This window comes from Sorex fumeus, unplaced genomic scaffold (assembly GCF_029834395.1).
Source record: "Sorex fumeus unplaced genomic scaffold, SorFum_2.1 ptg000095l, whole genome shotgun sequence".
In the NCBI taxonomy this organism is placed as follows: domain Eukaryota; kingdom Metazoa; phylum Chordata; class Mammalia; order Eulipotyphla; family Soricidae; genus Sorex; species Sorex fumeus.
The window spans coordinates 19,923,281-19,995,369 of record NW_026606152.1 but is presented as its reverse complement, the minus strand read 5'-3'; the positions used below and the strand labels follow the sequence as shown (position 1 = coordinate 19,995,369).

Genomic DNA, 72,089 nt, shown 5'->3' with positions numbered 1-72,089 from the left:
CAAAATTCAAAAATTGGGGTCAAAATAGAGGAAAACTCTCCATAGACAGGTGGTATTTAAGTGAAATATACCGAGATTATATCATTCATACTCCTATTCCATGATATGAACGTCCTATTATTTTTTCGAGAAATCGAATACATTGAGACTAGACTACTTTACAATGCTAAGCTCTGTATGGAACATAGTGATTTAAAAATACCTATTTTTATTTTATTTTTTTTAAAAAAGCTTTAGTTTGGAGCAGGTTGAATCTGGGTCATAGCCTGTACCGCTCAGGGATTACTCCTGGGTCTGTGCTAGGGATCACTCCTGAAGGTGCTCAGGAGATCATAAGTGATACTAAAGATCAAACTGAGGTCAGCTGTGCGCAGGGCCAGTGCCTTACCAAATGGACTATCCTTCTGTTCCAAGGCTCTTATTTTTAAGTGCAGTTTACACTGAAACTCTTTCAAATACAAATAGAACCACAAACAGCAGCACCACATGACAAACAGTAAGAACTGCAACATTTACCTCCACTTGTAGCACAGGGCTCTGTCCATTATCCTTAGAATAGCCAGTATCAATGCCTTGCCTATGGCTGGTAGGTGCACTGCTGTTGCACCACTACTTGTGTGGAGGGAATATCTCATTTCCCAGGAACTGATTTCTTCCTTGGTTCCTTTTTAGTGATGAATTACCTGGGGATGGAGACTTCCCTGCCATCGCAAGCATCAGGTCCTACATTGGGTCTGACCCAAATTTCAGAAATGCCCCCATCATGCAATAGCAGGATTCAAAGACATGAGAGGAATCCACCACCTGAGCTTCGGGAAGTTCCCGTGATATCTGCAGCCCAAAGTAACCAGGCGCTGACCTCAACTCCAACTCAGGAACAAAAAGTTACGAATTTTGACCAGATGAAAACGGGGCTCTCAAAATCTCTGAAGACCTACCAGATCCCAGTCGACCTAGAACAATGCAAAGATCTGCAGGTACTGAACACCACTGACACCATCACTCTGAAGCAGGTGCATGAAAATTCAAGTGGCGCTAAGGGGACCTCCCATCCAACACGGAAGAACAAAAAGGAGGCTTCTGAACCTCCTGAGGGAGAACCCAAGGCCAAAATCCAGCCAAAAGTCCAAGAATGCTTGCTAGGGGGAGCGGGGATTGTTCGTAATGCTGCAGTCAGTGATAGGTGTCCTGTGACCATGGCCAAAACTAACAGCAAACCACAGAAAGCTGCCTCCAGCAGGATCAGCAAGACAAAGAGCCATGGGCAGGAGAAGATAGAAAACACCCGAGTAAACTCTAAGAAAGCTAAGGAGTGTAAGCATCCAGGGAACAAGGTCAAGGCAGAAGAAAAGCCCACCATTGGCAAGATGAAACGCAAGAAAAGTCAACGTGAGCTTTGTCAAGAGGCCTTTAAAAAGCCCCGCAGCTGCCTAGGCATGCACATGCTGGAGTCTGTGCAAGTGTTTCATGCTCTGGGGAAGAAGAGTGATCCAAAACCTGGAATCTCTTCCTCCCAGGTCCTGGCTAGCTCCAAGAACCCCAAAGATGTCAAGCCATCCTCAGCTGTCAAGCCATGGCTAGGTGCTACCCGGGATGGAAAAGGCCTTGAGAAAACTCAGGTCAAAGCACAGAAACCAAGTAGCCCTGCTGAAAAACACTTATCTCCAACCCAGTCTGAGCTGCCACCTCCTGGGAAGGTCAAATTGGTACCTTTGCCGTTTCTGACCATGGAGAGGCCTCAAGCTCGACCTGTTCCTCGGAGACCACAGTCTGTGGCCTCACATCGTCCTGCTGCAACTCACCCTGCCAAGCCCGGCTCTACCAATGCAGCTCAGCCAACTGCTGCCAATTCTTTCCGGCCAACCACTGCATTTTTGCCTGGTCCTGCCAAACCTGCTCAGTCCATTTCAACCAACCCATCTCGACCAGGTTTGCTGAACCCTACTAGCCGGCCCTTTCCTCAGGATGCAGCTTCTAAACCTGCTCCCTACAAGACAACAGCGAGCACTTCTCTCCGGAAGGAGGCTCCTCCTGTCTCTGTGAACAAGCGCCAGTCTCCACCCAAACGTCAGAGTCAGTTTCTCCTTCAAGACTTCCGTTTCCAACCGATTCCATGGAGAAAGCCCAATGTTCCCGAGCCAGTCGTGTCAAAGCCCATCACCAAAGAGCAGAGACCAGAGCGTGAGGCTATGAAAAGGAAGTCTCAGCAGGAGCGTGAGAATGCTGCCAAACACACCTCTTTGGGGAAAGTGCAGTTCTTTATTGAGAGAGAAAAAGAGATGGACATCTCTCTCTACTATGGCTACGTAATGTGAGTAGCTGGAATGGTAGGTTCCACTTGAGGTACCAGATGGTTGCCTTAGACAAACACAGAAATACCATACACAGTTGGTTTATTCTAATAAATTTTTAACAAATTGAAGAGATGCAACGTAGTTAATTGGTTGTTAATAAAAGTTCTGAAGTTTGAGATGCTGTCAAATGTGGTTGTTTTGGGGAGGGGCTGGGGGTTGAAGTATGGCATGGGAAAGAATGGGAAGTTATAGAAAGGACAAAGGGGGAATAGACAAGACTCTGAGAAAGAGAACCTTGGTCCAGGGTTCTAAAGCCCATCAGAGGAGAAATTGCATGGGCCTGATGAAGAGTGGGGTGGGGTCAGAGGAAGAGTATAGCTGACAGGGCATTTGCTCTGCAAGCAAGAAGGACCCAGTTCAATTCTTGCAATCCTTTAGGGTTCCCAGAGACCCACCAGATGTGAAACTTGAGCGCAGAGCCAGGAGCAAGACCAGAGCACAGTCAAGTATGCCCCATGCCTGGTGTCCTCCAAAAAAAAAAAAATGGGAGAAATGACACGGTCTGGGGGTTTGGATTAAAAGAATAAATTTGGAATAGGCTAAAGAAGGCAAAGGAGTCTAAGGTGACCAGAAGAAAAGTTAAATTTCATTCATGGAGGATGTGTCTATGCCTCATGGCTACCTTTGGAAAATAACCAAATTTGAGACACATCTCTAAAAGGTTTGGGTGATCTATCCATAAATGATGGCTGGGGGATGCGACTACATAGACTGGGGAATGAACCTTCCAGAGGATTGGTCAGCGCCCTCAGAGACATTCAAGGATGACTCTTAACAGGGACCAAGCCAAGAGAACAGTTGCAGCATGAAGCCTGAAGATGAGCTCCTGGGAGATGCAGAGATAAGTCACCATGTCCTCGGGCCCTCTGTTCAGCACCCCTAGCTGCACCATTTCCCTTATTCCCAACAATATTCAGAGTCGCTATCACGGTGACCCTTTGCTAGCTAGTTTCAACAATGAGGTCCATTGCCTCTGTAAGTCTTTGGATTTGTAAACTCCCCACGGTGGTCAAGCCTGCTTTCAGGCAACGACATCTGGACATTTCTGTCGGGGGGAGCTCAAATTATATTACCTTCAGGGGCTGCTCTGTGGTCTTCCATGGTCCCGGGTGCCTGTAGCCTCCTCTAAACATCGCTGTTAACTGCAGCTCACCCAAGAACCAACGTTGTCAGTGTCGTTGGGGCTGCTGTTGCGGGACGTACCGGACTAAGACATGCGCACTAGGTCACCACTCCCAAAGCGGTCGGTACCGCTTGACCTTGAGCCTGGAAGGTGGTGGCGGAAAGAGATGGTCCTAGGAGAGTTAATGGGGTGATGGATGGATGGCAGGGAAACCGGGAAGGGTAGGGACCTGGACAGCTGGTGATCAGCATGGGAGAGTTGGTGGATGTTTTTTAATTACGTTAACATGTTTTTCGTAAATGATAAGCAAAACAAAAATACGAAAATAAGATAGGTTCCAAAGAACAGGTTACATATAAGACGAGAGAGCTGAAAGGGCTGGCATTCCTTCTGGAGCTTTCAATCATACCATTTACTAAAGATGGTATTTTCACATCACTTAGCTGCGGAGAGGAATAGTGAGAAACAGAATGCCACCAGAAAAGCAAACTGGATGACCACGGTTCATAAAAGCCAGGTGGAAGGTGTTCACATGGATCCCACGTGCAAGTGGGTTAACAGGAACATACATTTCACTAAGTCTGCTTGGTACCAGTAACTACTTTGGTGGAAATGGAGCAACACGGATGCAGTTTCTGACAGACCTGAGACTAAACTGCTAACAAATTTTCCCAGGAAAGGGTAGTTGACTGGCTAGGAACAGAACAACTTGAAAAGTGTTTTGCTACCTTTCATGTATGGCTAGAGGAAAATGATCCCAGTCAACTCTCCAAACGAACAAGCTTCAACTCCCTTGAAGGAAAGTTGTATTCACTGAGGAAAAAATGCTGGGAGAACAGTCTGAAATGATGGGAAAAGAGACTATAAGTGCAAAAGGAAGGACTTGAAATTTGGCGAAAACAAAGCTTGAAACAACAAGATCTGGTGAGCACATGATTTACTGGGAATGGGTTCTGAGGAGGAAAAGAGCGATATCAGGGATGTGAACAAGGAACATCCAAGTGAAGGAAGACTTTTAGCTAGCTGATTACCCCATGGGCAACATGGTTGCAAGACTACCAGAACTTCCCAAGGAATTGACTTTAAGTTTCTTTCTTTTATATGGTCACTTACAACATGTATTCTTTGCCTTCTTCAACGACAATTTGGAGTGTTCGTTTCTTTCTCAATATTCTGTTCACTTGTGTAAGCATCTTTAACAACTGCTGGATAACACAAGTATTTGATCAGACTTATTTTGTACTATCATCTTCAGTTGAGATTACTGACAACTAGGTCTAAAGTGAAGTTTGCTTTGATTGGTAGAAGTAGAGTAGCGAGGACTAGGGATGGAATTAGAGATTATAGGGTACCACATTCAGTTCCTAATAAAACAAGTCAAGGACAGGGTCCCTAATAGACTATTGAAAAAGACATCCATCTCTGTTTAACATGTAAACTCAGCATATTATATATTAAATTAAAAATGAATTAATATTCCTGTATTTGGTCTTTTAAAGACATTCAAGGTTGGTTCAGGAAACAAACACTGCCTATGAAATCATAACAACTTAATCATAAAAACCTGATTACTACTTCAGTTTCCAAGAATGTCAGTGCTAAGAATGATTTCCCTTGATCTCCCTAGTGCATATGATAGGCATATGAATACATCTGTGTGAATAAATAATTGGTATCAAATTTCCAGTCTCACCATACATGGTTGTGGGTATTGTGAAATAGTTTTATATATTTTCGAAATTTTGCAATAAGATCTCTGGGTGTGAATCCTTGAATCATAAATACCTTTTAGTGTGCTCCAGCACCACCTCCTCCCACCTTAATTACTATATATATGACCTCCTAAGGAGTCATTTGCTTTGTTCACTTTGTTTTAGTCCTTCTCTCTCTCTCTCTTTTCAAATGTGAGTTATCTGTCTCAAATCAAGGTGCATGTATTTGTTATGGCAGTTTTAATCTTTATGAGTGATTTAAAATTTCTTCATTTATTTTTTAATTGAATCACCATGAGATGGGCCATTGCAAAGCTACTTTGTGCAATTTAATTTTTAATCCTTTCAGTGAAGCCAAGTAAAATCTCTTACACGTGAAATTCAGAATTTCCATATTTCATGTGAATCAAAACTGATTGTTTTTGTGTGTTTTTTTAATTTTTTTATTATTTTTTATTGATAGAAAAGGGATCACCAAATAATGGGTGTTGGGAGGATCCTCCCAGGATGGGAGATGCATGCTGAAAGTAGACTCTAGACCGAACATGATTGCCACTCAATGCCTCTTTTGGTATGTTTTTTAGATAATTCTTCCCCTCCTCTGTTTGCTTAGGACCAGGAATTTGCCTCTCCCCTCCCTGTTCTTTCAGGAAGCCAGAGAGACATCTTCAGGCAGGAAGAGCATGAAATTTACATAGAAGTGGTACTGCATGGACAGTATCATGTTAAGCGAAATGAGTCAGAAAGAGAGGGACAGACAGAGCAAGATTGCATTCACCCGGAGAACATAAAATAACAAAATAGGAGACGAACTCCCAAGAGTGGCCGAGATTAGTGTCAGGAATTTTTCTTCATAGCTTGGAGACCAACCACACATGCTAGCAGAAAAGGCAGCTCAGATAGAGAATGGAGCACCAAATAAAGGGTGTTGGGAGGATCCTCCCAGGATGGGAGAGAGTGCTGAACATAGACTAGAGACCAAGCATGATTGTCACTCAGTGCCTCTTTTGCAAACCACAACACCTAAAAGGAGACAGAGAACAAAGGGGAATGCCCTCCCACAGAGTCAGGGTGGGATGAGGGGATGGGGGGTGGGAGGCATACTGGGATCCCTGGTGGTGGGAAATGGGCCCTGGTGGAGGGATGGGTATTTGATCATTGTATAAATGAAACCCACGCACAAAATTTCATATGTCTACAACCGTACCTCATGGTGTCTCACTAATAAAAATTTAAAAATTAAAAATAAAAAAATTGGAACATAAAGTAAAAATACAACAAGAGAAAGATCTCACAATAGCAAAGAGGGCTATAGTACTCAAAACGTTGAGAAACAGGCACATTGGCAAGTATTTTTAAATACGCATCCAGGAGAGAATATAGCATTGTTCGTGAACAAATCTACTCTATGGATTCATCTCATCCTTGAAATGGAAAAGGACAATGTGTTACAGTTTCCAATTTGCAAATAAGATCTATACCATCTACTTTTTGCTATGTTTCTATGCTTTACCGAGTATTATCCTGATTTTTAAATTTACTTTTAGGATTAAAATAGTATTTGCCTGCATCAAACTTTTTAAGTAAATGTTTTATTAGAAATGATTTTTAATGATTAAGAATGTTTTATTCACATGTCATTTTCTAAAAGAAACATATAGGCCAAAGAGCTAGTGCAGCATGAAGAGTGTGTTTACCTTGTATGCAGCTAACCTGAGTTCAATTCCCAGAACCCTGAGCTTGCTCGGGGTGATCTCTGGATACAGGGTCTGAAGTGAGCCTGGAGCACATCTGGGTGCACTCCCCTCCACACATACAAGGAAGAAAAGAAAAGAAAAACATATAACTGATTCTTGAGTAACATAGACGTTAAGGGTGCTAACTCCTCTATAACTTTTGAAAACCCCCAAATTTAATAGATAGTCTGCTCTTGACCAAGAAGATGGTTTTCTAATAGTATTTAATTCCATTGTCTGCAATTAGTACTATGTGTGGCCTGTCAATCTGTAAATTTTGATACATTTAAAAACTTTTATGGATTTTATAATAGACTTTATAATACATTTGTATTTTAAGGTAGTAAGTGATAATTTATATTTCTATTTGTGTGGGGTATTTGGGCCGTAGTATGTGGTGCTTTGGACTTCAGACTCTGTGCTCAAGGGTCATTCCTGGTGGTGCCAGCCATTAATTTGGGTTGACATTGTGCATGGTAAGTGCTTGAACCCCTAGACAAAGTCTGGGGTCCAACCAAATCAATTATCTGCATATACTTTATACATGCATGGCATACTTTTCCTTAGATTTTTTTATATTTCTAGGATATATTGATCATCTTTAATTATTTCACATCCCTAACAATGTCCAAAAATTTTCAAAATACAATTATTGAAAAATATCATATAGAAGTCCAAATTTGTATTGTTCATGAGATAACTATATTACGAAGAAAGTAGAACCACAATAAACATGCAAGTAAAATGCAGGTACATTTCTTTGGAGTCTTTCAATTATGCATTTATATTAGTCTCTACACAAGTATGATTTTTAAATAATCAATTTCAATTACTATAAAGTGTTTATTGAGACTTTATAATTGTAATGTTTTACTGCTAAGATGACATTGATGTGAACATTTATATCTATTTGTCTACTTTTCTAATTGTTTACATAAGATCAATTCTTCACAGCTAACTTACTTGTGACCGGATATGTAGCTCAGGACAAAAGAACTTGGCCTGCGTGTATGAAACTTTGGTTTCTGTTCTTCGCACTATAGAAACAAAAGCAAAACCATTAACTGTGGTTGGAAATAGGCCTCGGTGGTAAAATATTTGCCTCACATTTCTGAGGTTCTGGGTTTGATCCCTGAATTTCCATCTACACACACAAAAGCTAACTTACAACAAAGTCTCACACTGGAGACCTAACTGGGCCCGCTCAAGAAAATCGATGAACAATGAGAGGAGAGTGACAGTGACACTGACTTAATGAACATTAAACTGCTTTAAGCTATATATTGCCTAACTATTAAAAGGATTTAATTCTCAATAAAATAGCTTGAAAAGGTCTTTTTTCTAGCACCTCTGCTAGGGAAAGATAGCACCTGTTTTTTCAATATTTGTAATTTGGGGGGACATTTTAATTTCTCATTTTAATTTGTGCTCTTTGTCTACTAGTGAGCTTGAAAATTGCTCTTGTATGGTACTACATGGAAAATATTATGCAATGGGAAATGAGTCAGAAAGAGAGGGACAGACATAGAAAGACCGCATGCATCTGGGTAACATAAAGTAACAAAACAAGAGACTAACACCCAAGAACAGCTGTGTTAAATACCAGGTTGTTCACTCCATGGCTTAGAGGCCAGCTGCACTGTCTAGGGGTAAAGGCAGCGCAGATAGAGAAGGGAGCACCCAATAAAGGGTGCTGGGAAGATCTGCCCAGGATGGGAGATGCCTGCTGAAAGTCGTCTATGGACCGAACAGGATTGCCACCCAATGTCTCTTCTCCAGAACACAGCACCCAAAAGGAGAGACAGAACAAGGAGGACTTCCGTTTCCAACCGATTCCATGGAGAAAGCCCAATGTTCCCGAGCGAGTCGTGTCAAAGCCCATCACCAAAGAGCAGAGACCAGAGCGTGAGGCTATGAAAAGGAAGGCTCAGCAGGAGCGTGAGAATGCTGCCAAACACACCTCTTTGGGGAAAGTGCAGTTCTTTATTGAGAGAGAAAAAGAGATGGACATCTCTCTCTACTATGGCTACGTAATGTGAGTAGCTGGAATGGTAGGTTCCACTTGAGGTACCAGATGGTTGCTTTAGACAAACACAGAAATATCATACACAGTTTGTTTATTTTAATAAATTTTTAACAATTTGTAGAGATGCATCGTAGTTAATTGGTTGTTAATAAAAGTTCTGAAGTTTGAGATGCTGTCAAATGTGGTTGTTTTGGGGAGGGGCTGGGGGTTGAAGTATGGCATGGGAAAGAATGGGAAGTTATAGAAAGGATGTTGGGAGGATCCTCCCAGGATGGGAGAGAGTGCTGTACATATAGACCAAGCATGATTGTCACTCAATGCCTCTTGCAAACCACAACACCCAAAAGGAGAGAGAGAACAAAGGGGAATGCCCTCCCACAGAGTCAGGGTGGGATGAGGGGATGGCGGGTGTGAGGCATTCTGGGATCCCTGGTGGTGGGAAATGGGCACTGGTGGAGGGATGGGTATTTGATCATTTTATCATTGAAACCCAAGCACAAAAATACATATGTCTACAACCATACCTCATGGTATCTCACTAATATAAATTTAAAAATTAAAAATAAAAAAATTGGAACATAAACTAAAAATAAACAAGAGAAAGATCTAACAATAGAAAAGAGGACTATAGTTCTCAAAACGTTGAGAAACAGGCACATTGGCAAGTATTTAAATACGCATCCATGAGAGAATATAGCATTGTTCGTGAACAAATGTACTCTATGGATTCATCTCATCCTTGAAATGGAAAAGGACAATGTGTTACAGTTACCAATTTGCAAATAAGATATATACCATCTATTTTTGCTATGTTTCTATGCTTTACCAAGTATTATTCTGATTTTTCAATTTACTTTAAAGATTAAAACAGTATTTGCCTGCATTAAACTTTTTAATTAAATGTTTTATTAGAAATGATTTTTAATGATTAAGAATTTTTTTTACTATAAGTTTAGTTGAGATTACTGAAAACTAGGTCTAAAGTGAAGTTTATTTGAATTGGTAGAAACAAAGTAGGGAGGACTACAGATGGAATTAGAGATTATAGGTTACCACATTCAGTTCCTAATAAAACAAGTAAAGGACAGTGTCTCTGAAAGACTTTTGAAAAGATATCTCTATTTAACCTGTAAATTCAGCATTATCTATATTAAATTAAATGTGAATTAAGTTTCCTATATTTGGTCTTTTAAAGACATTCCAGTTAGGTTAAGGAAACAAACACTGCTTATGAAATCATAACAACTTAATCATAAAAACCTGATTATTACTTCCGTTTCCAAGAATGTCAATGCTAAGAATTATTTCCCTTGGTCTCACTACTGTACATGATAGTCATATGAATACATCTGTGAGGATATATCATTGGTATCTAATTCAGAGATTAGATATATAGAGATTAGATCACATAACTGAGTGTGATCTCAACTTTCCTAGACACTCCCCTGCCCCACATACCCAAAGACTTCTTCTGATATTTAAGGATCCATGACTTTTTCCCATCCCATCTCCCTGAATCTTTTAAAATTTCTTTTCAAATACTAATGTAACAACTTTAGAAAATATTGAGTTAACCTTAATTTTTGTACTTTAGCTTTTATATATAGAACCAAGAAAATCTTTTAAAAGTGTATTTTTTTAATTATTTGCAAAATTGTAATAAAACATTATCATTGAGTCCCTCAATATACTTTATATAAAGATTTTTGTGACAAATTCCCTGTACACATCAATACTAGGAAAAATAAATGACTTCTCTGAATGAGAATGAACTGGGACATTTCAAAGTATCAATCAGTGAATCAAGGATGAATCATCGAAATGTATAGCTAAAAATGATCTTAATATAATCTAGTCAACACCATTACATTTTCTTTTTTTTTTAGAATTAAGTCTCTTTTATTACAGGCACAGCAGATAACATATATGATAAGAAGTATTTATAATTCATAGCACAAAATATGAGGATGCCTGATCAAACCTCTTATTTAACTTTTACCAGTAACAACAACAACAACCAAAAAAAGAAAGGTTTTTTTTTTTCTTAGCATAAGAGAACTAAGACCGAAATAGATTCCAAGGAATATTCTGGGCAATTTTTCTGCTTGAACAGTAAAACACTCATTACCTGGATACAAAAGTACCAATATTTTGCTTTCCTGTGTAACCAATGTGTTGAACAAGCATAACTCATACAAATCGTGATTGAGTGTGTATTTATTTTTATCTCTTAGAGGTCCTTTAGACAATATGTATTGGAAATCTTCTGCTGAAGACTGTGATGAAGTTGTGACTTCTATAGTTTTTTAAAGGATTAGGTTATTAAAGAAGTATCTATTCTGAAATAAAAATGTCCAGTCCCACAAAATTCAAAAGTTAATGGTGTAAAATACATACTTTTCCCAAAGATGGATTTTCCTAGGGGACAGGAGTACATAAAGGGTGCCTAGTATAATCCTTTCTTCTTTAGGCTGCAATCTCTTGCTTTCTTTTTTTTTTAATTTTTCCCTTTATTTTATTTTTTTTTTACAGTTGTAGATTTACAATTTTTTGTGCTTGTGTTTCAATTATACAATGATCAGATACCCATCCCTCCACCAGTGCCCATTTTCCACCACCATGGATAATATCCCTCCCACCCCCATCCCCCCATCCCCCCTGTCTCTGTGGCAGGGCAATCCCCTGTGTTCTCTCTCTCACACCTGAGAGAGGTGTGAGATGGAATCTCATTGTGGTTTTGTTCTGCATCTCCCTGATGATTAATGATGTAGAGAATTTTCACCACCAGTGTCTGCATCCCTCCACCAACAAATGACCCATTTCTCCCTGCATTCCCACCGATTTCCTTGACAAACACATTTTGAAGTTTTACTATTGTACTTTGGGTTCCATACTTACAGTAGTGTTGGCATTGGTGGTTAAGACATACACCGCAAATTTTTAATGCTGGCCTTCCTGGATCAATGCCCACTGACACCATGTAGTGGAAATACATGCGAACAAATCATTAAGCTCCAAATTTATCAAATAATCAAATAATTATCAAATAATTATCAAATAATCTTTAAACAATTCTGATCGAAAAGAAAATAGTGTGAACTGGACAGGACAAACCCCTGGCAGACTGAAAAGCACATGAGAAAATGCTCTACATAATTAATCATCAGGGAGATGCAGATCAAAATGAGATACCACAATGAGATACCATCTCACACCTCAGAGACTGGCCCACATTCAAAAGAACAAAAGCAACCAATGCTGGCACAGATGTGGCGAGAAAGTGACACCCCTTCACTGTTGGTGGGAATGTCGACTGGTTCAGTCCTTCTGGAAAACAGTATGTACAATTCTCAAAAAATTAGAACTTCAACTCCCATTTGACCCATCAATAGCACTCCTGGGAATATATCCCAGAGAGGCAAAAATGTATAGTCAAAGTGACATCTGAAATTGTTTGTTCTTTGCAGCACTCTATACAATAGCCAGAAACTGGAAGAAACCTGAATGCCCAAGAACAGATGACTGGTTAAAGAAACTTTGGTACATCTATACAATGGAGTACTATGTAGCTGTTAGAAAAGATGAAGTCATAAAATTTACATACAAGTGGTACAATATGGAAAGTATAATGCTAAGCGAAATGAGTTAGAAAGAGAGGGATAGACATAGAAAGATTGCATTCATCTGGGGGATATAAAGTAACAAAATACGAGATTAATATCCAATAATAGCTGAGATCAGCACCAGGAGCATTACTCCATAGCTTAGAGGCCAGCCGGGCATTCTAGGGGAAAGGGCAGCTCAGATAGAGAAAGGAGCACCAAATAAAGTGTGTTTGAAGGATCCAACCAGGAGGGGAGATGCATGTTGAAAGTAGACTATGGACTGAACATTTTTGCCACTCAATGCCACTTTTGCAGACCACAACACCCAAAAGGAGAGAGAGAACAAAAGGGAATGCCCTGCCACAGAGGCAGGGTGGGATGGGTTGGGGGTTGAGGTGGGAGGGATATTATCCATGGTGGCAGAAAATGGGCACTGGTGGAGGGATGGGTATTTGATCATTGTATAATAGAAACCCAAGCACAAAAATTGTAAATCTATAACTGTACTTCATGGTGTTTCACTAATAAAAAAAAAAAAGGAAAAAAATTGGAGCTTAATGTTTTGTTCTAATATATTTTCCCTACATGGTATAAATTGGCATTGATCTAGGAAGGCCAGCATGAAAAAGTTGAGGTGTATATCTTAACCACCAATGCCAAAACCACTGTAAGTATGGAACCCAAAGTACAATAGTTAAACTTCAAAATGTGTTCGTCAAGGAAATCGGTGGGAATGCTGGGCGAAATGGGTCGTTTGTTGGTCGAGGAATGAAGACACTGGTGGTGTGATTAGAATTGGAATATTGTATGACAAAACTCCATTACAAATGACTTTGTAAATCAAAATTGCCTAAATGTTGAAAAAAGAGAAGTCAACTTATGTCTATATTTCAAGAAAGCTTGTCTTAGCAAATTTTGGCATGGAGAGCATAGTTGGTAGAGAGATGGAGAAAGAAAGGGAGAGTTGAAGGTTGGGAAGAGAATCCTGGATATCATGGAAGAGATGAAAGTTGATCTTAGAAGATTTAGAGCCATCAGAGTTTAGAGAGTTAAATGGTGAGACCACAGCAGTTTAGGTAGTTAAATAGTGAGATTGGTTTAAGTCATCAGCAGTGTATACATAGAGTTCAAAGACCTCACAGATATTCAGGCTATATCAACTAACAAGGGGACCATTTTTTTCCTGAAGCACTACTTAAGTATAATATATTGCCAGAAAGAATGATAAGAAGCTTGTTCTCTTTTTCACAGATTAGTACAATAGAGATGAAAACTTTTATACAAAGGAATCTACCACCTTGTCCTGTTGCTCTGCTTTCTTTTCATCATTCCATTCTCCCCCATGACCCTACCTAATCAGGGCTCTCTACATTTCTCAGCAGTGTCACCACATAGCCTCAGAGCATGTATTTACTGCCAGTAGCTCACAGCTCTCTTGTTTTACCCACACCCAGGCCAGAGGTATCCTTCTGCAAAAGAAGATGTCTGCTGAAGGCCCATTCTTCCTTGAAGTGGCAGTCATGGTTTACCTCTTATTAATCATCGTGTTTGCAAATATCGATGAATGTCACTATACTAGTGACAGGGATTTTCCAAACTAAGGGAAGAATAAACATTTTCCATTACCCCAAGAATTTTGGGCAGTTATTTTCTATTCACTGCAAATAATATATGATAATTAGTCAATAGAACTGAAGTAAAAACAGGGACATTTGTCATTTGGTGCCATGACTAGTCAGTCTTAGTATAAATATATATTTCTAGAAAAAAAAGCAGAAGAAAATGAGTTGGTTGCTAGCAAAGAATGCCAAATCTCTGCCAAGAAATCTCTTGAAAATAAAATTCTGACTATGGACTGAACATGATTGCCACTCAATGCCTCTTTTGCAGACCACAACACCCAAAAGGAGAGAGAGAACAAAAGGGAATGCCCTGCCATAGAGGCATGGTGGTATGGGTGGATGTGTGTGGGAGGGATACTAGAATCCATGGTGGTGGAAAATGGGCAATGACGGAGGGATGGGCATTTGATCATTGTATAATCGAAACCCAAGGACAAAAATTGGTAAATCTACAACTGTACCTCATGGTGTTTCACTAATAAAAATTAAAAATAAAATAAAATAAAAATTGTTTTGTCTGCCAGAGATCAATAGATGGGAATCTGAGTGAAGGCAAAAGATTAAGTTGGTTGACTTTTATTTTTCCTTGAGTATATAAATTTGATTATGGAATCAATTTATATGACAGTTTATCAAGACAGAGAAATTTTCATCACTTCTCTTATTTAAAAGTATAGTGATACACCATATCTCTATCTCACTTTATTTTTATTTCTGATAGTTTGACACAAAAGATATGTCAAAACCATAGATAAATGCCAATTATTTAAATACTATTTGTTATTTATAATTACTTTATAGAACTGCTTAAATTTTAGGATTATGCAGAATCAACATGCATGTATCACATTACACTCACCACTGAAAGGCCTACTCTGTCATTCACCATTGTTCAATTTTTCCACTTTGATTACACCTTTCCTTCTGGTAACTAAATAGTCTTATAGTTCTATAGTTTGTTTTAATTGCTTTGAAAAGATCAAAACTATGCAATTTTCAACATAGGATGAAAGTAGAGGATATCATGCATGTAAAGTTAGCCTTAAGGAAAGGAACAGATACAGAGAGATTTTTCTCATATATGGGATGTAAAGACACACAGCAAGGTAGCAACAAAGGTTCAAGGGCAATGTAAGGGGAGAACTGATCCACACAATTGAGTCAGGGGATTGGGAGGGAGGGATTCTGGGGGTTTGTGGAGAGGAAGGGGTTATTTTTTGAGAGAATGAGGAGTGTCATGTTGGAATTATGTGTATGACAAACCATTATTAATTGAATTATAAATCATAGAATATAAATAATGATTTAGACGTTTGTCTGTCACATTTTATTCTTTTAATTTGTTTTCTCCATATGCCACATATGCATGAAATTGTATGATGCCTATCTTTCTCTGCCTGGTTTATGACACTAACCATAATATCCTCATGTTATCCATTTTTATACAAATAATAAGAAGATTTCACTTCATACAACTCAGTAGTATTCCATTGCTTTACCACCTTTCATTTTCAAAATTTGTCATTTAAAGATACAAATATTGGTTTTAACAATGCTCTGGTGTTTTAAAATTTTCAGTTTAATGAAGCAAAATAGATTTTACTGAAAAACACTTAGAAACTTGTGAAACAGGTGTAGGGTGGAATGGAATATATGTTCAAGAGAGAACACTCGTTTAACTAAGCAAGCAAAGAGAGACGTGGAGAAAGGAAGCATGGTATTTCTTCAAGGGAGAACACAAGTTTGAGGACAAAGTCGACTCTGGTAGCTTAGGAATAAGAACTTAGAGTGGTATGAACTTAACTTGTGCACTTTAGGGGAGAACCTGAGTGACACTATTAGAAGTATGCTCAGGAACATCTTAAACGGGAGGCTGCACTTGGAGTGAGAAGGGTAGAGTGTTCTTTCGGGAGATCTGGACTATGGAGAACAGTAATATTATAACATTAATGATAGTATCTTACCGTGGGATTCCAAAAAAATTTTTAACAGTGGCGTAAGAAATGATAACATTCTTAGGTATTTGGATTTCTTGTGGAAATTACTGGAAAGCTGAGTTGATGCTCTGGATGTCTCCAACTGAAACAAGGTCAACAAGTCATGAATGAAAAATTACAAGTTAGATGGATCAAGGATTCTGATCCCAGTGGATGGCTAGCTTTCGGTTGGACAATTTCTACTGATGGCCTGATGTAGATTCTGATCCTGGTATATGTAACAGACAGGGATCCTCAGAAGTGAAGCCTCTGAGACAGAATTCATTTATGCCAACTTATGGTTTATCAATGTTTGCTCATGGCTGCTACAATTATAACATGCCATTCAATGGTTTTGTGGTTTCAATTTACTGTGTCAATGTAAAGATGAAGTTTCTAAATCAAAGGTAAAAATCTGAGGCCCTCAAGATGATGAATTATGGGGATGGGGGGGGAGCTGGAGCTATAATACAGCAGGTAGAGCATTTGCCTTGCACACGGCCTACCCAGGTTAGATTCCCAGCATCCTGTATGGTCCCCCCAAGCACCGTCAGGAGTAATTCCTGAGTGCAGAGCCAGGAGTATCCCCTGTGCATCGCCAGGTGTGACCCAAAAACGCAAAAAAAAAGATGATGACTTACCTTTAGATATTTTGAAGTCAAGTAGAAACAGCCAGAAAACTCCCCAGAAAAGACTTCTCCAGGATCAAAAACATCATCACCTCTAGCGTGAGAGCATACAGAAAATAAGGTTTCCATTTTTGCCAAGTTAAAGGAAGCCATACATGATCTTGGAAAGTCTGTCAAAGGAAAGCATGGATTTAGGAAGATTAAGGTGACAACTGGGTCTTATAATATATAAGATATATATATTAAAATATACAATATTTTATAAGTATTTATATATATTTATTTATATTAAAATATAATATGTATCTTAAAATATACAAGAGAAGCAAAGGGCATGAAGTAGGAGGTAAGGTGGCAATCAGGTCTACTACAAAAAGCATTTTTTAATAAAAAGAGAAAATGTAATGAGACATCAAATAAGACCTTTGTAAATATTTAAGAACAGGGTTATAACTCAGTGATTCAGAATTTGCCTTCCATTGTATGATGATCTGTGATTGATCCTTAGCACTGGAAACAACATTGTTTTTAATTTTTAATTTCTTTCTTTCTTGCTTGCTTGCTTGATTGCTTTTTTGTTTTTTGAGTCGTACCTGGCTATGTATAGGCGTTATTTTTAATTTTTTAAAAAAGTTATAATTTTACTTTTTTACCTGTAGTTTAAAACGAAATCTAAATTATTTTAGAGTAAATATATGTGAAGAAGAATAAAATTTACGGGAACTATTTAGTATTCTTAATGATACTGCAGTCAGAATTTTGAGTATTATGAATGGAGAAAAGAGGCACTACTTTGTTGATGGTTACTCTAACTAGATGTACTGATGGTTATTGGTTCTTTGGGGACACATCCAGTCATGTTCAGGTGCTGCTTTGGCTCAAGGGTCTCTTCCAGTGTTGCTCAGGGTACTATGTTGTGCCAGGAAATGAATCTGTTTCTTCTGCAGGCAAAGTCCACAGTCGTTCCAGTGAGCTTTCACTCCAGTCTGAAAGGCTCTTAAGAAAGACCCTCATTTCACAAAATAAGTGGGGAATCTTTATTGCAGATGCTTGCTTAAATTGTTTGGCATGGGACCAGAGACACCAGCTTTCATTCAAAAAGTGGCCAGTGAGATTAATACCAGGAGTTTTGCTCCATGGTATGGAATCCAGCCACACATTCTAGGGGGAAAGGGAGCTCATATAGAGTAAGGAGCACCAAATAAAGGGTGTTTGGAGGATCCTCCCAGGATTGGTGAAGCATTCTGAAAGTAGAGTAAAGACCGACATGATTGCCAGTCAATGCCTCTTTTGCAAACCACAACACCCAAAAGGAGAGAGAGAACAAAAGGGAATGCCCTGCCACAAAGGCATGGTGGGATGGGGGGATAGGGGGTGGAGGGACACTGGGACCCGTGGTGGTGGAAAATGGGCACTGGTGGAGGGAAGGGTATTTGATCATTGTACAATTGAAACCCAAGCACAGAAATATGTAAATCTATAACTGTACCTCATGGTGTTTCACTAACAAAAATTAAAAAAAAAATGTAAATGACAGAGAATGGGCACTGGTTGAGGGATGGGTACTGGATCATTGTATAACTGAAACCCAAGCACAAAAATTTGTAAGTCTACAACTGTACCTCATGGTGTTTCAGTAGTAAGCATTAAAAGAATAAAAAGTGAGGCAATGCATAAAAAAAAAAAGTGGTCAGATACCATCAATGCTGCTGCCCACACCCACACCGGGAGTGACAATGCTATGAGCAAGGGTTTCCATACTTGGATTCTCAAGATAGTGCCCCAGGAAATACTGACACGCAGCAGCATTTTGGACCCAACCTATTATAAAACTTGTTAGAGGTTAATTGATACCAAACAAGAAAATTCAGGACTGTTGTGTAGCTTCTTTGATAATTTATTTTTCTCTAGTAGCTTGTAGATATTAGGGGTGGCAGTGGTATATTCTATAGTAAACAGTATTGCGTTTTTAAAATGTTGAAGGCCTAAGGTATATAAAAGAGGCAAAATAAAATGAGTAAATCTGTACACACATGAACACTTTTGTTGTTTCTTTAGCAATTGCTTGGATGAAAACTGTAGATGGGTAGCATGTATTTAAGTAGCTGGAGATAGGGATCAGGGGTGGTGTGGACTGCAGGGGAGGGTGGAAAGATGGGAAGAGATTATAAGTGTGTGTGTTTATGAGTGCTATTGTGTGAGAATGTTGAGTTTATAAGAATTCATGCATGCATGTGTAAGAGAAAGACAGAGAGACAGAGAGAGAGAGAGAATGAGTATGTTTGCATGTATCCGTGTGTGTGTGTGTTCTTAGAAAAATCCTATATTTCATCTGAACTACTGTACCAAGTGATGCTGTCATTCATTATGATAACGTAATAAATAAATTTTATTAAATTCAGGTGGTGAAATATTTTGGCCTTTAAGCCCTTCCCCTCCTCCAATTCATCAAATTCTTCCTATAATTTTCATTTACTCCCTGACCTCTTCAGGACTCAATTGGATTCAATCTGCCACATCCAAATTTATCTCTTTTAGAAAAAGTAATTAGATTAAAATATAAATCACAACAATATAAATTAACATTCAAATGGCTTCTAATGATAATTAATAATTTCTATTCATAGAAGTACTTATTCAGGCCACACAATAAGGCAAAATTCAGAATATTGGACAGAAGTCAATTATTTCTCAAGCAGAACTAGCTATATTATAGCCAATCTAAAGATGTTAGAAATTTGCAGTCCAGACATTAGAAGTTCATGCTATAAGTAAAAGATTTCTTGTTTTCTCACCTGAATCCTATTTTCCATAATAATAATTGAATAAATGAATAAGTCCTCATCCATGTGACCCTGTGCGGCACTAAGAAGATGTGTCCGATAAATCGCAATTACTTCTTGGTGCTGTCTGTCAGCATCAGCCAGCTGCTGCTGCAGAGTCTTCACTTGGAGCTGCAGACTGTCCACCAGCTGGCTCTGCCTCCTACTGCGGCTCCCGCTGGCGTAGGTGAGCTGCGAGAAGCCGTTGAGGGCCTGCTTTAGTCTCTCCACATCGTTAAGCAACTCAGTTATCTTATTATCCTTTGCTTCAATCTCTTTAGCAGAATCCTGTATTCGCCTCTGCAACTCCGTGATGGTTGTTAAGGACTTATCACACCTTTCCTGCCGGTCTTTGATTTCCTGCTCAATGCTGAAATGTAGCAATTCTTTCTCATCTTTTGCTGACAGTTTCCTTTTTTGGGCTTGCAAAACCTCCTCACACACTTCTTCATATTTCCTATTCAGATTGGCCAGCTTTTCACTTAGGTTGGAAACTTGTGCCTCCAAATCACTTTTTGTTGCTTTGTATTTGGACAAATCAACCACCTCCCTGGTCTCTAGATTTTTTAAGGCTTGTTTAGTATTCTGCACCTCAGTCTGAAGTTTGGAGACTTCTTGCGTTTTGTTCTGGCTTTCTTCTTCCTTTCTTCTCAAGCTGGCTTTTATGAGTCCCACTTCATTCTCAAAGGCTTCTTTAATCTGCAAATGCTCAGCCAGGGGCACAGAGGAGATAAGTGGACATTACTTCCACTACCCAGCCGTTGCCACACTCCAGGACGCTTTCCGGACCCACGCGGCAGCTCCGGCCGAGACCCACGCACAGCTGAAGACCCACAGAACAAGATAAGCGGAACTCTCTGAGACCTTGGACTCCAGGCTCGGCGGACCCAGGGACAGAGCTCCTCTGCTTGCTCCCACCACCACAGGTGACAAAGGGATTCTAATCAGGAGCCCCACCCTACCCTGCCCTATCTGCTTCCATCAACCACCCAGGGATCGAATTGTGCACAGGAGACCCACCCTACCCAGATAAATACCCCACTGGCAGACTTCCACTCTCGACACTACTTCCACTACCCAGCCGTTGCCACACTCCAGGACGCTTTCCGGACCCGCGCGGCCGCAAGCAGCCGCGCGACACATCATAAAACACTAAATACCCATCTTCTGGAATTGTCGTACCATATTTGATAGGGTTCAAATATGGTAACACCTACAAGGGTGATTAGAGGTCACCCCAAAAGCCTCTATCCCTCTCGGAAAGACTGGCAAGCTACCGAGAGTATTCCTCCCGCACGGAAGAGCCTGGCAATCTATCCGCTGTGTATTCGATATGCCAAAACCAGTAACTACAACTGGTCTCATTCACCTGACCCTGAAGCACGCGATAGGGACAAATGGAGACGTTACTGGCGCCCGCTCGAGCAAATCAACGACTAACGGGAAGTTAAGTGATTAAGTGAAGTGTGAAATGAATAAGTGACAGAAATAATTGAATGTTGTTTTCTTCACTTGAAGGTTTTATTCACAGATCTTGTCTCATAAAAATTATTCAGAAAACATTATATTAAACAAACATTCCATGGTGATTAATCAGAATTCTTATGTTTGAAAGTGACAAACTCATACCACACTCATTTTAAACTAAGAAGATACTTGATTCATGTGCCTATAAAGCTGGAGTGCCCTCTAGGTATGGTTGGGCCCAAAGAGTTGATTTTTATTTATTTACTTATTGATTGATTGAGTGATTGACTGAATCACCATGACTGGTTGACTGAATCACCATTGAGTGATTGACTGAATCACTGGGACATAAAGAGATACAAAGCTGTTCATGAGTAGGTTTCAGTCATACAGTGTTCCAAGACCCATCGCTCCACCAGTGAACATTTCCCACCTACAGTGTCCCCAGTTTTCCCCCTGAAATCCTTTCTCTCCCTCTCTCTCCTCACCCCCGCCCCCTGTCTCTCCCTTTCTTCTACCTATATACCTATCTACCGATCTCTCCCTTTTGAGGCATCATGGTTTACAACACAGGAACTGATAGGTTACCATGTTTCTTCCTTTACCTATTTTCACTTCACAGTTCTTTTCCAGCATCATCATTTCCAACTATCTTTGTCATAGTGGTCTCTTCTCGATCCCAACTGCCATCTCCCCCAGCACATAAGGTAGGCTTCTAACAGTGGACCAATCATCCTGGCCCTTATTTCTACTGTTCTAAGGTATTAATCTAAAGTTATGTTTTTTCATATCCCACAAATGAATGTAAACCTATATCTGTCTGTCTCCATCTGACTCATCTCACTCAGCATGATACTCTTCATGTACATCCATTTATAAGCATACTTGATAACTTCATTTTCACTAACAGCTGCATAGTATTCCATTGTTTAGATATACCATAGTTTCTCTAACTAATCATTGAGAATTCTTGGGCATACAAGTTGTTTCCAGATTCTCACTATTGTGAATAGTGCTGCAATGAACATAGAAGTGCAGATAGCATTTCTGCTGTGTGTTTTGGGGCCCGGGAGTATATTGCCAAAAGTGGTATTTCTGGATTCATGGAAGCTCAATTTGTAGCTTTCTGAGAAATGCCCATATTGTTTTCCGAAAAGGCTGAACCAATCGGCATCCCCACCAATAGTGAAGAAGAGACCCTTTCTCCCCACTTCCATGCTGACATTGGTTGCTCTTGTTCTTTTTGATGTGTGTCAATCTCTGTGGTGTGAGATATCTCATTGCTGTTTGGATTTGTATCTCCCTGATGATTCATGATGTAGAACATTTTACCTCTGTTTTTTGGTCATTTGTATTTATTCTTTGAGGAAGTTTCTGTTCATTTCTTCTCCTCATGTTTTGGTGGGGTTGAATGTCTTTTTCTCATGAAGTTCTACCAGTGCCATATATATCTTGGGTTATATACAATAAGGGGTTAATTTTATGGGTATTGCATAAATAATTTTCCCCCATTATGAGGGCTGTCTTTTTAGCATGGTCACCATTTTTTCTGAGTTGCAGAAACTTCTTGGTTTAATGTAGTCTCATTTGGTTATCTTCACTTCCTCTTCCTTGGTCAGTGGTGTATCATTCTAGAAGTTTCCCTTAGCTTTAATGTCATGGAGGGATCTTCCCACATTTTTCTCCATATATCTTAAGAATTCAGGTATGATATTGAGGTCTTTAATTCATTTGATCTGACTTTGTTCCTGGCACTATAAAGAGGTCTGAGTTAATTTTTTTTGCATGTTGCTGACCAGTTTTCCCAGCAGCACTTGTTGAAGAGTCTTCCTTGCTCAACTTCATATTTATTGAGCCTTTATGAAACATTAGGTAATAATAATCTGAGGGCCAGCGTCAGGATATTTGACTATATTCCATTGATCTGAGGCCTGTCTTTATCTGAATATCATGCTAATTTGATTACTACGACTTTGTAGTAGGGTTCGAAGTTGTGGAAGCTGTTCCCTTCTTCTTTTTACCAAAGATTGCTTTAGCTCATCATGGGAGTTTATTGTTGTGTATGAGTTTCAAGAGGGTTTAATCTATTTCTTTGAAAAATGTTATGGGTATCCTTATAGAAAGTACATTAAATCTTTATAGCGCTTTGGGGTGTATTGCCATTTTGACAGTGTTAATCCTCTCAATCAATGAGCATGGGATGTGATTCCATTTCCTCATATCCTCTTTTATTTCATGAAGTAGTGTTTTGTAGAGTTTTTTTGGTATAGGTCCTTAACCTTTTTAGTTGATTCTAATATACTTGATTTTCTGAGGTTATTATTGTGAATGGGATTGTTTTTCGCCTATCTCTTTTTTCTCTTTCATTAATAGTATTTGGAAAGCCATGGACTACTGGATATTGATTTTGTATTATGCTACTTTAGTAAAAAAATCTATTCTTCCCAGGAGCTTTTTGGTAGATTCTTTGGGATTTTCTAAGTATACTATCATGTCATCTCCAAATAGTAAAAGCTTGAGTTCTTCCTTTTTTTATCTGGATGCCCTTGATATCTTTTTCTTACCAAAATCATATGGCAAGTACTTCAAGTACTATGTTGAATAGGAGTGGTGAGAGTGGGTAACTTGTTTTGTGCCTGATTTTATTTTGGGAATCTAGCTCATTGATTTCTGCTCCAAGCCTTTAGTTTTTCCCCGTTGAGAATAATGCTTGGTGTGGGTTTGTGTTAGTTTGCTTTGACTATATTGAGCAAAGTACTTTCCACTCCCATTTTGTTGAGAGTTTTTCATCATGAATGGGTGCTGGATCTCCTCAAATGCTTTATCTACATCTATTGATATTATCATATGATTTTTATCTTTATTTTATTGAGATGGTGTATTCTGTTGTTTGACTTGAGAATGTTAAGCCATCCTTGCATCCCCAAGATCAACCTAGTTGGTCATAGAGTGTGACCTTTTGTTGAGTTTCTGGATTCTCTTTGCTGGTATAATCTTGAGGATCTTTGGATTTATCAAGGAAATAGGTCTGTAATTTTCTTTTTTGTGGTGTCTCTGTCTGATTTGAGTATCAGGCTGATCTTTGTCTCATAGAAATTGTTTGGGAGTATTTCTGTTTCTTCAATTTCCTGGAAAATCTTAAAAAATGTTGGCAGTAGGTCCTCTTGAAAGGTTTCGAAATACTTCATTAGTGAATCCATTTGGGCCTGGGCTCCTGTTTTGGGGGATACTTTTGATTATCATTTCAATTTCCTTGTAGTGATGGGTTCGAGTTTTCAAAATGTTCTTTGTTCAGCCTTGGGAGGTAATTGGAATCCAGTAATTTATCAATTTATTCAAGATTGTCTCATTTCCTGCTGTAAAGATTCTCAAAATAATCTCTGATGATCCTATGGATTTTGTAGTTTCTATTATGATGTCCCCCTTTGCATTTCTGATTCGATTTATTAGGATTCTTTCTCTTTTCTTCTTTGTGAGTTCTGCTAGTGGTTTATCGATCTTTTTTATTTTCTCAAAGAACCATCTCTTGCTTTTGTTGGTCTACTGGATTGTATTTTGGGATTATATCTCATTGATTTCTGCTCCAGGTTTTATTATTTCTTTCCTCCTGTCAAGTTTGGACTCCTTTTCTTGGTATTTTCCAAAATCTTGAGCTGTAAGTTATTTTTGTAGGCCCTTTCTTTCTTCCAGTTGAATTCTGGCGGAGCTATAAACTTTCCTCTTAGAACTGCTTTTGCTCTGTCCCACACGTTCTGATAGTTCCTCGTTATCATTTTTTTCTGGAATCTTTTTATTTCCTCTTTGATTTCTTCTCTAAGCCAATGGTTGTTCATTATTTCCCTCAAATAAAATATTTTCTTGCCGAGTTTTTGTCTGTTTGATCTATTGAGAAGTGAGAAAGTACTGTTGAAATCTCCATCTAGTATTGTGTTGCTATCAATGTTTTTCTTTAAGTCTATTAGAAGTTGTTTTTACGTATTTTTCTGGTCTGTCATTAGGAGCATATACATTGAGGAGGGTGAGTTCTTTCTGATGTACATATCCCATGATCATTAACAAATGACCTTCACTGTCTCTTATAACCTTTAGCCTGAAGTCCACGTGGTCTGATACTAGTATGGCCACTGCAGCTTTTTGGAGGTGTTCTTTTCTTGAAGAATTGTTTTCCAGCCTTTGACTTTGAGCCCATGGTTGCTTTGATTATTCAGATATTTTTCTTGCAGGCAGCAGAATGTTGGGTTCAGTTTTCTATTTCATCCTGCCATCCTGTGCCTCTGAATTGGTGTACTTAGTCCATTGACATTGAGAGAGATCATTGTGATGGGGATTTTTGCTATCTTTATGTCGAAATTTTGAGTATTTGTGGGGCTTGTCTTAGCTTAAAGTAGCCCTGTTAATTCTTAATGCAACAAAAATATGGAACACTTTACAAGTTGGCCTGTCATCTCTGTGTAAGGATCATGCTAATCTCTGTATCATTTCAATTTTAGTATATGTGTTGCCAAACTGAGTATAAGAGCTGATTTTTTTCCCTATTTTTCTCTTCTGATTTCTTTGAGTGTTGTCCTTACTCACTCCTATGGCAGACAGTGATTCCCAATCTAGGAAGGTATTTCAAAGCAGCTTGAAGTGATAAATTTAGAACATTAATGTCCCAGAAGGAAAAGTCTGGTTTTTACCATATTATCTTTTACCATACCCAGGGCATAAGTTTTGCAAAATAATTCTTTTGGAAGGTGGTGTATCAGTCTTGTTTAATGCTCTACCCTGAAACCTTCATTAAGAAAATTAAACTGGAGCCTTTTGATATTCTCACCTCGGTCCCGTGTACATCTCCAGAAAACAGTGGATTGCGTTGTCCGCACTTTGACCACCTTGAAAGTAAGTAGGATTTTTCTCCTGAAGGAAGAGGTGAGAAGCATATTGATGATTTCATTCCACCTTATTACAAGTTCAACTTGAAGGGAAGGTGAGACTCATGAGGCTCCTGTAAAGGACATAAAAGGGGTCTCAATGTAGTTTAATGGCCAAGACACATTAACAACACAGATGACTCAAAGTAACCTGTGTGCATCTTTGTGTGTATAGTGAGTTTTATATCTACTCATAGTGATTCTCAGTCATTCCACATGGGCAAAACAGACCTGTAATTAAAAATCTAGTTCCCTGAGCAGAATGGGCTTTCTTAGGTGATTGAACATGTGTGTAATATTTTATTACTAAGCACATACAACTGTTTGAATGATGTGTACTTTTCGATCTAAAATTAAGTCTAGGTATCTCTGAAATGACGGTCTCCTGACGCCGCACCTGGCTTTCCTCACCAGGGCCCCTTGGAGTGTGTGGGTTGTGTTTCCCTCACCACCCCGAGCAGAGACCTGACAGCTGAAGACCTCTGCAACCAGCAATAGGTATGCTTAAGACCACTCTCACCACACTTGAAGGAGCCTCATGCATGAAGAACTGGCAGAGGAACCCAGGTGTGCGGGACCCGGGGCTGAGATATTCAAGTCTGCTCGGACCAAGAATGGGCCTCCTCCATCCAGATCCCCCATCTTCCAGTAGCTAAGGGTTACACCCCCGGATTGCCTCTGGAGCCATGTAATTCCATCAATGGCCAAGATCCAGAGACTGGATCTTGTTGATAAGACAACAACTCATATTGTCCAGTTGTCTTTCTCGGAGAACATGGCAGGTTACCAAGCGTATCTTGCCTACATGGCAGAGACTGGCAAGCTACCCGTGGTGTATTCTATATGCCAAAACCCAGAAACAATGAAGTATCTCATTTCCCTGACCGTGAAAAAACCTCCAATGTGGTACTTGCTAAAATCTGAGGGCTAGGACGAATGGAGATGTAACTGGTGCCTGCTCAAGGAAATCGTTCTCCACCACCAATGATACCAGTATTCCTCCCACCATGCCCCCAAACGTGCCTTTGTGGCAGGGCATTCTCTTTTGTTCTCTGGGGCCATGGCATGCCAGAGAGCCACTCGTGGTGGGCAACTTATGGTCTTGGCTGGCAGGACGAATGGGCTGGTTTCACCCCTCACCCCCAATCCCACGAGGATGTAGTTGCCCTGTCACCCTAGCTCATACCTGGCTGTCCAATAGTCTCTGAGGTGGTGGGAATCGTGCCGCCAGTGGGGAGAAAGGCAGAAGCGACAAATACCCTTTCCCACCTGAGGGAGAATGGTGCCGTAGCTTAATGCATAGTTCAGTCACATTTCTGCCAAAAGCCTCTGGGTTCTGAATTGGTTCCACGTGCCTCTGGTGCTGTGGTCGTGCCGGATAGCCTCTTGTGGGGGTCAAATCGTGATCTTGGTGGGGCAGAAAGAATGGCTCTATGGTCTACTTTTGTCATGCATCTCCCACCCAGAGCGGGTCCTCCAAATACCCTTTAGTGGGTGTTCTGACCTCTATCTGAGCTGCCTTTCCCCCCAGCATGTGATGCCGGCTTCCAAGGCAAGGCCTGGAGCATACCTCCTAGTCCTTATCACTCTATTCTTGGGTATTAGTCTCTCATTCTGTTACTTTATATTCCACAGATGAGTACAACCTTTCAATGTCCGTCCATATCTTTCTGACTCATTTCACTTTCTATGTTGATCCACTTTATGCAAATTTCATGACTTCTTCTTTTCTAACAGCTGCATAGTATTCCACTGTGTAGATGAAACAAAGTGTTATTAACAAGTCATCTGTTCTTGGGCACTAGGTTTTTTTTTCCCCAGATTTTGGCTATTGTGAACAGTGCAGCAATGAACATACAAGTGCAGATGTCATTTCGGCTGTACTTTTTTGCCTCTCCAGGCTATATTTCCAGGAGTGATATTGCTGGGTCAAATGGGAGCTCAATTTCTAGTATTCGGAGAACCGTTCATACTGTTTTCCAAAATGGCTGAACCTGTCCGCATTTTCACCAGCAGTGAAGGAGAGTCCCTTTTTCCCCACATCCATGGCAACACCGGTAGCTTTTGTTCTTTTGGATGTGGGTCAGTTTCAGTGGTGTGAGCTGATATCTCTTTGTTGGTTGGACCTGCATTCCCTGATGATTAGTGATGAAGAGCATTTTTCATGTGCCTTTTGGCCATTCGGTATCTTCTTTGAGAAAGTTACTGTTCATTTCATCATCCCATTTTCTGATGGGGTTGCATGATTTCTTCTTGTAGAGTTCAACAAGTGCCTTGTATATCATTGATATCAACCCCTTATTACATAGGCATTGGGTGAATATCCTTTCCCATTCTGTAGATTGTCTTTGTATTCTGGTCACTGTTTCTTTTGAGGTGCAGAAGCTACTTAATTTAAGATAGTCCCCTTTGTTCATCTCTGTTTTCACTTTTTTGGCCAGTGGCATGTTATCTTTGAAGATACCTTTAGCTTCAATGTCGTGGAGGGTTTTAACCACCTTGTCTTCAATGTACCTGATGAATTCTGTTCTGATGTTGAGGTCTTTGACCCATTTTCATCTGACTTTTGTGCTTGCTGTTAGGTAGAGGTTTGAGCCCATTTTATTGCATGTCGCTGTCCAGTTTTTCCAGCACCGTTTGTTAAAGAAGTCTTTCTTGCTCCACTTCACATTTCTTGCTCCCTTATCAAAGATTAGATGAACATATATTTGAATGTGTGTGTCAGTATATTCAATGATGTTCCATTGGTCGGCGGCTTTGCCTTTGTTCCAGTACCATGCTGTTTTAATTATTATCGCTTTGTAGTAGAGTTTGAGGTTGGGGAAGGTGAGGCCTCCCATCGTCTTTGTCCCAAGAATTGCTTTAGCTATTCGTGGGCGTTTGTTGTTCCATATGAATTTCAGGAGTGATTGATAAACTTCTTTGAAGAATATTATGGGTATCTTTATAGGGATCGCATTGAATTTGTACAATGCCTTGGGGAGTATTGTCATTTTGACAATGTTAATTCTCCCAATAAATAAGCAGGAGATATGTTTCCATTTCTTCGTTTCCTCTTATTTTCTGTTGTATAGGTCCTTCACTTCCTTAGTTAAGGTGATTCTGAGATACTTGATTTTCTGAGGCATGATTGTGAATGGGTTGCTTTCTTCATGTCACTTTCTTCTCTCTCATTATTTGCATATAGAAAAGCCATAGACTTTTAGGTATTCATTTTATAGCCTGCAACTTTTCCATATAAATCTCTTGTTTCTAGGAGTTTTTTGGTAGAGGTTTTAGAATTCTCTAAATATAGTATCACGTCTTCTGTGAATAGTGAGAGCCTGATTTCTACTTTTCCTACATGACTGCCCTTAATATCTTTTTTTATATAACTCCTATTGCAAGTACTTCCAGTACTATATTCAACAGAAGTGCCAAAATGAATTTTTTTCTTTTTGGGTCACACCCTGCGATGCTCAGGAGTTATTCCTGGTTCATGCACTCAGGAATTACTCCTGGCGGTACTCGAGGGACCATATGGGATGCTGGGAATCGAACTTAGTTTGGTTGCGTGCAAGGCAAACGTCCTACCCCCTGTGCTATTGCTCCAGCCCCCAAAATGAATTTTTACTAAACACTTTCTATCTGTAAATTTCTATGCTAAGAACAGTGGTATAAACTGTGATATCTGAGTAATTTACAAGTAGATTATGAAGACAGATAATATAAAGAATTTCTTTGTATGAATTTCCAGAATGTGTAGCTTTTATTAAATATATTAAGAATGAACCGGAGGTCTTGATTATACCATGAAAATGATTTCCCTGTTAGAAGTTACCCTTCTAAAATGCAATAAAGTGACACATTTTGAAAATGTTGATTATTCGTTCATTAATTCAATGAATATTTATTAGTCTGGGGGTGCAGTGCCTCCAGGAAGTCAACCTGCACGCTCGAGGTGAGTGTATCTACAGTCTAATGGTGCCATCATGCTGCCTGATAACCCCAGATTTCCACTGTGCCTCTGGCTGGATCCCAACACCTCAGGACTAAGTTTCCCAAGAAATTAAACGCCCAAAAGATATGAGGGAGTCATGTTCACAAACCACCCCTGGCTCAGCTATACAAGCTAATGTATTGGTCTTGCTTAAGTGACCCATAAATAAATCTTGAAAGAGATCAAAAGTCACAGTTAACCTTGGACCTGCACACGGCAGAACATACTAGGGTAAATCGGAGGGAGGCAGGTTAGTTTGTTGCCCACGCAACCAGAACTCAGGGCAGCCACTTGCTCCCACAAACCAAAATCTCTACCATGCCCTAGTCTCATTACATCATCTCAGGATGGATTTCACTGAAATATAACAGCTGAAATTTCGGATATGCGGGTTTTGTGACTGAAATCTCTAGGCTTTCTCTGAGTCAGGATGGGCAGCCCACCCTCACTGCCTTGTACTTATGGAAGCCGCAGCAGTCATGTCCATACCTCAAAGCAACTCCAGCCTTACCTTCCTGATAAAAATACTAAATTCCGGGGCTGAAGCGATAGCACAGTGGGTAGGGTGTTTGCCTTACATGCTGCCGACCCGGGTTCGAATATCAGCATCCCATATGATTCCTTGAGCTCGGCTAGGAGTAATTCCTGACTGCAGAGCCAGGAATAACTCCTGAGCATCGCCGGATGTGACCCCCCAATAAAAATACTAAATTCCTTAAACAAACATGATGACCTCTTAGTACCTGTATGAGAAACATAATGCACAAAATTAAAAGGAGAGAGAAAGAATTTAAAGAGCCTGCCATAGAGACAGGTGGGGGTGGGGTAGGGTGTTGGGGGATGTTGTAGGGAACCAGGGACATTGGTGGTGGGAAATTCACACTAGTGGAGGGAAGCATGTTGGATCGTTGTATGACTGGAAGCAAATTATGAATAGTTTGTAATGGTCTAACTCACAGATATTCAATAAAAATTTAAAAATATATATCCTTAATTGGTATCTCAGACTACTGTTAGAACTTTAAAAACCAGCATATCTATTTTTGTGTTCTCAGTAGAAAAAAATATGTTACTCACCTGTAGGTGCCAATAGCTTGAAGAATGCTAAACCCAAAGATACATCAATGCTGGCCTCTGGCATGAATACTGTAATTGCAGTTATGTTATGTTTTAGAATCAGTTCATGGACAAGAAGTCAAGAGAAGCAGTGGCAAAGAGCAACAATGTTGAATGGATAATGTTTGAGGAGCTTGCAAGGGAGGCGGAAAGATTTGGCATGAGAAGAGGGGAAAAAAACGAAGAGTTAAGTATTAATAAGTATCATGACAAAAATGCAAGGGAGGTCATTTTTTGGCAATCGTCACACTCTGTTGAGCTTTTGGTGAGGATAAGTATTAGAAAGTATCTTTCCCATTTAGTGGTAAAAAGGTAACTTTGATGGGTACATTTAAAAATTACTTTAAAAATTAGAATCACCAAGAGATACACAGTTACAAGGTTGCTCATAATTGAGTTTCAGTCATATAATGTTCTAGCACCCTTCCAGAAAAATGGGGGTGTTTTTGAAGGAATATCCCTGGTGCGAAGACTAGGGCATCTGAATCTTAACATATTTCACCAAATATATGATCTGTACTCACATGATTTACACTCTCTCCCCTGATCTTTGATTTACGTTTTCATGCAATATTTCCTTGTGAAACTCACCAGAAGTGAGTGTCCCTATTTTAGACAAGTACATGTTTCTCTGACATTATATATATATATATATATATATATATATATATATTTGTGTTCACTGGAGGAAAAATATATTACTCACCTGTGTGCCAATATCTTGAAGAATGCTAAACCCAAAGATACATCAATGACTGTCTTTGGCCTGAATACTCTAATTGCAGCTATGTTATGTTTTAGAATCAGTTCCTGGACAAGACTTCAAGAGGAGCAGTGGCAAAGTTGCATTAATGTTGAATGGATAATGTTTCAGGAGCTTGCAAGGGAGACGGGAAGATTTGGCATGAGAAGAGGGAAAAAAAAACGAAGAGTTAAGTATTAATAAGTATCATGACAAAAATGCAAGGGAGGACACTTTTTTGGCAATCATCACACTCTGTTGAGCTTTTGGTGAGGATAAGTATTAGAAAGTATGTTTCCCATTTAGTGGTAAAAAGGTAACTTTGATGGGTGTATTTAAATTTTACTTTAACTATTAGAATCACTAAGAGATACACAGTTACAAAGTTGCTCATAATTGAGTTTCAGTCATCTAATATTCTAGAACCTTTCCAGTATATTGGGGGCAGTTTTGAAGGAATATCCCTGTTACGAAGACTAGGGCATCTGAATCTTAACACATTTCACCCAATATATGATCTGTACTCACATGATTTACACTGTCTCCCCTGCTCTTTGATTTATGTTTTCATGCAATATTTCCTTGTGAACCTCACCTCAAGTGAGGGTCCCTATTTAAGACAAGTACATATTTCTGGGGCATTAAATATTTTTGGTTGCTGGGAGAGTCTCTAAAGCAATGCTCAGGAGGTGTGGGGGCCCCACAGGTAATTCTCAGAAAACGTGTCCATGTTGCTTGGGGTCCTCTGAGGCTATACAGCCTTTGATACTCTGGCAATCCGGTGGTGCCGGGAGTCAAATTGAGAGCATGTGAGACAAGTTCCATAAGCACTACACTATCTCCTGCAGCCCTGGGTATTAGATTTATGTCAGCATTCCGAGGTCCTCCCTTTTGTCAGAAAGCAGAGACTTGTGCAGGAGAAAGTGGAAGAGACCTTAGGGTTTAGCTAGGTTGACTGAGTAGAAGGTGATACCATTAAGATTGGAACAGAAAGTAAAAGTAAAACAAGAGAAACATCTAACAATAGCAAAGAGGGCTATAGTACTCAAAAAGTTTAGAAACAGGCACATTGGCAAGTAGTTTTAAAAAGCATCCAGGAGAGAATATAGTATTGTGAGTGAACGAATCTACTCTATGGATTCATCTCATCCTTGAAATGGAAAAGGACAATGTGTTACAGTTACAAATTTACAAATAAGATATATACCATCATATATTTCATCATATATTTCTGCTGTGTTCCTATGCTTTACCAAGTATTATTCTAATTTTTAAATTTACTTTAATCATTAAAAGAGTATTTCACTACATTAATCTTTTTAATGAAATGTTTCATTAAAAATGTTTTTTAAAAAAATTATTTAAAATGATTTATTAAAATGTTATTTAAAAAAGAAACATGTGGGCCACATAGTTAGTGCTATATGTAGAGGGTTTGTATGCAGCGAATCTGAGTTCAATCCCCAGAATCCTGAGCCTTCCAGAAGTGATCTCTGCATACAGAGTCAAAAGTGAGCCCAGAACACATATGGGTGCGCTCCATTTGCCACAAAAAAGGAAGAAAAGAAAAACATATAACTGATTCTTGAGTAACATAAAGGTTAAGGGTGCTAATTCCTATATAACTTTTGAAAGTCCCCAAACTTAATAGTCTGCTATTGACCAAGAAGATGGTTTTTTAATAGTATTTACTTACATTGTCTAAGTAGTGATATGTGTGGTATGGAAATCTGTACATTTTGATACATTTTAAAAAATTAAAATGCATTTTCTAATGGACTTTATAATACATTTGTAGTTTATAGTAATAAGTGATAAATTATATTTCTTTTTTGGGGGGTATTTGGGCCATAGTATGTGGTGCTTGGGACTTCTGACTCTGTGCTCAAGGGTTATTCCTGGTGGAGCCAGCCATTAATTTGGGTTGACTGTGTGCATGGTAATTGCTTTAACCCCTATACTAAGTCTGGGGTCCAATCAAATAAATTATCTGCATATATTTTATACATTCATGGCATACTTTTTCTTAGATTTTTTGATATATCTAGGATATATTGATCATCTTTAGGAAAAGATATTACCTGATTTTTAAATATTTGTAATTTGTGGGGAAATTTTAATTTCTCATTTTAATTTGTGCTCTTTGTCTACTAGTGAGCTTGAAAATTGTTCTTGTGTGGTACTACATGGAAAATAGTATGCTAAGCGAAATGAGTCAGAAAGAGAGGGACAGACATAGAAAGGTTGCATTCATCTGGGTAACATAAAGTAACAAAATAAGAGACTAACACCCAAGAACAGCTGTGATAAATACCAGGTTGTTCACTCCATGGCTTAGAGGCCAGCTGCATTATCTAGGGGTAAAGGCAGCACAGATAGAGAAGGGAGCACCCAATAAAGGGTGCTGGGAAGATCTGCCCAGGAAGGGAGATGCCTGCTTAAAGTAGTCTATGAACGGAACATGATTGCCACCCAGTGTCTCTTCTGCAGACCACAGCAACCAAAAGGAGAGATAGAACAAAAGGGAGTGCCCTACCAAAGAGGCAGAGTGGGATGGGGATGGGGTTTGGGTAGGATACTGGGATTGTTTGGAGTGGAGAATGGGCACTGGTGGTGGGATGGGACCCAATCATTGTATAACTGAAACCCAAGCACAACAACTAGTAAGTCTACAGCTGTACCTCATGGTGGTTCACTAAAGAAGCAAAAAAAAAAAAATTAAAAAAAAGGAAATTGCTCTTGTGTTTACTAGTCATTTACACTTCTTTCAATACAGATTATATGATCATAGTTTGTGCTTATTTTTTCTATACAAGTTTACTAGCTAAATACTGATTTATTTCACAGCACTAATTTATTAAAAACATTCATTCTTTGCCTATCATATTAATTGCCAGAATTTGTTGGTTTTACTTGTTTTTTGATCAAGTAATTTGAATTTTAAACTTTTCTTTCAGATTGCAAAATTTTGACACAAATGAGCATATGTTTTTCTTTACCTTCTACAGTTTTAAACTGAGAACAGCTGTTTGTTTTGTACAAATAAGATACCTGTGCATTTTCAATTTCTTCTCATTATATTTACATTTTAACATATCTCGATTCATCTACAACTTATCATAGTAAGTGTTGTCATATTGAAAGAAATCACCATTTTTTTTCAATCATAGCACTGTAGCACTATGCTCCCGCGATGCCTCAATTCGCTCAAGCAGGAACCAGTAACATCTTACAAGAAATTGTGAGACTTGTTGCCACTGCTTTTGGCCTATCGAATACGTCATGGCTAGCTTGCCAAGCTTTTGCTTTATGGACAAGATACTCTGGGTAGCTTGAAGGGCAGAGGAATCGGAATCAGGATTGGCCTCCTGTAAGGCAAATGCCCTACCCGCTGTGCTTTAAACGTTATATAAAATATACTAGTAATACCAAATGTTGTTTCTTTAACAGTGCAATATAAACGATTTTTTAGTAATTGTCTTGATTTATTAATGAAATATGTAAGCTCTTGAGTATAATGGGAGTATTTTTCTAACAGAAGAGTTTGACGAAGGTGAAACTGTTATAACTGTCTTATAGGATTCCATCTCCTTAGCCTGCTTCATTCTACATCTCTCTCTATCCAATCCGGTCTTCTTCTTGGGAATCTGACCTCCTGATTGCCTAGCCTCTACCTTTCAACTGCCTACTTTATGACATCATTCTCCCACCCATCCAACTACCAACTGGTAGAATCTTGGGGTTCCCATGCAGTTGTTTGTAAACAAATTTGAATCATCATGGCAAGTGACCAGTGACCAATCACCAATCACCAGTGACCAGTCATCTGTACTGGACACTTTTGGTCTTAAGCCGCTTCAGTGTTCAGACGTACTCTCGTACCGTCTCCTCTTCTCGTCTACCTTTCATCGGTATTTCCTCTTCTCTGACCATGGCAGGTAAGGAATAATACATTTCAACGCTTTTCATTAGATATATCATCCATAAACTTAGCAGTAAAATAAAAAACAACATGTAGTAATGAAAGAAAGTATTCAAGTAGAATTTTATAAGCCTCATTTTAGCTTGACTTGGACATTTGCTGTGTGATTTTAGACATTGGCTTTCGTTCTCTCATATACAAAGTGCTTTTGCTCATTGATTACATTATATTTTAGAAATGTTTACAAGCTCAAATACACACACACATATATATATGTATGAGTATTGATTCTATGTGTTTCTTTTTCCTTTTAATAGTGAATTTTACATTATATCCATTGAAAAAATATAAATCAGAGACAGTATTTTTACAGAAACAGAAAATGTAGATGCTGTGGAAAACTGTTAATATATACTAGAATGTTTTCTCTGTAATGGTCTCTCCACTTGTATTTATACTTCAGTATTTTAAATATAGTGCCATTACACAGTAATAATCATTGATCTATGAGTTTTATATTTAAACCAGGTATTAAGAAAATATGGGGCATGGGGAAGGTGTGGAGTGCTGAGTGGTAGAGAGGCAAGCCCTCAAAGGTAAGAAAGTTTGGGATCACTTTCTTCAAATATTGACCAATAGAATCCAAGACGATATGAGGGAGAATAAAATAGGAAAGAAAAGAAAGAAAGAAAGAAAGAAAGAAAGAAAGAAAGAAAGAAAGAAGAAAGAAAGAAAGAAAGAAAGAAAGAAAGAAAGAAAGAAAGAAAGAAAGAATATAGACAGCGATTATCAAGGAAGGGGAAAACGTTTGGACAGAATGTTGAAGAGAACCAAAGATTTAAAATCAAAAAAGAAAGAATACATATTAAATATTCTGAGATAAATACACTGAGAACAAGTCAAAGCAATTTACTTCAAAAAATGCCAGGACTAGAAAGTATACTATGCCTTGAATAGGGTACCATAAGAAAAGCAGTTTTTCAGAAAGCCATCCTTGCTGGCTTTTTTCCTTATTATCTCTTAGAACACAGTACATGGTACTTGACAATTTGGCGTATAAACCTGCTTCAGAAGTGATGCTTCCCATAAATACCTAGTAGTGCTTATTTAAGGCGGTGGAAGAAAACGGAATCTTCAATGGTTTTATTACGTTCTGGTTTTTAAGTACATGTACTCGCTGCCATTTAAATGAAAAAAAATGGTATATTTTAACTTGAATCAGGAGATTTGATTCATTTGTGTGGTAAGTAGGTTCCAGGTTAAAGGTGCTTGTCATATTTACAAATATTATTTCATGTGATTTTTTCTTCCTTACATGAGAATATTTTGATAATAGTCAACTTCTGTTTTTAGATCCTAAGAGTACATAGAAAAATCAAGTCTCACATGTCTAATTGCATATTTTTGTCATATTTGTGAATTCTGAGTTTTCCTACATTAAAGATACTTTATTGGATTTGGTGCTCATTTATTAAACATTGAGAAGAACGTTTTCCTGACTGAAAAAGATAATTCTAATCTAGGTGTTGAAATTAAATTTGTAATATTTTGTGATCACTTTTTAAATGAACTTTTGTGTTTCTTGTGTGATCAAGTGAAATCCTATGCTATGTTTAACAGGTATTGTTTGCTGGTTAATATTCAAAGGTATTGATGAAAATAATTTTTTTGTACTTTTGAAGTTTCTTTCTGTATTTTACTCATTTAAAACATTTCTTGTCTATGAAATACAATCACATTTATTCCTATTTTCTTTTTGTTATGCAGTTACTGGTAAATCTTTTCTGTTTGATGGACTGGTAAAGTGTGCACTCAAAAATCACCTTCTATTCCATTTTTTGGCTAGGTTTTTTTCTAAAATAGAATAGACTCTTCATATTGTATATGTGGAACAATTTTTTAATAACCTTATTGGACTGTTTTATTTGGTTTTGTTTGAGACCACATCCACTGTTATTCAGGGCTTACTCTTGGGTCTGCTCTCAATAACTTACTGTACTATGCTGCTTGCTACAGAGCCCAGATTTCATTGATATCTATATACTTCTTTTTCAGTTCTGTGATACATATTTTTCATTATGTTTTCTTTATACTTCCTCCTATGTAAACCACAGGAAATGGAAAAATTATATTCATGTATGCATTATTATTCTTAGAGTTATTAATAACTACATTTTAGATAAACAACTTAAGACACAGAATTTAAATAAAGTTTTCCTTCCAAAAACATTTCTTGGGAAAAACTCAAGTAGTCATTTTTGAAGTGGATCAAAACTCAGCGTAACCTTCAATGCATCAACAAGATTAAGTCATAAGTGAACCGTAAGTAACAGATATTCATTGCACAAGTCAAATGGAAACCTGATGATTACAATGGTAATAGTTGTAAAGACCCCAAATGCCTATATTAAAGTAAGGTATCTTCCTAACCATTTCTGCAAAGTAGTGATCATGCAGAGTCTTGGAAAAAAGTCCACATGGTTAGGTTCTGTAACTTGGAAATTCATAAGGGACAGAGAGATAGTACTGGATAGGGGATGAGTCACTTGCCTTGTACACAGCCAATCTAGTTGAATCTCTGTCACTGCATACACTCTTCTGAATGTTATAAGAGGTCACTCCAGAGTGTAGAGCCAGAAAGAGCCCAAGATCACTGTCAGTTATTGGTCCAAACTATACTCCTTACCACGCCCAACAAAAATGATTGGAAAACATGAAGTCGCTTTGTCATTTCTGGCCCTCAGGTTTCTTCTTGTCCAGAGAATGTTACCCATTCTCCTAGACTTCCTAGTTTGGAAAAGCTTGCCTTATAGGAAATAACATATTAGTCCATAGGAGAGCAAGCTTCAGGCATTGCTAGGGTAAGGAGAAACTATCTGTAAGCATGAAATCCAGTTACGGACAAGATCACCTGGTTCTTCTACAGTTCTGGGTTTATTTGGGAGCACGATATCAAATATACAAAGTGCCAAAAGATTCCAGGCTTTGAATCACCCCAAATTGTTGGAATTTTGGAAACTCAATTGATTGTTGGTACTAGAAGCATCTCAATGGCTTAAATTTGAAGTTAATATTGTTCCTCTCAGCATTGCAGGAGATTATTAGTCTCACAGAATTTTTTCATCACCCTCTTGTTCCTTACAGAAAATTTTCAAAATCCATCTGTATTGGGAACTGCCCATACTCTGCAGCTTTCCCTTCCCGTGGTGAATGATGCAGCTTCCCTAACAGGAAGTGTCTGCAATTACTCCAGATTACTGCTCCAGCTGGTAGTTCTTCTTGGCTCCTGCCCTCAGCCTCTGGCACCTCTTTCCAAAAACTGATGGATAGTGCCTAACTTTACCAATATTTCAGCACAACAATGCTATCTGGAGTGTTTAACCAGAGTCATATATCCACCTCAGCTTCTTCCTATACTAGTGTTTTGGAATGGTATAATTCAGGAAGTGCTGAAATGAAGTCTTCTATGGGAGACTTTTCTGTGACTGTCCTTGACCAAGACACCGCTGTCTCTTCCATGTCTAAGGCAGCTCGCTATGAGAGAACCCTAGATACCTACAACACGCTGTCTGTGTACCCATCGCTTTCTGCCAGTCTTGTTGAGAAAACACCATCTCAGTTTCCATATCAGAGTCAAAGTCTGTCACTTCTCCCCCAGGACCGAATCCAGGTGTATTACAATCATCAAGGCTCTCTGGGAACTCTCCTTTCTGGCCTGCAGTCCTATGACTCTATGTCATACACAGGACAAAACGGCTCTGCCCCCCAAGCGTACAGCAACTCATCTAGAGAAATGGTTATGGTTCTGAAGGAGTTCCAGCCGCCAAATAACCAAACACCAACCTCCTCCTCTGGAATCGACTTCTCTGTGTCTGCTCAACCCATCACAGAATCGAGTTATCAAGGTGAGTTAAACTGAGAGGAGGGAAATAAAATTCAAAAATTGGGGTCAAAAAAGAGGAAAACTGTCCATAGACAGGTGGTATTTAAATACACTGAGATTTTTAAGTTTATGAAATGAAGTTAACTAAACTAAGTTCATGTTTACTCCCCTCACTCATTTTACAACATGTTATTTTCACACTCAACATAAGAGCTGCTAATGGAGATTGGAAGTTATGATAGCATAATGGATATCTAGGTTTCATATAATGAAACTTCAGGAGCTCACAAAGGAATGCCACAGTTTTTCCCTAGTTATTTCATATATTTTTAAAATTTTTATTAGTTAAACATCATGAGGCATAGTTGTAGACTTACAAATTATTGTGCTTAGATTTCATTTATACAAAGATGTAGTACCTATCCCTCCACCAGTACCCATTCTCCACCACCAAGGATCCCACTATTCCTCCCAACACCCATCGCCCCAATCCCACCCAGCCTCTGTGGCAGGGAATGCCACATTTTACACTGGTCTAGTTCAGCAGTCCTCCAGAATTTCCACACCAAAAGTAAAATACATGTCTTAAACTAGTATTTTCTTATTTTCTTAAGAAGTTTCAGAACTCTTATTGTAATGGGACCTCTTTAACTTTCCCTTCCATTAATGAACAGCAAGGTTCTGAATACACTTGTGGTTCAGAGATTCTGTCTCAAATCATGAAACCTACAAACTGTATTTTAGCGCAAATATCATGCTGAATTAGTGCTTCATTCATACTCTTATTCTATGATATTAACGTCCTTTTATTTTTCCATGAAAGTGAATAAATTGAGAGTAAAATACATTACAATGCTAAGCTCTGTATGGCACGTATTAGTTGAAAAGACTGTAATTTTTCTTTAAAAAAATCTTTTGTTTGTAGGAGGTTGAATCTGTGTCACAGTCCGAAGTGCTCAGGGATTAGTCCAGGGTCTGTGCTAGGGATCACTGCTGAAGATGCTTAGGAGATCATACGGGATACGAAAGATCAAACTGAGGTCAGCTGTGCGTAGAGCCAGTGCCTTACCAAATGGACTATCCCTCTGTCCAAAGTCTCTTATTTTTAAAGTTAGGTTACACAGAAACTCAAATACAAAGAAAACCAAAAAACAACAGCACCACATGACAAACAGTAAGAACTACAACATTTACTTCCAATCTTCAAGCACAGGGCCTTGTCCATTATCCGTAGAATACCCAGTAAAAATGCCTTGCCTGTTGCTTGTAGGTGCACAGTTGTTGTACCACTAGTTTTGTGGAGGGAATATCTCATTTCGCAGGCACTGATTTCTTCCTTCCTTCCTTTGTACTGAAGAATTTACTGGGGATGGAGACTTCCCTGGCATGGAAACCTTCAGGTCAGACATTTGGTCTGACACAAATTTCCAAATTGCCCACATGTTGCAGTAGCAGGATTCAAAGACCTGAGAGTAATCCACCACCTGAATTTGGGGAAGTTCCCATATTATCTCCAGACCAAAATAATCTGGGGCTGACCCCAACTCCAACTCAGGAACAAAAGGTTAAGAATTTTGATCAGATGAAAACTGGGCTTTCAAAACCTCTGGATACCTACCGATCCCAGTAGACCTAAATCAATGAAAAGATCTGCAGGTAATGAACACCACTGACACCATGACTCTGAAGCAGGTGCAAGAAAATTCAAGTGTCACTAAGGGGACCTCCCATGCAAAATGGAAGAACAAAAAGGAGGCTTCTGAACCTCTTGAGGGAGAACCCAAGACCAAAATCCAGCCAAAGGTCCGAGAATGCTTGCTAGGGGGAGCGGGGATTGTTCCTAATGCTGCAGTCAGTGAGAGGTGTCCTGTGACCACGGCCAAGACTAACAGCAAACCTCACAAAGCTGCCTCTAGCAGGATCAGCAAGACAAAGAGCCATGGGCAGGAGAAGATAAAAAACACCATAGAAAACTCTAAGAAAGCTAAGGAGTATAAGCAGCCAGGGAACAAGGTAAAGGCAGAAGAAAAGCCCTCCAAACATTAGATGAAACGCAAGAAAAGTCAACCTGAGCTTTGCCAAGAGGCCGTTAAAAAGCCCCGCCTCTACCTAGGCATACACATGCTGGATTCTGTCCAAATTTGGAATAGGCTGAGGAAGGCAGATGAGTCTAAGATGACCAGAAGAGAAGTAAAATTCTCCGTGGAAGCTGTGTTTACGCCTCATGGCCACCTTTGGAAAATAACCAAACTTGAGACACATCACTAAAAGGTTTGGGGGGGTCTATCCATAAATGAAGGTTTGGGGATGCGAACACATACACTGGGGAATAAACCTACCAGATGAGTGATCAACGCCCTCAGAGTCATTCAAGGATGACTCTATACAGGACAAAGCCAAGAGAACAGTTGCAGCATGAAGCCTGAAGATAAGCTCCTGGGAGATGCAAAGATAAGTCACCATGTCCTCAGGCCCTCTGTTCAGCATCCCTAACTGTACCATTTCACTTATCCCAACAATATTCAGAGTTGCTGTTACGGTGACACTTCACTAGCGTGTTTCAACAATTAGGTCCATTGCCTCTGTAAGTCTTTGGATTTGTAAACTCCCCGAGGTAGCCAAGTCTGCTATGAGGAAATTTTGGTGGGGGGAGATCAAATTATATTAGCTTTTGGGGCTGTTCTTTGGTCTTCCATGGTCCCTGGTGTCTGTAGTTTTCCCTAAACATCGCTTTTAACTGCAGCTCACACAAGAACCAACTTTATAAATGGCGTTATGGCTGCATTGCAGTAGGTACCGTACAAAGACATGAGTCCTAGGTCACCACTCCCAAAGCAGTTAGTAACAGGTGACCTTGAGCCTGGAAGGTTGTGATGGAAAGAGATGGTCCTAGGAGAGTTAATGGGGTGATGGATGGATGGAAAGGAAACCGGTAAGGGTAGGGAAGTGGAAATCTGGTGATCATAATGGGATAGTTGGTGGATGTTTTTCAAATACGTTAAAATATTTTTTCTAAATGAAATTCAAGAGAAAAGTACGAAAATAAGATAGGTTCTAAAGAACAGTTTACATATAAGACCCAGAGAGCTGAAAGGGCTGGCATTCCTTCTGGAGCTTTCAATCATACTATTTACTAAATATGTCATTTTCACATCACTTAGCTGTGGAGAGTAATAGTGAGAAACAGAATGCCACCGGAAAAGCAAACTGGATGACCACCTTTCATAAAAGGCAGGTGGAAGGTGTTCACATGGATCCCAAGTGCAAAGATATGTTAACAGGAACATATATTTAACTAGTTCTGCTTGGTACCAGTAACTACTTTGTTGAAAATGGGGGGAAATGAACGCAGTTTCTGACTGACCTGAGACTAACCAGTTAATAGATTTTCCCAGGAAATGGTAGTTGACTGGCTGGGAACAGAAAAACGTGAAAAGTGTTTTGCTACCTTAATGTATGGCTGGAGGAAATTGATCCCAGTAATCTCTTAAAACTAACAAGCTTCAACTGTCTTGAAGGAATGTTATATTCACTGAGCAAAAAATGTTGGGAGAAAAGTCTGAACTGATGGGAAAAGAGACATTAAGTGCAAAAAGAAGGGCTTGAAATTTGGGTTCCTCTGAAAACAAAGCTTGAAAAAACAAGATCTGGTGGGAAGATGATTTACTGGGAATGAGATCTGAGGAGGAAAAGAGTGATATCAGGGATGTGAACAAGGGAAATCCAAGTTAAGGAAGACTTAGCTAGTTGACTACCCCATGGGCAACATGGTTCCAAGACTTCCAGAAATTACCAAGGAATTTACTTTAATTTTCTTTCTTTTATATGGTCAATTACAACATGTATTCTGTGCCTTCTTCAAATACAATTTGGAGTATTCATTTCTTTCTCAATATTCTGTTCATTGGTGTAACCATCTTAAATAACTGCTGGATAACAGAATTATTGATCAGACTTATTTTTTACTTTAATGTTTAGTTGAGATTACTGAAAACTAGGTCTAAAGTAAAGTGTGTCTTGATTGGTACAAATAGAGAAAGGAGGTTTAGGGATGGAATTAGAGATTATAGGGTACCACATTCAGTTCCTAATAAAACAAATAAAGGACAGTGTCCCAGATAGACTATTGAAAAAGATATTCTTCTCCATTTAACCTGTATATTCAGCATTTTCTATATTTAATTAAAAATGAAAGAATGATCCTATATTTGGTCTTTTAAAGACATTCCAGGTGGTTAAGGAAACAAACACTGCCTATGAAATCATAACAACTTAATCATAAAAACCAGATTAAAACATAAATTTCCAAGAATGTCAGTGCTAAGAATTATTTCCCTGGATCTCACTAGTGTACATGATAGTCATATGAATACACCTGTGTGGATACATCGCTGGTATCTAATTTAGAGAATATATATATAGAGATTAGATCACATAGCTGAGTGTGATCCCAACTTTTCTAGTCACTGCCCTGCCCCCCTACACCCAAAGACTTGTACGAATCCTTATGTATCCATGACTTTTCCTCCTCCCCTCTCCCAGAGTTTTTTAAAATTTCTTTTCCAGTACTAATGTAATGCACTTTAGAAAATCTTGAGTTAACCTTAATTTTTGTCATTTAGCCTTTATATAGAGAACCAAGAAAATCTTATTAAAAGTGTATTTTTGTATTCTTTGAAAATGGTAATAAGAACTTTATCATTGAGTCCCTGAATATATATTATATAAAGAATTTTGTTAGAAATTCCCTGTACAAATCAATACTCGAAGAAATAAATAACTTCTCTGAATGAGAATGAACTGGGACATTTCAAAGTATCAATCAGTGAATCAAAGATGAATCATAGTATCCTATAACTAAAAATGATCTTGTTGTAATCTAGTCAATACCATTACATTTTTCCCTATACCAGCCGATAGCACTTTTAATTTTTTTAATTATTTTCGATTTATTTTTATTAGTGAAACACCATGAGGTATAGTTGTAGACTTACATACCTTTGTGCTTGGATTTCAGTTATACAAGTATCAAGTACCCATCCCTCCACCAGTGCCCATTCTCCACCACCAAGGAACCCAGTGACCCTCCCACCCCCAATCTCCCCCACTCCGCCCCACCTCAGGGCATTCCCTTTTGCTTTTTCTTTGCTTTAGGGTGCTGTGGTTTGCAATGGAGGTCAATACCATTACATTTTCAAAGAAGAAAATAGGCCCCTAGATGTTCAAGACACTGCTAGTCTCCTGGGCTTCTTCCCAGCATGTATCCTGCTCCAAGCCCGCCCTTTGGAAATATGCTGGGAAGGAAAATGGATGTACCTTTCCTCACACTGACCTGAAAGACTCTTGATGATTCTCAGCCACATCAACTATTTCATTTATTGCCTGATATCACCTCCTGTCCTTTATTTTTTTTAAAAAAAATATTTGATTTGTTTCTGGATTATAAAGAAAAAAATCTAAATGCACTAATAAAACAAAAGAAAATCAAACCTTTACACTCTGACATCAGAATTGTCCTTACAATAGGGGAAGTAAATGACTGAAATTGGTAGGGGAGTGTTGTTAGTTGGTTGTGGACTTTAGCTGGATATTTGACAGTGCATGGAGTATGAATACACAATTGCTGAGATGAGGAAGTCTGTACTTGAAGCGAATACACTTTGTAAACTAGTCATCACAATTATATGTCCATATGAAATTTATCTACATATTCTTTGTGCCTCCCTTGCATTTATGTGTTATGCATGCCTTATCCTGGCCTCAGAAATGCATCTGAGGCCACTCGGAAAATTAGTTGCGTGCCAAGTAGGGTGAGAGATGTACTAAATAATTGGAGGAGGAAGAAATATGTGTTGGAGCTCATGAGACGTGTAAGAGGAATATATAGATATGTATGTGTGTGTAAATGCACATATATATGTATAAATCTATATATGGGCTGGAGCGATAGCACAGTGGGTAAGACGTTTGCCTTGCACGCGGCCAACTTGGTTTCGATTCCTCTGCTCCTCTAATAGAGCCCGGCAAGCTACTGAGAGTATCCCTCCCGCATGGCAAAGCCTGGCAAGCTACATGTGATGTATTCGACATTCTAAGAACAGTAACAACAAGTCTCACCATAGAGACGTTTCTGGTGCCCGCACAAGCAAATCGGTGAAAAATGGGAGGACAGTGCTACAGTGCTATGGTTAATTCAAACGGTGTTTATGCAAAATATGAAAGAAACAAATAAATATTCTATAAAGCTGATTACACCTATTAAATTAATATAACTTTAAATAGTGTTCAGAAATGAAGTTGAAGAATTTTAAGGCTATAGAAAGATATTGACAATATATCAAGAAACACATGGATCTTTGAGGAGCAAGAACACGTAGCTCTTGTCCTATCTTAAGATCATTATTTTTTTGCTTTTATAGAATATGCTTACCCTGAGTTTTTAAAATAATTTCAGTTTTTTAGAAAGCATCATAATCAATTATATTATTTAAAAAATAAAAAAGTTGGGTTTGTAAGTGTATTCTGTATGATTGGAACCTGGGAATTATTTTCCTATGTAAGCTACATTAAACATGATATTTATAACAGAAATACCATATGCAGTAGTATTCACAATAGCCAGAAGAAACTATGTTATACCTACACAATTGAATGCTACGCAGTTGGCAGGAAAATCACATCATGAAATTTTTTTATAAATGGATGTACAGGGAAGAATATCATGCTCAATGAAATCAGTCAGAAGGAAAGGGGTATACTGATTGGACTACCCCTTTTTTGGATATAAAAAAACAGAATATGAGACTAATACCCAAGGATAGCAGAAACACAGGCCAGGAGAATTGGTCAATGGTTGGATGCTTGCCACAAGTGCTGAAGGCAGGCATGTGGAATAAAGAAGTGACTGCTATGACAATGATAGTTGGAAGTGATTACTCTGGGTGAGAACTGAGTGCTGAAAGTAGGTAAAGAAATAAACGTGAGAACCTCTCAATATCTGTATTACAATCCATAATGCCCAAAGGATGAGAGAGAGAGATAAAGAGAGAGAAAGAGGTGCCTGCCTTAGTGTAGAAACAGCAGGCTGTCAGGTGGGGTTTGAGGTTGGGAGAGGGAGTGGTGGGAGAGAAACTGGGGTAATTAGCAATGGAACTTTATACTAGTGGAGGTTGGGTGTTGAAATATCCTATGAATGAAACTGAATCATGAAAACGTTTGTAATCTGTGTCTCCTGCAGATTCAATACAAAAACATGATATTTAGTTTCTACCACCATGAATAACCTATGAGTTTGCTGAAATTTATTTTCATCACCTTGGCTGGTCTCATTACATGGGTGCCTGTGTGGTAAAATTTTTTTTTAATTTTATGCGGACTTAAGAGACAAAACTAATGGGGTTGGGATTTATGGTGGAATGGGAGAAGAGCACAAAAATCCCTGTTGACCACAGCTCAGCAGGGTCAGCTAACTTGCGTAATGCCAGACCTCCTTCACTGATTTCCTCTTTTTATTGTGGAAAAATGAAAAGACTTTTCAGGCTGCCAGGGGGTTGTCCCCTCCAGTTTACACTATTTTCTTTTCGATCAGACCTTTTTAAAGATATTTGAAAAATTTGGAGCTTAATGATATGTTCTCATATATTTCCCCTACATTTTGTCAGTGGGAATAAATCCAGGAAGGCCAGCATGAAAAAGTTGAGGTGTATGTCTTAACCACCAATGCCAACACTAATGTAAGTATGGAACCCAAAGTACAATAGTTAAACTTCAAAATGTGTTTGTCAAGGAAATCGATGGGAATGCAGGGAGAAATGGGTCATTTTTTGGTGGAGGGATGCAGACACTGGTGGTGTGATTAGAATTGGAATATTGTATGACAAAACTCCATTACGAATGACTTTGAAAATCTAAATTGCCTAAATTTAAAAAAGAGAAGTCAACTAACGTCTATATTTCAAGAAAGCTTGTCTTAGCAAATTTTGGCAGGGAGACCATAGTTGGTAGAGAGATGGAGAAAGAAAGGGAGAGTTGACAGTTGGGAAGAGAAGCCTGGATATCAAGGAAGAGATGAAAGCTGATCTTAGAAGATTTGGAGCCATCAGAGTTTAGAGAGTTAAATGGTGAGACCATTGCAGTTTAGATAGTTAAATAGAGAGATTGGTTTCAGTCATCAGCAGTGTATACATAGAGAGAGTTCAAAAACCTCACAGTTATTCAGGCTATATTAACTAACAAGGGGAGCGTTTTTTTTTCCTGAAGCACTGTGTAAGGATAATATATTTCCAGGAAGAATGATAAGAAGTTGGTTCTCTTTTTCACAGATTAATATATTAGAGATGAAAACTTTTGTACAAAGGAATCTATCATCTTGTCCTGTTGCTCTGTTTTCTTGTCATCATTCCATTCTCCCCCATGACTCTACCTAATCAGAGCTCTGAACATTTCTCAACAGTGTCACCACATAGCCTCAGAGCATGTGTTAACTGCAGGTAGCTCACAGCTCTCATGATTGCCCCCCATCCAAGCCAGAGTCATCCTTCTGAAAGCAAGGATATTTGCTGAAATCCCGTTCTTCCTTGAAGTGACAGTCATGATTTACCTCTTCTTAATCATTGTGTTTACAAATTTAGATGAATGTCCCTATACTAGTGACAGGGATTTTCCAAACTAAGAAAAGCATAAACATTTCCCTTTCCCCCAAGAAATTTGGGCCTGTTATTTTCTATCCACTGCTAATAATATGTGGTAATAAGGAAATAGAACGAACTGTAGTAAAAACAAGTACATTGTCAATTTGGTGCCATGACTAGGCAGTCTGAGTATAAGTATATATTTCTAGAAAAAAAAGCAGAAGAAAAGAAGTTGGTTGCTATCAAATAATGCCAAATCTCTGCCAAGAAATCCTTTGAAAATAAAAATTGTGACTATGGAATAAATATAATGCCTCTTTTATAGACCACAGCACCCAAAAGGAGAGAGAGAACAAAAGGGAATGCCCTGCCACAGAGGCAGGGTGGGATGGGGGTATAGGTGTGGAAGGGATACTGGAATGTATGGTGGTGGAAAATGGACACAGGGGGAGGGATGGGCATTTGATCATTGTATAATCGAAACCCAAGAACAAAAATTTGTAAATGTACAACTGTACCTCATGGTGTTTCAGTAATAAAAATTTAAAAAAATATAAAAATTGTTTTGTCTGCCAGAGATCAGCCGATGGGAACCTCTCTGAAGGCAAAAGATTAAATTGGTAGACTTTTATTTTTCTTTGAGTATATTAATTTAATTTTGGAGTCAATTTATATGACAGTACATAATGACACAGAAATTTTCAGCACTTCTCTTATTTAAAATATAGTGATACACAATATCTCTATCTCACATTATTTTTATTTCTGATAGTTTGACACAAAATCTACGTCAAAATCATAGATAAATGTAAGTTATTTAAATACTGTTTTGATTATTTAAAATTACATTATAGAATTACTAGAATTTCATAAATTTTAGGATTATACATAATCATCGTGCATGTATCATATTACACTCACTACTGAAAGGCCTACTCTGTCATTCGCCATTGTTCAGTTTTTCCACTTTGATTACACCTTTCCATCTGGTAACTAAATAGTCTCATGGTTCTAAAGTTTGTTTTTATTGCTTTGAAAAGATCAAAATTATGCAATTTTCAACATTGGATGAAACTAGAGGATATCATGCATGTAAAGTTAGCCTCAAGGAAAGGAACAGATACAGAGAGATTTTTCTCATATGTGGTATGTAAAGACAAACAGCAAGGTAGCAACAAAGGTTCAAGGGCAATGTAAGGGGAGAACTGATCCATACAATTGAGACAGGGGATTGGGAGGGAGGGATTCTGCGGGTTTGGGGGAGAGGGAGGGTTTATTTTTTGAGAGAATGAGGAGTGTCATGATGGAATTATGTGTATGAGAAACCATTATTAATTGAATTATAAATCATAGAATATAAATATTGTTTTAGACGTTTGTCTGTCTCATTTTATACTTTTAGTTTGTTTTCTCCATATGCCACATATGCATGAACTTGTATGATGCCTATCTTTCTTTGCCTGGTTTATGTCACTAAACATAATATCCTCATGTGATCCAATTTTATACAGATATTAAGAAGATTTCACTTTATACAACTGAGTAGTGTTCCATTGATTTACCCCTTTCATTTTCAAAATTTGTGGTTTAAAAGATACAAATATTGGTTTTAACAGTGCTCTGGTGTTTTAATATTTTCAGTTTAGTGAAGCAAAATAGATTTTACTGAAAAACACTTAGAAACTTGTTAAACCTTTGTAGGGTGGAATGCAATATATGTTCAAGAGAGAAGACTCGTTTAACAAAGCTCGCAAAGAGAGACATAGAGAAAGGATGCACGGTGTTTCTTCAAGGAAGAACACATGCTTGAGGACCAAGCCGACTCTGGTAGTTTAGGCATGAGAACTTGGAGTGGTATGAACTTAACTTGTGCACTTTAGGGGAGAACCTGAGTGAAACTATTAGAAGTACGTTCAGGAGCATCATAAACTGGAGTCTGCACTTGGAGTGCGGAGGGTAGAGAGTTCTTTGGGGAGATCCGGACTATGGAGAACAGTGATATTATAACATTAATGATAGTATCTTACGGTGGGATTCCAAAAAAATCTGTAACAGTGTCGTCAGAAATGATAACATTCTTAGGTATTTGGATTTCCTGTGGTAACAACGGGAAAGCTGAGTTTATGCTCTGGATGCCTCCGCCTGAAACAAGGTCAACAAATCATGAATGAAAAATTACAAGTTAGATGGATCAAGGATTCTGATCCCAGTGGAAGGCTAGCTTTCGGGTGGACAATTTCTACTGATGGCCTGATGTAGATTCTGATCCTGGGATATGTAACAGAAAGGAGGTAGTGACAGGTATCCTCAGAAGTGAAGCCTCTGAAACAGAATTCGTTCATGCCAACTAATAGTTTATCAATATTTGCTCATGGCTGCTACCATTATAACATGCCATTCAATGGTTTTGTGGTTTCAATTTACTGTGTCAAGGTAAATTTCAAGTTTCTAAATGGAAGGTAAAAAATCTGAGGCCCTCAAGATGATGAATTATGGGGAGGGGGGTGGAGCTGGAGCTATAGTACAGCAGGTAGGGCATTTGCCTTGCACACGGCCTACCCATGTGAGATTCCCAGCATCCTGTATGGTCCCCCCAAGCACCGTGAGGAGTAATTCCTGACTGCAGAGCCAGGAGTAACCCCTGTGCTTCGCCAGGTGTGACCCATAAATGCAAAAAAAAAAAAGATGATGCCTTACCTTTAGATACTTTGAAGTCAAGTAGAAACATTCAGAAAGCTCCCCAGAAAAGAGTTCTCCTGGGTCGAAAACATCATCTCCTCTAGCGTGAGAGCATACAGAAAATAAGGTTTCCATTTTATGCCAAGTTAAAGCAAGCCAGACATGATCTTGGAATTTTTTTCCAAGGGAAACATGGCTATAGGAAGGATAAGGTGACAACTGAGTCTTAGAGGTCAAATATAGAAGAGAAGCGAGGGTCAAAAAGTATGAGGTACATTGGCGACCAGGAATGTTTAGAAAAGAATTTTTTAAAAAAGAAAATGCAATGAGACATCAATTAAGAACTTTTTAAATGTTTAAGAAAAAGGATATAACTCAGGGTAGAGCATTTGCCTTCCTTTGTATGATGATCTTGGATAGATCCTTAGCATTGCAAACAGCATTATTTTTTAATTTTTAATTTCTTTCTTACTTGCTTCCTTGCTTGCTTCTTTATTTTATGGGTCGCACCTGCTATGTATAGGGGTATTTTTAATTTTTATAAAAACTCATAATTTTACCTTTTTAATCTGTTGTTTAAAAGGAAATCTAAAATATTTTAGAGTAAATTTATGTGAAGAAGAATAAAATTCACGGGAACTATTTAGTGTTCTTAATGATACAGCAGTCAGAATTTTGAGGTTAATTGTATGGGTATTGCATAAATAATTTTTCCCCATTATGTGGGCTCTCTTTTTATCATGGTCACCATTTTTTCTGAGTTGCAGAAATTTCTAAGTTTAATGTAGTCTCATTTGTTTATCTTCACTTTCTCTTCCTTGGTCAGTGGTGTTTCATTCTAGAAGTTTCCCTTATCTTTAATATCATGGAGGGATCTTCCCACATTTTTCTCCATATATCTTAAGAATTCAGGTATGATATTGAGGTCTTTAATACATTTGATCTGACTTTGTGCATGGCACTATAAAGAGGTCTGAGTTCATTTTTTTTTTGCAGGTTGCTGTCCAGTTTTCCCAGCACCAGTTGCTGAAGAGACTTCCTAGCTCAATTTCATATTTCTTGAGCCTTTATGAAGGTAAGGTAAAGGTAAAGGCCCTCCCATTGTTCGTCGATTTGCTCGAGCGGGCTCAGTAACGTCTCCATTGGAGACTTTGTTGTTACTGTATTTGGCATATGGAATACATCATGGGGAGCTTGCCAGACTGTGCCATGCAGACGAAATACTCTTGGTAGCTTGCCAGGCTCTCCGAGAGGGGCAGCGGAATCGAACTCGGGTCGGCCATGTTGGCTGCAATTTGCTTGAGCGGGCCCAATAACGTCTCTATCATGAGACTTGTTGTTACTGTGTTTGGTATATCGAATACATCTAATGGGCTGGAGCTATAGCACAGCGGGTAGGTCGCTTGCCTTGCAGCCAACATGTCCGATGCGAGTTCGATTCCTCCGCCCCTCTCGGAGAGCCAGGCAAGCTACCGAGATTATCTAGCCCTCACGGCAGAGCCTGGCAAGCTACCTGTGATGTATTTGAGCCTTTATGAAAGATTAGGTAATAATAATCTGAGGGCCAGCGTCAGAATATTTAACTATATTCCATTGATCTGAGGCCTGTCTTTATCTGAATATAATGGTATTTAGATTACTACAACTTTGTAGTTGGGTTTGAAGTTGGGGAAGGTGTTCCCTTCTCCTTTTTACCAAAGATTGCTTTAGCTCTTCATGGGAGTTTATTGTTGTGTATGAGTTTCAAGAGTGTTTAATCTATTTCTTTGAAAAATGTTATGGTATCCTTATAGAATGTGCATTAAATCTGTATAGAGCTTTTGGGTGTATTGCCATTTTGACAGCGTTAAGCCTCTCAATCCATGAGCATGGGATGTGATTCTATTTCCTCATATACTCTCTTATTTCGTGAAGTAGTGTTTTGTAGGGGTTTTTTTTTTGTATAGTGCCTTAACCTTTTTAGTTGATTCTAATATACTCGATTTTCTGAGGAATTATTGTGAATGGGATTGTTTTTTCTCTATCTCTTTTTTCTCTTTCATTATTAATATATGGGAAAGCCATGGAGTACCAGATATTGATTTTGTAATATGCTACTTTACTAAACAAATCTATCGTTCCCAGGAGCTTTTTTTGTAGATTCTTTGGGATTTTCTAAGTATAGTATCATGTCATCTCCAAATAGTAAAAGCTTGAGTTCTTCCTTTTTTATCTGGATGCCCTTGATATCTTTTTTTTTTTTTACCGAAATCATATGGCAAATACTTCAAGTACAATGTTGAATAGGAGTGGTGAGAGTGGGTAACTTGTTTTATACCTGATAGTATTTTGGGATTCTAGTTCATTGATTTCTGCTCCAAGCCTTTAGTTTATCCCCGTTGATAATAATGCTTGCTGTGGGTTTGTGGTAATTTGCTTTGACTATATTGAGGAAAGTACTTTCAACTCCCATTTTGTTGAGAGGTTTTCATCATGAATAGGTGCTGGATCTCATCAAATGCTTTATCTACATATATTGATATGATCATATGACTATCTTTATTTTATTGAGATGGTGTATTCTGTTGATTGACTAGAGAATGTTAAGCCATCCTTGCATCCCCAAGCTAAACCTACTTGGTCATAGTGTGTGAGATTTTGTTGAGTTTCTGGATTCTCTTTGCTGGTATTTTCTTGAGAATCTTTGTATCTGTATTCATCAAGGAAATAGGTCTGTAATTTTCTTTTTTTGTGGTGTGTCTGTCTGATTTGAGTACTAGGGTGATCTTTGCCTCATAGAAACTATTTGAGAGTATTTATGATTCTTCAATTTCCTGGAAAATCTTGAAAAAATGTTGGCAGCATTTCCTCTTTAAAGGTTTGAAATATTTCACAATTGAATCCATCTGGGCCAGGGAATCTGTTTGGGGGGATACTTTTGACCATCATTTCAATTTCCTTGGTAGTGATAGGTTCAAGTATTCCAAATCTTCATAGTTCAGCGTTGGGAGGTAATCGGAAACCAAAAATTTATCAATTTATTCAAGATTCTCTAATTTCCTGCTGCAAAGATTCTCAATATAATCTCTGATGATCCTGTGGATTTCTGTAGTTTCTATTAGGATATGCCTCTTTGCATTTCTGATTCGATTTATTAGAATTCTTTCTCTTTGTTAATTTGAGAGGCTTCTCGTGGTTTATTGATCTTATTTATTTTCTCAAAGAACCAGCTTTTGCTCTTATTGGTCTTTTGGATTGTATTTTGGGTTTCTAGCTCATTGATGTCTGGTACAAGTTTTATTATTTCCTTCTTCCATCCTAGTTTGGACTACTTTTGTTGGTCATTTTCCAAAATCTTGAGCTCTAATTTATTCATGTAGGCCCTTTCTTTCTTCCTGATGAATTCTGGCAGAGCTATACTCTTTCCTCTTAACACTGCTTTTGCTGTGTCCCACAACTTCTGGTAGTTCGTGTCCTCATTATCATTTGTTTCTGGAAACTTTTTATTTCCTCTTTGATTTCTTCTCTAAGCCAAAAGTTGTACATTACTTCCCTTAAAGAAAATATTTTCTTGCTGAGCTTTAGTCTGTTTGATCTATTGAGAAGTGAAAAAGTAGTGTTGAAATCTCCAACTAGTATTGTGTTGCTCTCAATGTTTTTCTTTAAGTCTATTAGAAGTTATTTTTAAGTATTTTGCTGGTCTGTCATTAGGAGCATCTACAGTGAGGAGGGTGAGTTCTTTCTGATGTACAGATCCCATGATCATGAAGAAATGACCTTCACTGTCTCTTATAACCTATAGCCTGAAGTCCATGTGGTCTGGTACTAGTATGGCCACTCCAGCTTTGTGGAGGTGTTCTTTTCTTTCTTGAAGAATTGTTTTCCAGCGTTTATCTTTGAGCCCATGGTTACTTTGATTGTTCAGAAGTGTTTCTTCAAGCAGCAGAAAGTTGGGTTCAGTTTTCTAATTCATCTTCCCATTCTGTGCCTCTGAATTGACACATTTAGTCCATTGACATTGAGAGAGATTGTTGTGATGGGGATTTGTGGTATCTTTATGTAGAATTTTTGTACTTGTGGGGATTGTCTTAGCTTAAAGTCGCCCTGTTAATTCTTCTTGCAACAAAAATATGGAACACTTTACAAGTTTGCATGTCATCTCTGTGCAAGGACCATGCTAATCTATGTATCATTTCAATTTTAGTATATATGTTACAAAACATACTAGGAGTTGATTTTTCCATATTTTTCTCTTCTGATTACTTTGAGTGCTGTCCTTACTCACTCCTATGGCAGACAGTGATTCCTAATCAAGGAATGTATTTCAAAGCAGCTTAAATAGATAGATTTAGAACTTTAATGTCCCAGCAAGAAAAATATGGTTTTTACCATATTATCTTTTACCATACCCAAGACATCAGTTTTACAAAATAATTCTTTTGGAAGATGGTATATGAGTCTCGTTTAATTCCCTTCCCTGAAACCTTCATTAAGACCAATAAACTAGAGCCTTTTGCTGTTCTCACCTCAGTCCCGTGTACATCTCCATGAAAAGGTGGATGGTGTTGTCTGCAATTTGACCACTTTGAATGTAAGTAGGATTTTTCTCCTGAAGGAAGAGGTGAGGAGAATATTGATGATTTCATTCCACCTTATTACAAGTACAACTTGAATGGAAGGTGAGACTCATGAGGCTCCTGTAAAGGACAAAAAAGGGGTCTCAGTGAAGTTTAATGGCCAACACACTTTAACAACACAGACGACTCAATGTAGCCTGTGTGCATCTTTGTGCATAGTGAGTTTCATATCTACTGAGAGTGATTCTCAGTCATGACACAAAGGCAAAACAGACCTGTATTTAAAAATCTAGTTCTCTGTGCAGCGCTGGGTCTCTGAGGTGATTGAACAAGTGTATAGTAATTTATTACTAAGCACATAAGTACTTTTCGATCTAAAATTAATTCCAAATATGACTAAAACGACAGTCGACTGACCTGGCAGCTGGCTTTCCCCACCGGGGCCCCTTGGACGGGGAGGGGTGAGTTTCCCACACTGCCCTGAGTAGAGCCCCGGCAGCTGAAGACTTCTGCAACCAGCCATAGGTACGCTTAAGACCACTCTCCCCAAGCTTGAAGGAGCCTCATGCATGAAGGAACTGGAAGCAGAACCTGTGTAAACACACAAAAAATAAAAGGCTGGCGGTCAGGCCGTTTCCCCACTCCACGGACGTCGATGGCGATGGTCAGGAGATGGAAGGAAACGGGGGTCAGGCTGGTTGGTTGTGGAGCAGCAGGTTATTACATGGAAGAGATTTATGTCATGGAGGCCTCAGGAATCCTCAAGCACATGAGCACACTGAGAGTCCTGAAGATCCCCTTATATAGATCATAGAACCTCTAAAAGGCGCATTACAGTGATATCAACAAAAGGAATTACAGAAAGAACCTTGAGGCAGCAAACCATACATTGTTTCTTTACATCCACATTGATTCCTTTTAATCAGCAGGCCAGTAATACTGGCCTCCAGAAAGAAGATACAAAGCCAAACTGAAACCTTCCACAAGCACTTTCACAAGCTGCAAGCACCTTGATTTGCATCCCAAAGACCAGCCTGGCTAGAGCTGGGAATCTATATCCCAAAGATCAGTCCTGGCTAGCACCTGAGATCTGCAGATCTAAGACCAGCTAGGTTTCTGAGAGAAAAGGAAAACTGTCTCGATATACTGAAATCATTTACTGAAGGCAGTTTGAAGGGGAGAAAGCAGTCTCATCCAAGCTAGTCAGGACACACAGGAAAAGAGCTTCTAGGAGGTGTTTCTCCTCTCCTTGTCCAACCAACATATAAGCATATATAATATTAATCATTTTGTATGGACACAGTAAGAAATACTTTGAGCTTGTAGAATTGCTCTCCTAGGGCCATCTCGATCTCAGACTGCAGTGCTCAGGCAAGATATCTTTCCTATTCCTAGCAGCAGCGCCCTAGTCTCATCGTTACTTTTGGATCATGACATCATTTGCCTATGATCAACCTCTTAACTTATAGTTAAGAATTGTGGCACCTTGGCCAGGCCCATCGCGATGACAGTGTGGCACATAACTTACCGGCTTGCCCTGGTTCCATCCAGTCCCACGTCGGGACCCTGCCCTTGGGGTGCTAGGAAGTGAGGGCAACTGAGGCTTAAGTTGAGAAGCAGATGCCCAGGAGTGAATAATATTCAAAGCCAATCAATTCCTAAGTTACAAAGCATATGAATTAATTGTCTTCCTGTATCTATACAAAAGGACCTTGCATTAAGGTAAACTGCTCAAAAGACATAAGGAGAGGAGGAAGGCAATATTAACTTACAGTACAGCTTCAGTGTATAAGAGGGATGAGACCTTACAAATTGGTTGGGGAAGAGAGCATAGAAGTGGTTACAGACAGACAAAGTAATAGGAGTGACTCGGGAGCACTGTTATGGGTGCAATTTGATAAACCTAAGCTCTGTGTACTCCAACAGATCCCAGGTGTGCGGGACCGTGGGATGAGATCTCCAAGGCTGCTCAGATCAAGACTGGGCCCCCTCCATCCAGATCCCCCATCTTCTTAAGTGTTACAACCATGAACTGCCCCTGGAGCCATGTAATTCCATCAATGGCCAAGATCCAGAGACTGGATATTGTTGATAAGATAACAACTCTTATTGTTCAGTTCTCACTCTCACAGAACCTGGTAGGCTTCTGCAAGTATCTTGCCCGCAAGGCAGAGTCTGTGTTTCTGGTCACTGTTTCTTTTGAAATACAGAAGCTACTTAATTTAAGATAGTCCCCTTTGTTTATCTCTGTTTCCAGTTGCTTGGCAAGTGGCGTGTTATCTTAGAAGATACCATTAGCTTCAATGGTGTGGAGGGATTTGCCAACCTTGTCTTCAATGTAACTGAGGGATTCTGGTTGATTTTGAGGTCTTTGACGCATTTTTATCTGACTTTTGTGCATGGTGTTAGGTAGAGGTCTGAGCCATTTTCTTTTTGCATGTAGCTGTCCAGTTTTTTTTTTTGCACCGTTTGTTTAAGAGGACTCTCTTGCTCCACTTCACATTTCTTGCTCCCTTATCAAAGATTAGATGATGTATATTTGAGGGTGTGTGTCAGTATATTCAATCCTTTTCCAATGGTCTGCGGCTCTGCCTTTGTTCCAGTACCATGCTGTTCTCATTATTATCACTTCATAGTAGAGTTTGATGTTGGGGAAGGTGATGCCTCCATCGTCTTTTTCCCAAGAATTGCTTTAGCTATTAGTTGGCATTTGTTGTTCCGTATGAATTTCAGGAGTGCTTGATCAATTTCTTTGAAGAATGTCATGGGTATCTTTATAGGGTAAAAGGTAAAGGTAAAGGCCCTCCCGTTGATCGTCGATTTGCTCGAGCGGGCCCAGTAACGTCTCCATTGGAGACTTTGTTGTTACTGTGTCTGGCATATCGAATACTCTCGGTAGCTTGCCGGGCTCTCCGAGAGGGGCGGAGGAATCGAACTCGGGTCGGCCATGTTGGCCGCGTGTAAGGCGAACGCCCTACCCGCTGTGCTATCGCGGAGCGATCTTTATAGGGATCACATTGAATTTGTACAATGCTTTCGGGAGTATTGCCATTTTGACAATGTTAATTCTCCCATTCCATAAGCAGTATATATGTTTCCGTTTCCTCGTGTCCTTTGTTATTTCCTGTTGTGTAGGTCCTTTACCTCCTTAGTTAAGCAGATTCCAAGGTTCTTGATTTTCCTGAGGCATGATTGTGAATGGACTTGCTTTTTCATGTCACTTTCTTCTCTCTCATAATTTGCGTATAATAAAGCCATAGACTTTTGGGTATTGGTTTTATAACCTGCAATTTTACTATGAAAGTCTATTGTTTCTAGAAGCTTTTTTGGTAGATGTTTTAGTATTCTTTAAATAGAGTATGACATCTGCTGTGAATAGTGAGAGCTTATTTCTACCTTTCATACATAAGAAACCCTTAATATCTTTTTCTTACCTTATTTCTATTGCAAGTACTTCCAGTACCACCTTGAACAGAAGTGCCAAAATGAACTTTTACGTAGCACTTTCTGTCTGTAAATTTCTATGCTAAGAACAGTGGAATATACAGTGATATCTTAGTAATTTACAAGTAAATTATGAAGACAGATACTATAAAAGAATTTCTTTCTATAAATTTCCAAAATGTGTAGCTTTTATTAAATATATTAAGAATAAATCATAGATCTTGATTATACCCTGAAGATTACTTCATTGTTAGAAATTACCCTTCTAAAATGCAATAAAGTGACACATTTTAAAAATGTTGATGATTCGCTCATTAATTCAATGAATCTGTGTTAGTCTGGTGGTGCAATGCCTCCAGGAAATCAACCTGTACCCTCAGGTGAGTGCATCAACCGTCTAATGGTGTCTTCATGCTTCCTGATAACCTCAAATGGCCACTGTGCCTCGGGCTGGATCCCAACACCTCAGGACTAAGTTTCCCGAGAAATTAAACTCCCAAAAGATATGTGGGAGCCATGTTCACAGACCACCCCTGGCTCAGCTATACAAGCTAATGGATTGGTCTTGTTTCAGACACCCATAAACAAATCTTGAAAGAGATCAAAAGCCTCAGTTAACTTTGGACCTGCAAAAGGCTGAACACACAAGGGTAAATCAGAGGGAGGCAGGTTAGTTGGGTGCCCATACAACCAGAACCCAGTGCAGCCACTTGCTCCCACAATCCAAAATCGCCACCATGCCCTCGTCTGGTTTCCACCATCTCAGGTGGCTCTCACTGAAATATAACAGCTGAAAATTCGGATATGCGGGTTTTGTGACTGATATCTCCAGGTTTTCTCTGGGTCACGATGGGCATCCACCCCCACTGCCCTGTACTTATGGAAGCCTCAGCAATCATTTCCATACCTCAAAGCTACTCCAGCCTTAGCTTCCTGATAAAAATACTAAATTTCTTGAACAAACATGATGACCTCTTAGTACCTGTACGAGACCCATGATGCACAAAATAAAAAGGAGACAGAGAGAAAGAATTAAAGATCCTGCCATAGAGACAGGCTGGGGGTGGGGGTAGGGTGTTGGGGGATGGTTTTAGGGAACCAGGAACATTGGTGGTGGGAAATATACACTAGTGGACGGATGGATGTTCGATCCTTGTATGACTGGAAGCAAATTATGAATAGCTTTGCAATGGTCTATCTCACAGATATTCAATAAAATATTAAAAATATATATAATTAATTTGTACCTCAGACTACTGATAGAAGTGTAAAACCCAGCATATCTACTTTTGTGTTCTCTGTAGGAAAATAATGTTACTCACCCGTGTGCTTGTAGCTTGAAGAATACTAACCCCAAAGATACATCAATGACTGTCTTTGGCATGAATATTGTAATTGCAGCTATGTTATGTTTTAGAATCAGTTCATGGACAAGAAATCAAGAGGAGCAAGTGGCAAAGAGCATCAGTGTTGAATGGATACATAATGTTTGAGGAGCTTGCAAGGGAGACTAAAGATTTGGCATGAGAAGAGGGAAGACACAGAAGAGTGAAGTACTAATAAGTATCATGAGAAAAATGCAAGGGAGGACATTTCCTAGCAAGTGGCACACCCTTTTGAGCTTTTGGTGAGGATAAGTATTAGAAAGTATCTTTCCCATTTAGTGGTATAAAGGTAATTTTGATGGGTGCATTTAAAAATTACTTTAAAAATTAGAATCACCAAGAGATACACAGTTACAAAGTTGCTCATAATTGAGTTTCAGTCATATAATGTTCTAGCACCCTTCCAGTATAATGGTGGCATTTTTGAAGGAATATCCCTGGTGGGAAGACTAGGGCATCTGAATCTTAACACATTTCACCAAATATATGATCTCTTCTCACATGATATACCCTTTCCCCCTGCTTCTTTGATTTATGTTTTCATGCAATATTTCCTTGTGAACCTCACTCAAGTGAGGGTCCCTATTTAAGACAAGTACATGTTTCTGGGGCATTGCATATTTTTTGGTTGCTGGGAGAGTCTCTAAAGCAATGCTTAGGAGGTGTGGGGGACCCACAGGCAATTCTCAGTAAACGTAGCCATGGTGCTTGGGGTCCTCCGATACTATACAGCCTTTCATACTCTGGCAATCAGGTGGTGCTGGGAGTCAAATTGAGTGCATGTAAGAAAATACCATAAAGCACTACACTATCTCCTGCGGCCCTGGGTATTAGATTGATGTCAGCATTCGAGGTCCTCCCATTTGTCAGAAAGCAGAAACTTGTGCAGGAGAAAGTGGAAGAGACCTTAGGGTTTAGCTTCGTTGACTGAGTAGATGGTGGTAGCATTAAGATTAGAACATAAAGTAAAAATAAAACCAGAGAAAGATCTAACAATTGTAAAGAGGGCTTTAGTACTCAAAAAGTTTAGAAACAGGCAAATTAGAAAGTAGTTTTAAAAAGTATCCAGGAGAGAATATAGTATTGTGAGTGAACCAATCTACTCTATGGATACATCTCATCCTTGAAATGGAAAAGGACAATATGTTACAGTTACAAATTTACAAATAAGATATATACCATCAATTTCTGCTGTGTTCCTATGCTTTACCAAGTATTATTCCAATTTTATATTTACTTTAATGATTAAAACAGTATTTGCCAACATTATACTTTTAATGAAATGTTTTATTAAAAATGTTTTTTAAAAAATTATTAAAATGTTTTATTAAAATGTTATTTAAAAAAGATACATATGGGCCAAAGAGTAGTGCATTATGTAGAGTGTGTTTACTTTGTATGCAGCTAATCTGAGTTCAATCCCCAGAACCCTGAGGCTGTCAGAAGGAATCTCTGGATAGAAAGTCAGAAGTGAGCCCGGAGCACATATGGGTGCGCTCCCTTCCCCACAAAAAAGGAAGAAAAGAAAAACATATAACTGATTCTTGAGTAGCATAGAGGTTAAGGGTGCTAATTCCTATATAATTTTTGAAAGCCCCAAATTTAATAGATAGTCTGCTGTTGACCAAGTAGATGGTTTTTTAATAATATTTACTCACATTGTCTGCAAGAAGTGCTATGTGTGGCCCGTAAATCTGTAAATTTTGATACATTTGAAAAAAATTATAATGGATTTTATAATGTACTTTATAATGAATTTGTATTTTATAGTAATAAGTGATAAATTGTATTTCTGTTTTTGTGGAGTATTTGGGCCATAGTATGTGGTGCTTGGGACTTCTGACTCTGTGCTCAAGGGTCATTCCTGGTGGTGCCAGCCATTAATTTCGGTTGACTGTGTGCATGGTAAGTGCTTTAACCCCTCTACTAAGTCTTGGAGCCAATCAAATCAATTATCTGCATATATTTTATACATGCATGGAATACTTTTTCTTAGATTTTTTGATATTTCTAGGATATATTGATCATCTTTAATTATTTCACATCAATACCAATGTCCAAATATTTTCAAAATATAATTATTGACAAAAAATCATATAGAAGTCCAAATTTGTATTGTTCATGGAATAACTATATTAAAAAGAAAAAAGAACCACAATAAACATCCAAGTAAAATGAAGGTACATTTCTTTGGAGTCTTTCAATTATGTATTTATATTAGTATATATACAAATATAATCTTTAAAAAATAAATTTCAGTTATTATAACATTTTATTGAGTTTTTTATAATTGTAATGTTTTACTGCTAAGATGATATTGTTGTGAACATTTATATCTATTTGTCAACTTTTCTGATTGTTTACTTGAGATCTGATATTAAAAAGCTAACTTACTAGGGCTTGAGCGATAGCACAGCTGGTAGGACGTTTACCTTGCAATTGGCCGACCTGGGTTCAATTCCCAGCATACCATATGTTCGTCTGAGCAACACAAGGGGCAATTCCTGAGTGCAGAGCCAGGAGTAACCCCTGTGCATCGCCAGGTGTGAACCAAAAAGAAAAAAAAAAAGCTTAATTACTTATGACTGTGTATGTAGCTCAGGGCTAAAACACTTGGCTTGCAAGTATGAAATTTTGGGTTCTATTCCTCGCACAATAGAAATAAAACCAAAATATCTAACTGTGGTTGAAAATATATCTCAGTGGTAAAATATTTGCCTCACATTTGTGAGGTTATTGTTTGATCCCTGAATTTCCATATACGCACACAAAAGCTAATTTACTTAAAGAATATTAAACTGGTTAAAACTAAGTATATATTGCCATACTATTATACAGATTTAATTCTCAATAAAATAACTTGAAAAGGTCTATTTTTATCATCTTTGCTAGGAAAAGATGTGACCTGATTTTTAAATGTTTGTAATTTGGGGACACATTTTAATTTGTCATTTTAATTTGTGCTCTTTGTCTATAAGTGAGCTTGAAAATTGCTCTTGTGTTTACGAGGAATTTACACTTCTTTCAATATAGATTATATGATCATAATTTATGCTTATTTTTTCTATACAAGTTTAATAGCTAAATACTGATTTATTTCACAGCACTAATTTATTAAAAACATTCATCTTTTGCCTATCATACTAATTGACATTAGTTGTATGATTTGCTTGTTTTTTGATTACTTAATTTACTTTTTATCTTTTCTTTCAGATTTTAAGATTTTCACAGAAATGAGCATATGTTTTTCTTTACCTTCTACAGTTTTAAACTGAGAACAACTGTTTGTTTTGTAAAATAAGATACCTGTGTATTTACAATTACTTCTCATTATTTTTACATTTTAACATATCTCAATTCATCTACAACTTATCATATTAAGTGTTGTCATATTGAAAGAAACCACCATTTTTTTCAATCATAGCACTGTAGCACTATCCTCCTGTGGTTCATCCATTTGTTCGAGCGGGCACCAGTAACATCTTACAACACATTGTGAGACTTGTTGTTACTGGTTTTGGTCTATCGAATACGTCATGGATAGCTTGCCAGGTTTTTGCTATGAGGGCGAGATATTCTGGGTAGCTTGCCCAGCACAGGAATCGGAATCAGGGTTGGCCTTCTGCAAGGCAAATGCCGTACCCTCTGTGCTGTAAACGTTATATAAAATATACTAGTAATACCGAATGTTGTTTCTTTAACAGTGCAATAAAATGATTATTTAGTAATTTTCTTGATTTATTAATGAAATATGTAAGCTCTTGTGTATAATGGGAGTAGTTTTCTAACACAATAGTCTGAGGAAGTTGAAACTGTTATAACTGTCTTGCAGGATGTCATCTCCCTAGCCTGCTCCATTCTACCCCTCTCTCTATCCAATCCGGTCTTCTTCCTGGGAATCTGACCTCCTGATTGGCTAGGCTCAACCTGTAACTGCCTATTTTATGACATCATTCTCCCACCAAACCAACCACCAATTTGTCGAATGTTGGGGTTCCCATGCGGTTGTTTGTAAATAAATTTGAATCATCCTGGAAAGTGACCAGTGACAAATGACCAATCAACATTGACCAGTCATCTGTACTGGACACTTGTGGTCTTTAGCCGCTTCAGTTTTCAGAGGTACTCTCGTACAGTCTCCTCTTCTCGTCTACCTTTCATCGGTATTTCCTCTTCTCTGACCATGTCAGGTAAGGAATAATACTTTTCAAAGCTTTTCATTAGATTTATCATCCCTAAACTTAAAAGAAGTCTAGTGAAACCAGCACGTAGTAATGAAAGAAAGTGTTCAAGTAGAATTTTAAAGGGCTGGAGAGATAGCACACCGGTAGGGCGGTCGCCTTACAAGCGCCAACATGGCGGACCCGAGTTCGATTCCTCCGCCCCTCTCAGAGAGCCCAGCAAGCTACTGAAGCATATTCCATATGCCAAACACTGTAACAACAAAGTCTCCAATGGAGACGTTACTGGGCCTGCTCGAGAAAATCGACGATCAACGGGAGGGCCTTTCCCTTACTTTACCTTACCATTTTAGCTTGACTTTGATATTTTCTGTGTGATTTTAGACATTGGCTTTCTTTCTTTCACATACAAACTGTTTTTCCTCATTGATTACTTTATATTTTAGACGTATTTACGAGCTCAAATACAAACATATATATATGTATATATATATATATATGTTGATTCTCTGTGTTTCTTTTTCCTTTTAATCGTGTATTTTATAAAATATCCGTTGACAAAAGTAAATCAGAGACAGTATTTTTACAGAAACAGAAAATGTAGATGCTGTGGAAACCTGTTAATATATACCCGCATGTTTTCTCTGTAATGGTCTCTCCTCTTGTATTTATACTTCAGTATTTTAAATATAGTGCTATTACACAGGAATAATCATTTATCTTTGAGTTTTCTATTTAAACCAGGTAATAAGAAAATTTGGGGCATGGGGAAGGTGTGGAGTGCTGAGCGGTAGGGAGGCGAGCCCTCAAAGGTAAGAAAGTTTGGGATCACTTTCATCAAACATTGACCAATCGAAACCAAGACGATATGAGGGAGAATAAAATAGGAAAGAAATAATGAAAGAAAATGGACGGCAATTATCCAGGAAGGGGAAACCGTCAGGATTGAATATTGAAGAAAACCGAGGATTTAAAATCAAAAAAGAAAGAATATATGTTAAATATGCTGAGGTAAATACACTGAGAGCAAGTCAAAGCAATTTACTTCAATAAATGCCAGGACTAGAAAGTATACAATTCCTTGAGTAGGGTACCAGTAGGAAAACCAGTATATCAGAAAGGCATCCTTGGTGACTTTTTTCCTTATTATCTCTTTGAACACAGTACTTGGTACTTGACAATTTGGAATATAAACATGCATCAGAAATGATGAATCCCATAAATAGCTAATAGTGGTTATCTAGGTGGGTGGAAGAAATAGAATCTTCAATGTTTTATTACGTTCTGGTCTTTAAGTACATGTACGCGTTGCCTGTTGAAATTTAAAAAATGTATTTACTAATTTGATTCAGGAGATTTGATTCATTTGTGTGGTAAGTAGGTTCCAGGTTAAAGCTGCTTGTCATTTTTACAAATAATATTTCATATGATTTTTTCTTCCTAACATGAGAGTAGTTTGATAATAGTCAACTTCTATTTTTAGATCCTAAGAGGAAATAGGAAAATCAAGTCTCACATGTTGAATTACACATTTTTGTCATATTTCTTAATTTTGATTGTTCCTACATTAAAAATATTTAATGGGATTTTGGTGCTCATTTATTAAACATTGAGCAGAACGTTTTCCAGGTTAATAAAGATAATTCTACACTAGGTTTTGAAAGAAATTTGCAATATTTTGTGATCATTTTTATATGGTCTTTTCTGTTTGTGTGATAAACTGAAATCATATGCTAGGTTTAACATGTGTTGTTTGCTGTTTAATATTCAGAGGTATTGATGAAAATAATTTTTTGTAATTACGAAGTTTCTCTATTTTACTCATTTGAAACATTTCTTACCTATGAAATACAATCAAGTTTATTGCTATTTTCATTTTTTATGTAGTTACTGGTAAATCGTTTCTGTTTAATGGACTGGTAAAGTGTGCTATCAAAAATCACCTTCTATTCCATTTCTTGGCTAGCAGTTTTTTCTAAAACAGAATACTCTTTTCATATAGTATATGTGTAACAATTTTTTTAACTTTTTTTTTTATTAGTGAAACACCATGAGGTACAGTTGTAGATTTACTATTTTTTGTGCTTGGGTTTCGATTATACAATGATCAGATACTCATCCCTCCACCAGTGCCCATTTTCCACCACCATGGATAATATCCCCCCCACACCCATTCCCCCATTTCCACCTGCTTCTATGACAAGGCAATCCCCGGTGTTCTCTCTCTCATTTTGGGTGTTGTGTTCTGCAAAAGAGGCATTGAGTGGCAAACATGTTCAGTCCATACTCTACTTTCGACATGCATCTCCCCTCCTGGAAGGATCCTCTTAACACCCTTTATTTGGTGCTCCCTTCTCTATCTGAACTGCTCTTTCCCCTAGAATAACCGGCTGGCCTCTAAGTTATGGAGTAATCCTCCTGGTGCTGATCTCAGCTATTCTTGGGAATTAATCTCATAATTTGCTACTTTATATCCCCCAGATGAATGCAATCTTTCTATGTATATCCCTCTCTTTCTGACTCATTTCGCTTAGCATGGTACTTTCCATGTTGTACCACTTGTATGTAAATTTCATGACTTCATCTTTTCTAAGAGCTACATAGTACTCCATTGTGTAGATGTACCAAAGTTTCTTTAACCAGTCATCTGTTCTTGGGCATTTAGGTTTCTTCCAGCTTCTGGTTATTGTAAAGAGTGCTGCAATGAACAAACAAGTGCAGATGTCACTTCGACTATACATTTTTGCCTCTCTGGGATATATTCCCAGGAGTGGTATTGCTGGATCAAATGGGAGGTCAATTTCTAATTTTTTGAGAATCGTCCATACTGTTTTCCAGAAGGGCTGAACCAGTGGACATTCCCACCAACAGTGAAGGAGTGTCCCTTTCTCGCCACATCCATGCCAGCATCGGTTGCTTTTGTTCTTTTGAATATGGGCCATTCTCTGAGGTGTGAGATGGTATCTCATTGTGGTTTTGATCTGAATCTCCCTGATGATTAATGATGTAGAGCATTTTCTCATGTGCTTTTTTGCCATTCGGATTTCTTCTTTGAGAAAGTTTCTGTTCATTTCATTGCCCCATTTTTGGATGGGGTTGGATGTTTTCTTCTTGTGGAGTTTTACCAGTATTTTGTATATCCTGGATATCAACCCCTTGTCAGATGTGTGATGGGCGAATATCCTTTCCCATTTTGTAGACTGTTTTTGTATTTTGGTCACTGATTCTTTGGAGGTGCAGAAGCTTCTTGGTTTAAGATAGTCCCATTTATCTATCTCTGTTTTCACTTGCTCGGCCAGTGGCATGGCATCTTTGAAAATACCATTAGCTTCAATGTCATGGAGGGTTTTGCCAACTTTGTCTTCAATATACCTTATGGTTTCTGGTCTGATGTTGAGGTCTTCAATCCATTTTGATCTTACTTTTGTACATGGTGTTAGGGAGAGTTCTGAGCCCATTTTTTTGCATGTAGCCGTCCAATGATGCCAGCACAATGTGTTAAAGAGGCTTTCCTTACTCCACTTCACCTTACTTGCAACTTTAGCAAAGATTAGGTGATCATATGATTGAGGGGAGATGTCAGTTTATTCAACCTTGTTCCATTGGTCTGCAGTTCTGCCTTTGTTCCAGTACCATGCTGTTTTAATTATTACCGCTTTGTAATACAGTTTGAAGTACGGGAGGTTGATTCTCCCCATTTTCTTTTTCCCAAGAATTGCTTTAGCTTTTCGTGGGGGCTTATTGTTCCATATAAAATTAAGGAGTGTTTACTCTATTTCTTTGAAAACTGTCATGGGTATGCTTATAGGGATTTCATTGAATTTATACATTGCTTTCGGTAGTATTGCCATTTTGACAAAGTTAAGTCTCCCGACCCATGAGCAGGGGATATCTTTCCATTTCCTCATGTCCTCTTTTTTTCCTGAAGTAGCGTTTTGTAGTTTTCTTTGTACAGGTCCTTTACTTCCTTAGTTAAGCTGATTCCTAGGTACTTGATTTTCTGGGGCACAATTGTGAACGGGATTGTTTTTTCATGTTGCTTTCTTCTCTCTCGCTGTTTGCGTATAGGAAAGCCATGGACTTTTGGGTATTTATTTTATAGCCTGCAACTTTACTATATGAGTCTATTGTTTCTAGGAGTGTTTTGGTGGAGGTTATTGGGTTCTCTATGTACAGTATTATATCATCTGCGAATAGTGAGAGCTTGATTTCTTCCTTTCCTACCTGAATGCCGTTAATATCTTTTTCTTGCCTAATCGCTATTGCAAGTACTTCTAGTACTATATTGAACAGCAGTGAAGATAGTGGGCATCCTTGTCTCATCCCTGATCTTAGAGGGAAGGCTCTCAGTTTTTCCCCATTGAGGATGATGCTTGCTGTAGGCTTGTGGTAGATGGCTTTAATTATGTTGAGGAAGGTACCCTCTATACCCATTTTGGCTAGGGTTTTCATCATAAAGAGGTGCTGGTTCTTGTCAAATGCTTTCTCTGCATCTATTGATATAATCATATGCTTTTTATCTTTTCTTTTGTTGATATGATGGATTATGTTGAATGATTTCCGAATGTTGAACCATCCTTGCATCCCTGGGATGAATCCTACTTGGTCATGTTGTATGATCTTTTTGATGAGTAGTTGGATTCTATTTGCTAGTAGTTTGTTGAGGATCTTTGCATCTGTGTTCATCAGGGATATCGGTCTGTAATTCTCTTTCTTTGTGGTATCTCTGTCTGCTTTTGTTTCAGTGTGATATTTGCTTCGCAGAAACTGTGTGGAACAATTTTTTATTAAACTTATTGGACTGTTTCATTTGGTTTTGTTTGAGACCACATACACAATTATTAATGGTTTACTCTTGGGTCTGCTCTCAATAACATACTGTACTATACAGCTTGCTACATAGCCCAGATTTCACTGATATCTCTATACTTATTTTTCAGTTCTGTTATACATATTTTTCATGATGTTTTCTTTATACTTCCACCTATGAAAACACATGAAGTGGAAAAATTAAATTTGTGTATGCATTATTATTCTTAGAGTTATTAGTTTATAAACAACTTAAGACACAATTTAAATAAAGTTTTCATTCCAAAAACATTTCTTGGGAAAAACTCAAGTAGTCATTTTTGAAGTGGATCAAAAATCAGGGTAACCTTCAATGCTTCAACAAGATTCAGTCATAAGTCAACCGTACTACACATATTCATTGCACAAGTCCAATGGAAACCTGATGATTGCAATGGTAATATTTGTAAAGACCCCAAATGCCTATATTAATGTAAGGTATCTTCCTAACCATTTCTGCATTGTATTGATCATGCAGAGTCCTGGAAAAAAGTCCACATGCTTTGGTTCCGTAACTTGAAAATTCATAAGGGACAGAGAGAGAGTACTGGAGGAGATAAGGCAATTGCCTTGTACACAGCCTATCTGGTTGGATCTCTGTCAATGCATACACTCTTCTGAATGTTACAAGGGGTCACTCAGAGTGCAGAGCCAGGAAGAGCCCAAGATCACTGTCAGTTATTGGTCCAAACTATACTCCTTACCGTGCCCAATAAAAATTATTGGAAAACATGAAGTCTCTTTGTCATTTATGGCCCTCAGGTTTCTTCCTGTCCAGAGAATGTTACCCATGCTCTTAGACTTCCTGGTTTGGAAAAGCTTCCCTTATAGGAAGTAACATATGAATCAATAGGAGAACAAGCTACAGGCATTGCTAGGGTAAGGAGAAACTATATGTAATCAAGAAATCCAGGTACAGACAAGATCACCTGGTGGCTCTACAGTTCTGTGTTCATTTGGGAGCACGATACCAAATACACAAAGTGCCAAAATGTTCCAGACTTTGAATCACTCCAAATTGTGGGAATTTTGGAAACTCAGTTGACTGTTGGTACTAGAAGCATCTCAATGGCTTAAATTTTAAGTTCATATTGTTCCTCTCAGCGTTGAAGGAGATTATTAGTCTCACAGATTTTTTTCATCACCCTCTTACTCCTTACCGAAAATTTTCAAAATCCATCTGTATTGGGAACTTCACATACTCTACAGCTTTCCCTTCCCGTGGTGAACGATGCAGGTTCCCTAACAGGAAGTGTCTGCAACTACTCCAGAGTATCTGCTCCAGCTGGTAGTTCTGCTTGGCTCCTGCCCTCAGCCTCTGGCACCTCTTTTCAACTACTGATGGGTAGTGCCTATCTTTACCAACATTTCAGCACAACAATGCTACCTGGAGTGTTTCACCAGAGTCATATATCCAACTCAGCTGCTTCCGACCGGAGTGTTTTGGAATGGGATGTTGCAGGAAGTGCTGAAGTGAAGTCTTCCATGGAGACTTTTCTGTAAGTGTCCTTGACCAAGACACCGCTGTCTCTTCCATTTCTACGGCAGTTCGCTATGAGAGAACCCGGGATACCTATAATACGGTGTCTGTGTACCCATCACTTTCTGCCAGTCTTGTTGAGAAAACACCATCTCAGGTTCCTCATCAGAGTCAAAGCCTGTCACTTCCCTAACTGGAACGAACCCAGGTGTATTACAATCAACAAGGCACTCTGAGAACTCTCCTTTCTGGCCTGCAGTCCTATGACTCCGTGTCATACATAGAGCAAAATGGCTCTGTCCCCCAAGCTTACAGCAACTCATCTAAAGAAATGGTTATTGTTGTGAAGTAGGTCCAGTCCCCAAATAACCAACCACCAACTTCGTCCTCTGGAATCCACTTCTCTGTGTCTGCTCAACCCCTCACAGAATCGAGATATCAAGGGGAGTTAAACTGAGAGAAGGGAAAGAAAACTCAAAAATTGGGGTCAAAAAAGAGGAAAACTGTCCATAGACAGGTGGTACTTAAATACACTGAGATTTTTAAGTTTATGAAATGAAGTTAACTAATCTCAGTTCATGTTTACTCCCCTCAGCCATTTTATAGCATATTATTTTCACACTCAACATAAGAGCTCCTAATGGACATTGGAAGGTATGATAGTGTAATGGACAACTACGTTTCGTATAATGAACTTCAGGAGCACACGAAAGAATGCCACAATTTTTTCCAAGTTATTTCATTTATTTTTTAATTTTTATTAGTTAAACATCATGAGGCAGAGTTGTAGACTTACACATTATTGTGCATACATTTCATTTATACAATGATGGAGAACCTATCCCTCCACCAGTGCCCATTCTCCACCACCAAGGATACCAGTATTCCTGCCACCACACATACCCCCCATCCCACCCAGCCTCTGTGTCAGGGAATGCCACATTTTTCACTGTTCTAGTTCAGCAGTCCTCCAGAATTACCACACTAAAAGTAAAATACATGTTTTAAACTAGTATTTTGTTATTTTCGTAAGAAGTTTCAGAACTTTTATTGTAATGGTACCACTTTAACTTTTCCTTCCATTAATGAGCAGCAAGGTTCTAAATGCACTTGTGGTTTAGAGATTCCGTCTCAAATCATCAAACCTAGAATCTGTACTTCAGCACAAATATCATGCTGAAGGAGTGCTTCATTCATAATCTTATTCTATGATATTAACATCCTTTTATTTTTCTATGAAAATGAATAAATTGAGAGTA

The 72,089-nt window shown here is 38.4% G+C and overlaps 2 pseudogenes; both read right to left on the bottom strand.

Moving 5' to 3' along the window:
- Nucleotides 1-25,482: 25,482 nt before the first annotated feature.
- Nucleotides 25,483-25,579, bottom strand: LOC130040944 (uncharacterized; annotated as a pseudogene).
- Nucleotides 25,580-55,039: 29,460 nt separating this feature from the next.
- Nucleotides 55,040-55,138, bottom strand: LOC130041022 (uncharacterized; annotated as a pseudogene).
- Between the last annotated feature and the right edge of the window lie 16,951 nt (nucleotides 55,139-72,089).